At 37.7% G+C, this 60948-nt stretch overlaps 1 protein-coding gene across 1 annotated transcript; it reads left to right on the forward strand.

The window, feature by feature from the left end:
- Positions 1-28728: 28728 nt before the first annotated feature.
- LOC139716018 (arylsulfatase-like) lies at positions 28729-52424 on the forward strand. Its single transcript, XM_071627578.1, has 8 exons — positions 28729-28984; positions 33771-33923; positions 35210-35322; positions 36618-36831; positions 38193-38357; positions 38840-38974; positions 40403-40752; positions 52257-52424. Exons 1-8 carry the CDS (start codon positions 28729-28731, stop codon positions 52422-52424), a joined length of 1554 nt encoding a protein of 517 aa, XP_071483679.1.
- The last annotated feature ends 8524 nt before the right edge of the window (positions 52425-60948 follow it).

The raw sequence follows: 60948 nt of genomic DNA on the forward strand, positions 1-60948 counted from the left end.
GCTTAGGAATTCCTTGTCTCACATTCTTGTTCTTGTTTAACTGTAAGTTCTTGAGTTATTGACATGTCACGTATTAATGATACCTATGCAATAACGTACTAATCTATGCAGTTTTTCGTCACTATTCATTGTACAACATTTTTTTTTTCACAAGCATGTGTTTCCACGACTGTGCTTGAGGTGCACAAAATTATTATTGAACTGGAATGAATAATAAATCTGTAGGCTCGTGGCTGTGATTGTAATTATGGTCGAGAGAGTTGTGTCCAACTTTACGATAAATACGTGGATCTCATGCTCGGCCATGATGGTATTTATTTTCATTTTATTTTTTTTTTTTCAGGCCGAATCGGTGATAACCTGAATGAGATGAACTGGGCTGTGAGTGAGGTTAATAGCGCCCTCAAAAGGCTGAGAATCCACAAGAACACGCTTGTCGTCTTTCATTCTGATCACGGTCCACACTCTGAATTCTGCGCCGAGGGAGGGAACGCTGGCATTCTTAGTGGTAAGTGCAACTCTCAATAATGCATATAATGCAATAATGCGTGAACATCAGTTACACTCCGGTCACATAAAATACAAATGTCACTAAAGGCTCTTTTGTGTACAAACAATTAGCATACCACACACATAATATATCATGCAATGTGATAAGAACGATTAATATATATATATATATATATATATATATATATATATATATATAAAACGACCTGCAGCGATGCGATGAAGTCTATTATACATGTAAATGGCACCTCTGTTTATCTCTCTGTATTTCTTCTCTCTATTATATATAAATATATGCATGATATATGTGTATAATTATATATGTATATATATATATATATATATATGTACGATTAGATTATCATTGTTTATTTTGTCATCATTATTGTTATTATTATTATTTCATTACCGTTACTACTACTAAAATAATTTTGCTGTTTGTATACTATATGAATGTTTGTACATATATATTTATTTATATGTACATATTTGTATATATGTGACCCTGCACCATAAAATAAAACAAAAAGTCGCCAGACATGGATTTTAAATTAAGGATAGATTCTGAAAGAGCGGACTCTAATCTTTGAAATGATGTATAACTCAATTCAAATGGACTCTCCTAACCTATCTAAATATTGGAAAGAAAGCGCACGCCCTGGAAAAGTCGTCGTTGACACCACGAAGTGGCACTTTGGCGCGGGGTTCACGAATACCGCGTTTCGAGAAAAACGCAATTAAAGTTTTACAATTTTTGAAATCGTCAAATCGAGTGGATTTCTGTAACTAAACATGATAAATTGTACATGAACGGAAAGAGGATAACTTCTTCTTTACAGTCACATACCAATTTTAAATAATGAAGGTGAAATATTGCGACAGCGAGACAGGAAACAATTGTGCCGGTTCGTGGAATAAATCATACGCGTAAACCGCGGTTTGATTGTTTCCACGAAGTGGCACATTGGGCCGCGCCCCATTGTGTCCTGTGTATTCTCGAGTACAATACGAGGTTTTCTGAGATGCGATCTTGAAATTGCTCTTACGATCGGTTTTAGGGGATATATGTATGGTTTATTGACCAGAATAGCAAGAAGGGTATTTTTCTCACCGGCTACTATGATTTTTTTTCAAATCGAGGAGAAAATATATTAGCACCATAAAGTTGCAAACATATGTGCCGCTTCGTGAACGAAATCACACGCCCAAATCGAGGTTTCATTAATTCCACGAAGTGGCACATTGCACGCGCGCACGACGTACCGTACGTGCGCCTTGTTCACAACAATGAGGTATTCACGCGTGTTGCAATTTCCGAAATTACTTGCAATCATTCGTGCAGCCTTTACAGTAAAAATGTAGACAGTTTCGCCATTTCATTATAAACCCGGCCCAAATGTCTTCTTGGCTGTATATCACAAGAACAATTCCATGTAATAAAAAACAAGCAGTGTTGCTGTTATGTTCAGGGCTTTCTGTGTTTATATAATGACAAGGGGTTGATTCCTAATCAGAATTTTTCTGTACATTTACTGTAATGTACAGTATACTGATCTTTTTTCTTGCTTAATTCTATGTTTCACGATGCTCACAGTTATGATTAACGTCTCATAACTTCACATGCAGACTTTATTTTACAGGTAAGTCTACTTTCTCTCTCACACATTTCTCTCTCTCTCTCTCTTTCTCTCTCTCTCCTGGAAGCAACCTCATGCCCTCCTCATACCCCATCAACTGCCCGTATTCAGTCTCTTTTTATCATACTTATTATTCTAATAGAATACTCACTACTTTCATTCGTCTATACAAGAAAAAAAAACTAGCAAAACAAAACCAAATCCACATGATAAAGGTTGAATAAAGAATGTACGAAAGAAATGATAAAATCGATCCCCACAATTTTTTTGTTAAGTGCTGAAACACTTCATATTTTATTTCGTTCTTCACTGACAAAGAAAAATGGTCAGTTGACAAAGCAATGAAAATGATCTTTTATACCACTTCAGACTTGAATAAGCGCTTACATTTCAAACATGTAATCGAAATTTAGTATTACAAAACTGACAGTTCATTTGAAAACTACATTGTCCGCTTATTGTTATAACATAATCATATTCTGAAGGTATTTTACAGAATAGATAATTATATTTCTATACACACGTTGTAGGAAAGGCTAGCTGCGGAACGGGTTAAAATAACAATACAGTGTAGTTTCTTTCTTTTTTTCTCTGCCAGATTAAGATTCAGATAAGCGGAAGAAAATTAATAATTCTGTGGAACACATACCTGCATCCCCTTAATTAACACCAACGTCCATTACCCTGCATATCAGCACTTTAAAACGCACCAACGATCACTAATTCTACGTTTAATTAGATCACTGACTTTGAGCGGTGTATAACGGCTCAGGAGGTGAAATAATTAAATGAATAAATCAACCCTTTTTTTTGAATGTCAAATATAAACGACAACCTCAAAACCAGAACAATTCCAAGAAACTGACCATGCCCCTTATTACCTAGCAAATATTCTATTTTTTTTCCAGTATATCAGTTGGACCCTCTTCGAGCACTTGGATATGTAATTATTCACTATACCTGTTTCAGAATGTTTGTCAAAATATGAATCGATAAGCACTATTTCAATAAGAATGGTACGGAACGGTATATCGAATGGCATAAGTAAATTCGAACTTTACGAATTTTCATTTCTTTTTTGTAACAAATGAATTATTTTTCAATGTGAAAATAAAGGCAAAAAGATGAAATGATTCAAGGAATGATTTTTTAACTGACTGAAATACACAAGAGATGATATACAATGTACATCATTTATATAACAAATATTATGGATACTATCATTAAGCTAACTGATTTAAAATATGGAGTTAACAGTAATGTGTTGCGCATTCTATTGTGACCCTGCATCACAAAACTGACAAAAAGTCGCCAGACATTGATTTTCAGCTGAGGGCAGATTCTTTTAGAGCAGACTCTGAGCTTTAAAATGATGTATAACTAAATTCAAATGGTCTCCCCTAACCTATCTAAATACTAGAAAGAAAGCACACACTCCGAAAAAAGATTGAACTGAGAAAAGAGGCTTTGAAGAACAGGGTCTATTCAAGCAATTAATCTTTACCAAGTCGTGCTAGCTATGCAATGAAAGGGACAAACGCAGGATGTAAACCACCGGGACAACAATGAAGGAATTATCAGATTGAACTGAAATTGCGCATGTTCTATTAACACATTCTGCCCTCAATTAATGTCGATTTTCAAAGCAGTACAATTATATTTTCAAAAGATATTAAACTTGAAAGTGAATAGTGAGTAAAGGATTTTAGGAAATGAAAAGAGGACCTTAAGACATACCTGATCATTCTGTTACCCCCCCCAAAAAAAAAAAATGGTTGTAGAAAAACTGCTGAAAACACACTCTCCCATTCATGTTATGATCCAAAACTGAAGAATAATGTACGAGGATTGCTCTTTCAGAAAATATGAAAAACTCAAGACTGACTCGGTTGACCCATTTTACTTTTTTTGAGTCCTCGCGTAAAATCAAGGGGTGCGACTTTTAGTTCGCTTTGTGATGCACGGTCACATTTACAGTGGTGAAACATACATGTAGTACAACCAAATTTTGTTTGATTCATAGTTCTTCGAATATTTTTAATCAAATAAGAAAACCACATTGCTCCAGGCATGTGCTTTTGTTTGCTAAACATGTCACTCATCATCAATCTTACGACAAGAGGATAACTAAAACCTAAAGACCATTTGAAATAATTACATGGACACATGAGTTTAAGTAAGGCCTGACATCACAGTCAAACATTGGTGGTAAAGATGTTAGGGAGGGGTATTTATGCTTGAGTGTCTTGAGAAAAAAAAAGAAAAATATTGCAACGATTGGCATGTATAATTTCTCCACTTGTTGCTGAAGTACACTTTTGTTACACAGTACTGGCGGTGAAACATTGTCCTCTGAATCCGAACTGCTTTCTGTAGACAGTCCAAGCAAGTACCCTGTGAGGGATAAACCTGAAATACCCTCTCAGGGCTATTCAGCGGCTCAACGAAGCGTTGCGATCGTTATCTCTATTCTCATTGCCGGTCGTTCCGATTTATGACTGGAAATTCTGCGGATTTTGCTGGCTCGTGCGAGCGCTGCACGCTTGCAGTGAGCTGGGTGGCCTTGTACACCCACATGCAGGCCGGACAAGTCGCAGCGTCACATACCAGCCGGGGAGATACCACACACAGTCTTCACATCCACCAAGTATTGTAATAACCCGCGCTAAGATGGTTTCAACAATTTGCACAAATCGAAAACCACACTAAGTGCACATAGTCGTTGCATGATGATACCACGAAAAATAAGCAAAATACACAGTCCCCCCCCCCCCCCCCACACTCACGTACGCATACAAGCACAAGCACCCACGGCAAAAACAACAAGGGTGTCAACAACATCAAAAGCAAAAACAAAACGAAAACTGGCATCATTCAGAACGTGTTGATTTCGAGTTTCAAGATACAGTTGTGACTTGTATCTTGAGAATAACGTATAACCATTTTTTTTTTCTTTTCAAATCATGTTCATGATGTATCAATTATTTAATCTGTATTTAATAGTCACATCCAGTATCAAAACGTACCGCTCTGTGACTGAGAAAACAGCCATCTGCAGTGTGGACATATTAATATATACGCATCTATAATATAAGAGTAAGAACATCTTCTATAGACGATCAAACGCAATTTCAAAACCCAGTTTTGGCAACTGAATGGATTTCGTTCTCCTACCTGCCCGTGGCCGGTACACTCGCCGAACTGTAAAGACGCGATGGTATCACACATCTCCTCAACTGGAACTACAGCTGTATTTTCAGTTATGACACTATCACAGTCCCAAGTAGATATAACACAAAACGCCATCTTAGTCTTCAAAAAATGTTATCGATGCAGTCATGACAGCGTATATTCCATACCATCAGGGAGGTGGAAAGAGATTTGAATAATTCTGCCTAGTTAGTGCACAGGGATAAACTGAACCGTGTATGGTCTCAGTGGCAGCTAGCTGACTGGTATCGAGGAAACCCGACTAAGGAATTAAGATAAAAACACAAAAACAACATTACTCCCCCACCCCCACCGGTTGATTAGGGCCTGGATGGTATGTGTATGCAGGGAGGTATGTGTTTCACAGTGATTTTCCACAGCAGACACTGCCGAGCGAGAGTGCAATGTCACAGCACTTTCTCAAGATCGACGCAGGGACGTAATCAATGCACATTTGATTTTTCTGATAAACTGCGTTGATACCATCTTTTAATGTCCCCTGAAGATCATACTATAAAGATGTAAGCATTGATTTCATCCTACATAATGTGTTTCCAAAATTTACAGTTGTGATTACATGTACATTATATCGAATGTGAGATGAGCGAGCTTCCTTCTTACAGCAGCCAACGTTAGTCCACGAAAGTGGCAACCAAGCAAGCAAGGCGAGCCAGAGAGCAATACGATCACCATTCCACTTGGGCTAACTGCACGGAGGCACGCGGTGTGTGCGCGTTTTTCTGTTTCAGTAGCGATAGCCTGAAAAATTCAGGCCGGATTGAATGAGGCTAAGGGGACAAAATTTTCGAACATGTTGTGCTATGACAGAGAGCGTGTGAATTTTGCTCCCCGCGGATTATCCTTAAAAAGGGTCTACGAAAGGAAAGACTAATAATCTTCTCTCTAAGGGAAAACGAGCGCAATCCGCGGGGAGCAAAATACACGGTGTGTGTTTAAACACACGCATGTCGAAGCGGTTTTGTCGGTTCCCATAGACTTTACACGTGAAGGCGATTCTCTTGGCACTGAGCCAAGTTCGGCGAGCTCGCTCGGTCCTCCCGTTTTATCCTCTATAGGGTATTTCGGCGTTATCCTTCACAGGGTAGTTGCTTGGACTGGTAGAGGTGTGATTCTGGAGATGAAGTGCCCTGCACTGTTGGTATCTGGATTAATTAAATTGCAGAAACACAGACATGTAAATTATTACATGAATAATGTGACTTGGTGACCTTGGAAATCTTAACACATCCAGGGCCTTTTCTATCAAAAAAAAAAATAAACACAATTTCAAAATTACTCTGAATTGCTCTGTTACGTTTCAAATTGGTAAATGCATTGCCAGAATTGCACAAAATGTATTCAACGATGAAGTAGCACAAGACTGCGAAGATGTTTCCCTGAAAACCTGAATGCATAATTCTCTGAACACTAGGAATCCATCTTTTTCCGGGAAACAGCCCTGTGATTTTTTTTTTGCTTCATTTTAAATGGGTGTCTAGTTTTCTTTCATCGTGCTTTAGGGTCTATCTACATCTTGATACTAGGTCAAATGAGGGTGTAGGCCTAGATAATCACATTATGTTTTGCTCCCTGGCATATTAGTTTCATGTCTATGTAAATTACAAGATTGTGATCCGTTTCATGAAAGCCTATTAAGGAGAGACTTTTCGCTCATAAGACACATCTATGAGAGATTCAAATATGTAATGACTCCATAAAACGGACCCCTCTGAGCCCTTCTTAATAACAGCGTACAGCCCGTACAGGTATTAATACTTCATCTCGGCCTACAAACTAGACGTTTCTACAGGCACGAACATCATACACATTTACTTCTACGCATCTGACAAGCAAATAAAAAGGGGAAAGTCTAAATGGGCAGACGTTTGTCCAGGAAAAAAAAATGGTAATGCTGGCAAAGCGTGAATTTAATACATGTAGGCCTATACCGCATGTTTTCGGGGGGGGGGGGGGGGTTTGATAACTCATAGCATACAGGGATCACAGTACGTGGGCCCAGGTTAACTTGAAAGTTGCGTTGTACAGTAGGAACATGAGAAACTTGTATTGAACGTCTCTAATCTTACGTTTCTGATAGCGTTGCAATGTCAAGTCAAATATTTCAAGTATGACAAAATAAACACCATTATCATAGATGACTAAAATCTACCCAGAGTTCTTACCTTCTTATGACATGGTACTTGGTATTTCATTGGATATTGACGTATCATTATCGTAGCTTGGCTGGAAGTGGTCCGCGTACGATGCACGTAGCACGTCTTAACACAGGGCGTCTATGTAATGTGCCGCTTCGTGAACTAACCAACACACAGAGCAATTAATTCCACGAAGCGGCACATTCGATAGTGCCACCTTTGTGAAATTACTGATCTGCGTTTTTGTGCCTTGTGCCACTTGTAGAAATACCAGTTTTTGCATAAATAAGCATAATTCTGACCTGAGATTCTGTGAAATGATAGAGAATAACTAATACATAACAAAAATGAAGTAAACAGAAAATTGATTTTCTACGCGATTTTGGCCAAAGTGCCACTTCGTGGTGTCAACGACGAAGTGTGAACCGAGAAAAGAGGCTCTGAAATACAGAATCTATCTGTCTATTCAAGCGCTTAATCTTTACCAAACCGTGCTAGCTGTGAGATGAATGGGACCAAAACAGGATGTAAACCACTGGAGCAACAACAATGAAGCGATTATCAGATTAAATTGAAATTGAGCATGCTCTATTAACACATTCTGTACATAATTGATGCCAACTTTCAAAGCAGTAGCGTAATCCCTTCAAAAGAAAGTGTGTAATGGCGTTGTGATGCAGATGTGTGCTGCTTCATTTGTAGGAAAATTCATTCAAATTTCATCTTTTTGATTAGTGCATTATGCTCAATTGTCATATCCTGGGTTTTGGTGCTCTTCTGTGACTTTTGGTGATACTTTTTGGAGGAACTTGGCACAAGAAAGTGATATTTTAGCTGATCTCCAAGTCAACCTCATCAGAGTGTTCAGCCGTCATTTGATGTCATGGTCCCACATATGGATTTTTGTGACCTGTTCAGTCATACCAAATTCTCGTAATGGCAGTATAAAGCTCTGCCACTGTATCTCTGACATCAGGACATGGCTTCCTTGTGATGACCTCAGACTGCAAGTATAACCTGATGCATTTTGTCACAATTGTCTGACTATTTTGTAACAAATTTTAACAGCTTTGTTTCAAGATTGATAACTGGGGAAATGCCCACTCATCTTTAACATACGATACCGGTGGTATATTATACATGCAATGCATTGTACACATGGCCACTTTTAGCACTCAGGGCCTATTATGGCTATGGACTGTGTGTGTATGTCCCTTGCTATTAGTCATCCTCCATCTACCCAAGGGAAGTAGTTCCAACTGCCTTCCATCAAGAGGCTGATCATCTTTATGTTGCGGATTTTACCAGTTCTTCACAAGATTAAAACTGAAAAATGCTTACTCATCTCCACAATACATGTAATGTATTGTACTGGTACACTGTCACTGGTGGACTGTGAGTGTCTGCCCTTCGCCATTATCCACCCTTCGTCTGCCAAGATCTTGAGGCAGTAGGTTCATTCAGCTTGTTGTGCCCTCCACCTTAGGTCCAATATGTTGCCTCGAATCAGTTTTTTGTTTCTATTAGCCTCAATTGTCAATGTACTCTACATGCATCAAGATGGTTTGCATGCTACCTGGCGTGATACTAAATCATCTACATGTAGATTTCGGGAAGCAAGTGTTACAAATTCACTCCATGTATTCCATCAAATAAGGAAGTCATCCTTGCGGCTTACAAACTCAGAAGCCACTTTGAGTTCTCTTGAAACTCACACGTTACTGCACATCAGTCTCCTCTTGCTTGCTAATGCTGCCGATGTTGAGCTCAATCCGGGTCCAAGAGCTCCCAAGTACCCCTGCCAATTATGTGATCGTGCTGTGACATGGAAACAACGAGGTGTAGCCTGTGATGACTACCAGTGTTGGTATCACGTAGACTGCATGCACATGGCTACGCCTGTCTACCATGCCCTTGCCCACAGTAATGTATCTTGGCACTGTGTAAATTGTGGGATGCCACAGTTCTCAACCAGCCTCTTCGAGTCATTCATCATTGAAACTACCAACCCTTTTTCTGGTTTATCCTCGGGGAGTGACACGTCACTCAGTCCCATCGACAGTCCAGGCTCCCCAGCTGCCACTTCATCTCCTGTGCAGAGGAAACAGCTAGATGGGAACTAGAGCACACACAAGCGGATGAAAATCTTGAATGTCAACTTCCAGAGTGTCAAAAACAAGAAGGAAGAGATCTGCAACTTGACTGATTCATCAACACCAGACATAATAATCGGAAGCGAAACTTGGCTCAATGATAGCATCAACAACTCTGAAATCTTCCCTCCTAACTATGATGTGATACGCAAAGATAGAGAAGACGGCTACGGTGGGGTCCTCAAAGCTATCTCTAGGGAATATTGCTATCCCATAAGCAGTTACCATGTAACACGGATTGTGAGGCTGTTTTCATTAAACTCAAAGTGAATGGGAATCAAGAACTCATCATAGGATCTGCATACCGTCCACCTTCAAGCTCTATCCACTACACAGAGGATATGTGCAACTTTTTTGCCAATTTTGAGAAATCCCACAAGAAAGCTGTTGTCTGGATTGGTGGAGATTTTAACTTGCCTGATATGGATTGGAACTCTCACACCATTAAAGGGAACCAAAACCTGCTTGCTTTGAATAGGCATTTTCTTGACCACTTGGGTGGAAGTGGGATGCAGCAGATGGTGAATTTTTCTTCAAGAAATAATAACACTCTTGACTTGTTCCTGTCTAACAGACCATCGCTGATAAACAGATGCACAAGTCTTCCAGGCATAAGTGATCACGACATCGTGTTTACAGAATCAGACGCCACCCCCAGGAGGAACAAACCTGTAAGACGGAAAATCCACCTGTGGAAACATGCTTCCAGTCTGGAGATGAAGGAAGGTTGTGCAAGATTCCAGAATGAGTTTATCAACCGAAATTCTTCATCCAGTGATGTTGCTGAAATGTGATGTGACATCAAAAACTCCCCCTTAATCTTCTTGAAAAACATGTTCCTTCAAAAATGACTTCCACAAGATTTGATCAGCCATGGATCACAAGACCAGTTAAGAGGCTCACCAGAAGGAAGAAGCGCAGCTACCTGCGTGCCAGGAGGAGTAGAAGGGTGAATGACTTCCACAAATACCAGAGTCTGAAGAAGCAGTGTAGAGCAGCCTGCAAAGAAGCCTACAATGATTAAATCACTTACATCATTAGTCCAGATGCCACCAAACACCCAAAGCGCTTTTGGTCATTTATTAACAGCAAGCGGTGTGACACCTCAGGCATTGCCCCACTTAAGGGGCAAGATGGCATTACCTACTCTGATGGTCAAAAGAAAGCCAACATCTTGAATGACCAATTCGTATCAGTGTTTAACCACGATGAGGATCCAACTTGCATGGTGGACAAAGGCCCCAGTCCGTACCCAGCCATGAAGAATAGTGTGGTGTCAGAAAGTGGTGTGTTTAAACTCCTCTCAAATCTTCAGATCCACAAGGCAACCGGACCCGATGACATCCCAGTGAGATTGTTGAAAGATCTTGCAGCAGAACTTACTCCAGTATTCACACTGTTTTTCCAGACATCCTTGGATAAGGGTGAAGTTCCTGATGACTGGAGGAAAGCCAATGTTGTGCCCATCTATAAGAAAGGCGAAAGAAACCACCCGGGTAACTACAGACCAATCCCCCTAACATCTGTCTCTTGTAAAATACTGGAATACATCGTATGCAGCTCCATCATGGATCACCTAGACAGCCACGATGTCCTACATGACGCACAGCATGGCTTCTGCAAGAAACGGTCACGTGAAACTCAACTCATCCTTGCTGTTCAAGATCTGGCCAAAGGAATTGATGCTCGGGAACAACACGACGTCATCCTACTTGATTTCTTCAAAGCATTTGACAAAGTCCCACACCAAAGGCTGCTATACAAATTACAGTTTTATGGAATCCGGGGCTTGTCGAATGACTGGATAGCCGCCTTCCTGCAGGACCCCACTCAGCAGGTGATCCTTGAGGGGACATCCTCGAAAATCGCTGACGTTACATCTGGCGTGCCACAAGGCAGTGTCCTTGGACCTCTCTGATGTTTCTTCTTTACATCAATGGTTTATTGCCAGAGTACTTGACTTCTGATACGAAAGTACGTCTGTTCGCGGATGACTGCATGCTGTATCGCAAAATCACCTCAGAACAGGATTCTTCTGCACTACAACAAGATCTAAATGCTTTGCAGCAGTGGGAACAGGATTGGATCACGAAATTTAATCCCCCAAAGTGTCAGGTTCTCACTGTAACCAAGAAACAGAAGCCCATCACTCAGCCCTACTGCCTCCATGGGCAGACACTTTTGAGGGCAGACACTGCGAAGTACCTTGGAGTCCACCTAACCAAAATTCTCAGCTGGAATCATCATGTTGATACCCTAAGCAAGAAAACAAACTCAACATCAGCTTTCCTCAGAAGGAACATCAACGCCTGCCCAAGGAAAACAAAAATCCTGTCGTACACAACTCTAGTGCGCCCTATCCTAGAATATGCCTGTACTGTCTGGGACCCCTCTACACATCACCAAATTAGAGAAAGTCCAGCGACGTTTCGCACGTTTTGTCCTTAGCGACTATCGATGGACAAGTAGTGTAACGCCAATGATTCACCAACTGCATTGGCAAACACTTCAAGAACGCAGAGCCCAGCTGAAGGCAGTAATGATGTACAGGGTCATGAACTCCCTAGTGGACCTCCCACGAACTTATACAGTACGTGCACCATCTCCATACTTGAATCGTGCACATACGCGAAAACTTGTTGTCCCTCACACAAGAACGTTATGTTACAAATCATCATTCTTCCCAGATGCCATCCGACTGTGGAACAGCCTTCCTCTGGATGCTGTCAACTGCACCTTTCTAGATCTATTCAAAAAGAGGATACAGGACATACAACTGCGTTAACAACCAGGACTGTTATTAGCAGCTGCTGCACATAGTGACTTTGTAGACATTTTAATGACACTGTATATGCCTGCACCACACCTGCCCACACATTAGTACGCTGATACACATTTTGTGGACTGTACTACACGGAGGAAGAAGAAAAAGAAGAAGAAGAAGAAAAGTTATCAGACCTAAAAGTGGAGAGTGTGTACACGGTTACCAAGAAATGAAGAGGGGGCCTCTCAGAAATACCTGATCTCACTACTCTACGAAAAAGGGTTGTAGAAAGACTACTGAAAATGCACTTTCCCATTCCTTTTATGATCCCAAACTTAAGAATATTGTAGAAGAAGGGTAGCTCTTTAAGAAAATATAAGAAAATAAATACTGACTTGGTTAACCCGTTTCACCTTTTTTGAGTCCTCACGTGAAATCAAGGGGTGCGACTTTTTGTTCGTTTTGTGATGCACGGTCATATATATATATATATATATATATATATATATATAATAAGAAAATTGGTCTGCTCGGCATCTTGATGATAATAAGTAAACGAATCAGTAGAAGAAGAACGCCGTAAAAAATAATAATAAATCCTAGATCTTGAAGATCTTAAAAACGGAGCATAGCTCTCAAATACTGAAAGGCAAGGTCACACTCTTCATCAGTGCCCATGGTGTGACAAAAGATCTTAATCAAACCCGTTTCTGAAACAGACATGAAAACACGTCTGATCATGGGCAGACGGATTTTGAAACTCACCTTTCAAAGAAGTCACCGCGCTAAACAGATGGAGGTAGCGCACAGTGTCCATAGTGACGCATCCAATGACGCGTAGTCATGACTGCAAGATGACATGGCAAATCTCCGGCTCCAAAACAGTGAATCTGAAAAGGGCCTCATCGCCAACAGTCGGAAGAGTAGCAGAAAAAGTACACAGTACAGAAACGTAATAAGAAAATTGGTCTGCTCGGCATCTTGATGATAATAAGTAAACGAATCAGTAGAAGAAGAACGCCGTAAAAAATAATAATAAATCCTAGATCTTGAAGATCTTAAAAACGGAGCATAGCTCTCAAATACTGAAAGGCAAGGTCACACTCTTCATCAGTGCCCATGGTGTGACAAAAGATCTTAATCAAACCCGTTTCTGAAACAGACATGAAAACACGTCTGATCATGGGCAGACGGATTTTGAAACTCACCTTTCAAAGAAGTCACCGCGCTAAACAGATGGAGGTAGCGCACAGTGTCCATAGTGACGCATCCAATGACGCGTAGTCATGACTGCAAGATGACATGGCAAATCTCCGGCTCCAAAACAGTGAATCTGAAAAGGGCCTCATCGCCAACAGTCGGAAGAGTAGCAGAAAAAGTACACAGTACAGAAACGTAATAAGAAAATTGGTCTGCTCGGCATCTTGATGATAATAAGTAAACGAATCAGTAGAAGAAGAACGCCGTAAAAAATAATAATAAATCCTAGATCTTGAAGATCTTAAAAACGGAGCATAGCTCTCAAATACTGAAAGGCAAGGTCACACTCTTCATCAGTGCCCATGGTGTGACAAAAGATCTTAATCAAACCCGTTTCTGAAACAGACATGAAAACACGTCTGATCATGGGCAGACGGATTTTGAAACTCACCTTTCAAAGAAGTCACCGCGCTAAACAGATGGAGGTAGCGCACAGTGTCCATAGTGACGCATCCAATGACGCGTAGTCATGACTGCAAGATGACATGGCAAATCTCCGGCTCCAAAACAGTGAATCTGAAAAGGGCCTCATCGCCAACAGTCGGAAGAGTAGCAGAAAAAGTACACAGTACAGAAACGTAATAAGAAAATTGGTCTGCTCGGCATCTTGATGATAATAAGTAAACGAATCAGTAGAAGAAGAACGCCGTAAAAAATAATAATAAATCCTAGATCTTGAAGATCTTAAAAACGGAGCATAGCTCTCAAATACTGAAAGGCAAGGTCACACTCTTCATCAGTGCCCATGGTGTGACAAAAGATCTTAATCAAACCCGTTTCTGAAACAGACATGAAAACACGTCTGATCATGGGCAGACGGATTTTGAAACTCACCTTTCAAAGAAGTCACCGCGCTAAACAGATGGAGGTAGCGCACAGTGTCCATAGTGACGCATCCAATGACGCGTAGTCATGACTGCAAGATGACATGGCAAATCTCCGGCTCCAAAACAGTGAATCTGAAAAGGGCCTCATCGCCAACAGTCGGAAGAGTAGCAGAAAAAGTACACAGTACAGAAACGTAATAAGAAAATTGGTCTGCTCGGCATCTTGATGATAATAAGTAAACGAATCAGTAGAAGAAGAACGCCGTAAAAAATAATAATAAATCCTAGATCTTGAAGATCTTAAAAACGGAGCATAGCTCTCAAATACTGAAAGGCAAGGTCACACTCTTCATCAGTGCCCATGGTGTGACAAAAGATCTTAATCAAACCCGTTTCTGAAACAGACATGAAAACACGTCTGATCAAGATCTAGGATTTATTATTATTTTTTACGGCGTTCTTCTTCTACTGATTCGTTTACTTATTATCATCAAGATGCCGAGCAGACCAATTTTCTTATTACGTTTCTGTACTGTGTACTTTTTCTGCTACTCTTCCGACTGTTGGCGATGAGGCCCTTTTCAGATTCACTGTTTTGGAGCCGGAGATTTGCCATGTCATCTTGCAGTCATGACTACGCGTCATTGGATGCGTCACTATGGACACTGTGCGCTACCTCCATCTGTTTAGCGCGGTGACTTCTTTGAAAGGTGAGTTTCAAAATCCGTCTGCCCATGATCAGACGTGTTTTCATGTCTGTTTCAGAAACGGGTTTGATTAAGATCTTTTGTCACACCATGGGCACTGATGAAGAGTGTGACCTTGCCTTTCAGTATTTGAGAGCTATGCTCCGTTTTTAAGATCTTCAAGATCTAGGATTTATTATTATTTTTTACGGCGTTCTTCTTCTACTGATTCGTTTACTTATTATCATCAAGATGCCGAGCAGACCAATTTTCTTATTACGTTTCTGTACTGTGTACTTTTTCTGCTACTCTTCCGACTGTTGGCGATGAGGCCCTTTTCAGATTCACTGTTTTGGAGCCGGAGATTTGCCATGTCATCTTGCAGTCATGACTACGCGTCATTGGATGCGTCACTATGGACACTGTGCGCTACCTCCATCTGTTTAGCGCGGTGACTTCTTTGAAAGGTGAGTTTCAAAATCCGTCTGCCCATGATCAGACGTGTTTTCATGTCTGTTTCAGAAACGGGTTTGATTAAGATCTTTTGTCACACCATGGGCACTGATGAAGAGTGTGACCTTGCCTTTCAGTATTTGAGAGCTATGCTCCGTTTTTAAGATCTTCAAGATCTAGGATTTATTATTATTTTTTACGGCGTTCTTCTTCTACTGATTCGTTTACTTATATATATATAATTATATAGAAAGAGAGAGAAAGAGATAAATATATAGATATATACAATTATGTGACCCTGCATCACAAAATCAACGAAAAGCCGCCAGACATGGATTTTAAGTTAGGGGCAGATTCTGAAAGAGCAGACTCTAAGCTTTACAATGATGTATAGTTCACTTGAAATGGACTCTCCTAACCTATCTAAATACTGGAATAAAAAACACACTCTGGAAAAGTGTTTACCGAGAAAAAAAGGTTGTGAAGTACAGGGTCTTTCTGTCTATTCAAGCGCTTGATCTTTACCGAACCGTGCTAGCTGTGCGATGAATGGGACAAAAACAGGATGTAAACCAGTGGAGCAATAACAATGAAGGAATTATCAAAATACGCTGAAATTGAGCATGCTTTATCAATACATTCTTTCCATGATTAATGCCAACTTTCAGAGCATAAGCATTATTATTTCAAAAGTAATCAGACTTGAAAGTCAAGAGTGTGCAAAGGATTATCAAGAAATGAAAAGGGGGCTCTAAGACATACCTTAACTCACTACTCTACAAAAAAATAGGTTGTAGAATAAGTGCTGAAAATGCACCTTCCCATTCATTTTATGATCCCGATTTTAAGAATAATGTAGAAGAAGGGTGGCACTTTCAGAAAATATGAAAAACTTAGTATTGACTTGGTTGACCCGTTTCACCTTTCTTTGGTCCTCACTTAAAATCAAGGGGTGCAACTTTTTGTTCGTTTTCTGCCAGTTGCTGAATGTTGTGTATACTGTGCGTGATAATTCGTCTTCCTAAAGATGATGTATGAACTAGATTCTTACCTGAAACCAACAACATAAATTCACATACCCACTTTGACAGGATACAAGGCTAACTCGTGGGAGGGTGGTGTCCGTGTGCCATTCATTACCTACTGGCCAGGAGTCATAAAGCCCGGAGTCTCAAGAGAAGTGATAACCAGTCTCGATCTCTTTCCTACATTTGTCAACCTCGCTGGTAAGTTATTCGTGCTAATGATAATGCTAATGAGTGATAGTAATCGCATGGAGGTCTCAAAGCGTCTTGCTAATGCATACATACTTTGTTGATACCCCTGATCCCCATACGTGGCTTTTCTGTTGGACTGTGGCAGATTCCTACGCCTGAGTGGACTTGCTAACTGCACGATTACTGTAGATCAAGTTCAGAGCAAGAACTGTATTAATTGAGCACAGGTGAAAACACCATGCAAGTTACGTCAATGCCTAGGGTAGTTAAAAGGATAAACATAACGTATGCTCTAACGCGATGATTATAGTTTTGGTGGCTTATGGATTCAACTTTTAAAGTTTTGAAAGATAATTTGAAAAAACCTAAAAGAAATGTTAAAAAGAAAACAATTTATAAAAAAAATCAAAGTTTATGCGATAAAGGTGTTTTAAAAATGGTTGAGATATCCGGAAAAAAAAAATTGTAAAGGGAAGCAACCCTAATAAAAGAGGATCCTACCTATGATTAGGATCGCTTTGTTTTGGATATCTCAGCTTTTTGTTACTTATTGTCATCAAACAAACTTTGACTTCCTCTTGGAATAGTATGTTCCTTCAGGTACTATGAGATGTTTCTCATTATCTCGCACACACACACACACACACACACCAAAAAAAAAAAAAAATGTTTGACAGATGAAGCCCAATCTCCATGCAAATTATACCATCCCTGTATAAAGAGTTTGGTAATCGAAATCTGACCATTAGCTGCAAACTTGTCAGACAAGAGTGGGGAATGGAGATATTGAGTAGATGAACCTACACATGGATCAAGGGAGGGGAGGAGGTAAGGTACCTTGGGGGAGGCTTCTGCCCCATATTGTACACCGTCGTAACATTCTTTGCATTTTCAATATGGTTGTCAGTCCTTTTAGCTGCGTTTATTTTGACAACAAAAAGTTCATGGCGAAATATGTATCTAAAAAATAAGTTTCCCCCTCGTTAGGAAGCGGAACACTCATCGGCGGTAGAGAGTGTTAAAGTGCCCCCTCATCACTCGTAACAGTAGGGACCAGTAGGTTCGCGACGCTGACGTTTAAATCGACGATGTACCGTTCCTCGCTCTCCATGCGTCCTGTTGCAAATTAGCTTTAGAGTTTTAGGGAAACGCAAAAAGTAAAATGGTAACCCTACGATCTGTCCATTAAGAACCTAGTTGCTGTCGCTGCGTCGCGCACCGATAGGCGGAGGTAAAAATAGCCCACAACCCTACGCGTAATAAAACTCAGAAGACAGAAGCGATTAAAAAAAAAAGACGCAATTATGTTCATGCACAGAACATCTTTTTTTTTCTCTCTTTCTCTAAACGTCCACGTCGCATGAGTCCTAGGCTCTCTAAATGATGAGTCTGAACATTCAAGAATCTTGGAAAAGAAGGAAAATGCATTATTGAAGTTAAAGGGGATATCCAGTCCAAATTTAAATTATTCAAATTTAAAAAAAAATCTCACGAGTTCGACGGCAAAGTCTGAAATCGTATGAAAATTTAGGAAGTTATGACATTGTGAAGTTTTGCTAATCTCTGCAAAACAGGCGTTGTACACTGGGTATGGATATGCAAATAAGTGAGCTAACGATGTCATCGCCTCATAATTTTTGCAATGATCGCGTACAAAAAAGTGTCGAAAATTCAATGTTTCTGTCATTAAAGTCTGAAAAAATGATACCATTCTTGATTGAAGAACGTCAGAATAGTGATCAGTTAGATATAAACCAGGATGTAAGCCTTTTTACTATCTAGCAGAAAAATTCACTACATATAGCATTTGTCTGTCTTTCCTAACTTACCAGGTGGTACCATGCCAACAGATCGCGCCTACGACGGGTTGAACATCCGGAACACACTCCTTAACGGTACCGCAAGTCCGCATGGGGCCATCTTTTTCTATTGTCGTGATCGACTCATGGCTGCGCGCTACGGGAACTATAAACTCCACTACCACACCAAGCGGCTGAGAACGCCTAGCTTCTTCGCAGCTAACGGTGTGTGCGTCAATGGCGGCGAAACTACGGGACAGTTCTTTAGGGAGTGCGGTTCCTGCCGTGGCGACTGCGTTAGCGATCATGACCCGCCCCTCGTTTTCGACGTGGAGAAGGATCCGTCGGAAATTTATGCTTTGAATATCACTGAGACTCCAGGAGTAAGTCTTAGACCACACCATTACGGCTGTTGCTCTCCTTTGCTGATATTATGTGCCTAAGTGAATTGATGAAATTGTAACTACCTCAATAGTGTAAACTAACGTCTTGTGTTTGACGGAGTCATTGAAAACACAATTTTACGATGACGAAAAAAAAATAGTTTACATTTACGATATTTATTGATATCCCAATGCTGATTTCCTTCCCACAATATATAAGAACAGACATTCAGTTTTAGTCAGGATGGTATTTTTTTTTCCTTTATACTCTTCGAATTGTTATTTTTCTATGAGATCAGCAGATTTCTTTGATTGTCTCCTTATGGTAATCTGATATTGTGAATTGATCGTTTATTCTCATTTCTATTCACTAATCATTCACTAATCTCGACAGCTCGCCTCCGTGGTGGAGACCGTCGCCGAGCACGTAAGGGCGCACGAAGCAACCATGACTGTAGCGCCTCCTCTCTTCGACGAAGTAGACCACAGAGTTGTGCCGTGCTGCAACCCACCACACTGCCGCTGCAACTACACCCCGCCCCCACCGGAGTGGGATTACTAGTGATAGTGTACGTTCGACCGCGCTGCGGCACGTCCCGGTACTCTCACTTCCGTGTTTGTGCGCACAGCCCAATCCGTATTGATGATAATAACAATGATAATGATAATAGTGATAACAATCATAGTAATAGTAATAGTAATAGTAGTAGTAGTAGTAATAATAATAATGATAATAATAATAATAATAATAATGATAATTAAATAATGAGCGCTACTGTTTCATAACTATCAACTACGGAGAGCGCAATGTTAGTATTGAGATGGAATAGGGAACCCTCTGCTTTTCATTGGTACCTAACTACCTAAAATGACATGCATGACTGAACATCACTTGAAAGGACAAGTCCATCTTCAGAGACATGTGGATTGAGTGATCGCAGGAATATTAGTAGAACACATCAGTGAGACTTTGAGGAAAATTAGACAACTCGTAACAGTTCTGCTCAGTCACTGCTAGCCTTTTGTCAAGGCAATCTCGCTGTATGGTGAAGACAGCCCAGCTGAGTGGGGTTGCGCGAGGGCATTTTGAGATCTGCCTCGCATCCTTTTGTAAGCCCTTTGAAATACCGACTTTTGCTACCCGATTTGGGGAGCAATAATCGACCAATCAGCGTGTCTGTCTCCTCGAACCCGATATGATTACAGCGAATGTACACCACAGACCCCAGGGCCTGCGTGTGGTTAGTGATGCATGCAGAACAGGCATGAACAACACAAAGGCTGAGGATGTGGGAGCACGCTATTCCATTGGTCGACTGGAACCCGTTAATATGAATATTCAGTAGGCTTCCCGTGTCATGAATAATAATTGGATGAAGCAGATGTCAAAAGGCCTATTACAGCAAGAGGGCGTTGACAAAAGACTAAGTCACTGCTAGATGAGAATACTAGAGCTTGTGATGTCACATGTGTACGACGATATGAAGAAAATAAAAGAAAGTTAAACATATTTTTCACTTTTCTTGCATAATAAAAGAACGCCTGGCTTCCCTCTTTCAGCATGCAGGGAAATAATTATACTACCCTTAACTTACACCAGTGACAAGTATAGGAAATGTGTACTTTTTTCAAAACTAAAAATATGTGAAATTCTCTTTTTCTTTCCTCACAACCAAAATTGTTCTGTCTATAGCTGACTATTATGAAACAGCTGCACTCTGAAATTGGATTACTTTTTTGGTACTCACTATACTGTTACCAAACAGAAAAAGGAAATTAAAGATGATGAGGGAATAAGGGATGTGGGAATTTGTGTGAATCGATTTGACAGATATGCACAGGTTCTGATGAAATATTCTGAAATGTGTCAATCCCTCCAGTGTTGCCAGGTGTATGGAAGGAGGAAGTGAGAGGGAGGTAGTCCTCTCCCACGCATTTCTTTATAGGCTTTTATAGGCTTTTATAGGCTTTTATAGGCTTTTATAGGCTTTTATAGGCTTTTATAGGCTTTTATAGGCTTTTGATACGATTAATCACGGTATACTTCTTTCTAAGTTATCCCATTATGGTATTCGCGGAAAAGCCTTGCAATGGTTTACGAGTTATTTATCTGACAGATTTCAATATGTACATGTGAACAGTTTTGATTCTTCTATGAAGAAAATAGAATGTGGTGTTCCGCAAGGAAGTTTGTTAGGCCCACTGTTATTTATAGTTTACATTAATGATTTTTATAGATCTTCAGATAAACTCTCTTTCATATTATTCGCGGATGATTCCAATCTTTTTTATTCCCATCCTGACCCTGATACTTTGATTAGTACAGTGAATGATGAATTGAAGAATGTCTCACAATGGATATATGCAAATAAATTGTCATTGGATATTGAGAAGACAAAGTATATGTTTTTCAGTAATTCTTTAGATAGATTACCAGGTAATGTTATATTTGACACTACTCCTTTAGAAGAGGTTTCGTCTATTAAATTCTTAGGTGTTTGAGTTGATAATAAGTTATCATGGAAGTGTCACATAAACAATATTTGTAAAGTAATTGCACGTAACATAGGCATAATGAATAGATTGAAATATTATCTTCCTTCTTCGACTTTGATTACGCTTTATTCAAGTTTGGTATTGCCGTACTTGAATTACGGAATTCTTGCTTGGGGGAATACATATTCGACATTGTTAGATAAACTTTTTCTTCTGCAAAAGATGGCGCTCAGAATCGTTTTTAACCTTCATATCCGAGCACATACTGACAAGCTTTTCCTTGAGCACAAAATTCTGAAAATAAAAGAGTTGTATTTGTTTCAACTTGGTCAATTTATGTTTAATTACAACTGCAATCATCTACCCAAAATATTTTATTCTTTATTTCATCGTAACAGCCACGTACATAATTATCCCACCAGACAATATAAAGAATTTCATCTTCCCTTAGTTAGAACTGTACACACTCAAAATACATTTGTTTATACCGGACCCAGATTTTGGAATAGCTTAGATAATGATCTAAAAGAATCTGTGAAGTTAATTACATTTAAGTATAAACTCAAAAAATATTTGTTTTCTAAATATACCAGTTAATTCTGTTCAATGAAAAAACCAGTCATGTTTCACTTTTCCTTGAGATTTTGTAGTGTGTCCACAGACCTTTTCCATCCCTCTCCTTTTCCTTCTCTATTCTTCCCTGCTCCTTTTTCCTCGTTCTTCGTTGTCCAGTATCTGTCTGAGTACATTTCCTCAAATTCTGTTATTTCTGTGTATTGTGTTATTGTTGTTCTTGTCGTCGTTATGTTTTTGTGGCCGATTGCATATCTTCCTTTCCGTTCAATTTTCCTGGCACACCTGGCCCCATAGTGTCTGTGCCACAAATGTGATATGTTATATAGTTTATAACTTTGCATCCTAAAATCCTAGTAAGTATTGTTCATAGTATCAACATCATTATATCAATGAGTAAAATGTACAATAGTATATAGAAGAATTTAAAATGAATATGTCTTATTGGTATAACAAATTGGTGCTGTTGTTGTTTTGTTCCAGTGTTCCACGTTTTACAAGCGTGGCTTTTTTAGTGGAACACTGTTTTCCATCATTGTGATTATTTACTCTTTTTGTTGTCATGACAAAGTGCATTGTTTCTTTTTTACGACATCATTCGTGTATAATATACTTTATATTGTATTGAAAAATCCTTTATCGGACGAGTGTAAGACAAATGAAAAAAAAAATTGTATCACTTTGGATAATGTCAACTTTTTCTTTGCTTTTCTTTGTGATGATGGAAATAAATAAACTATTGAATTTAATTGAAAATACCTATCGGATTTCTAATTTTTTTTAATCAATTTAATTTTTCAATTTTTTTTTCAACTCCTTGGTGCTGTCAGTCCCCCTGGCTGTGGATCTCTCCATGGTAGCTCAGGTCCGGCTCTCGAGACATCCTCCCCTCATATTATCGCTTGCAAGAGTGCCAAAGTGTTATATTAAATGGGTTAGTGAAATACCGGTTAGTGATTGTCTAAACACAGTCACGTGATGGAGGCATATTGGTTATTTTCCCCCATGGGCAAAACAGTTGTGTAATGTTCTGCCGTGGGAAAACATTTTCACGTAACAAATGACAGACGATACCACACGATTGAATGATCATATTTTTCACACAATCGATAGGATAAATTTGCCTGTTCCATAATGTGAAAAAGCAGATTTGACTAACCCATATAATATAACAGATAATGACTTTTGTTGTCGACAACATGTACCAAACGTTCCACACTCAGAGTTGGAAATGCTATTTCGTCTCGAGTTTTATAACCTCCCTCAATAGCATTTCAAACCCTCCGGATGAAACATTCGGTATTATTCCTCCCCGCCAGTCATCATCTATTTAACCAAAGCTATAAATTTTTTACTCTCATAATTATCATGATATTCATTTTCACTTCGGTACTCGAGACAGGCTTTGAAAAAGACTATAGATGGATAGAGTGCACTGTGATACACGCCATTAAAACCAAAACAACAACAACTGATTTTGCCGTAGACATGTATTTTGTCATCTTTCCTCTAAATGTCATAAATGATTAAAAAAAACCACACATTTCTGTACCAACGGGACAAAAACATAATATGCACACTTTTCACAGACAGGAAGAGAGATAGGTTAAGGAAGAAAGAGAGAGAGAGAGAGAGAGAGAGAGAGAGAGGGGGGGGGGGGGGAGAAGAGGGGAAAAACATAGAGAGTAGCTACATGATTAACAATCGTTCACCATACTTTAGTCAGAAGTCATGTTTTCCTTGATAAACTGATGTTGTAGTTTTGGTTGAGATGTTTGGGTCTTCAGGTTTTTACCTGAAGCGTATATCTTTAGATAATGTTGATCGTGCCATACATATACATACACATTTTTTTTTCTTCATTGCCTTTGCACACTGTATGCAACAGAACAATAATCAGCAATACAAAAATGGATGGTATAATACGTTTCCCTTCACCTGTTCACGAAAGTGACCGGTGACTATCAAACGACAGATCGAGGACAGCGGTGGTTATGGGAAGTGCAGGGGTTCATCATCCTTTCGCAGAGACTGGGTAATTTAACGACCTGCCCTGTAACCGGGTAATTGAATGGCCAGACCAGTAACGGGTATAATATTACAGTATTTAAATGTTAATGTGAGCGAATATATTTTTGAACTTCAGTCGCGCCGTAATACCCCTGTGCCTTTGTTTCGCTTTGTCTTGTTTCTGGATGATACAGACAGACCCTCAACTTCGCGCGTGATTTGCGAGAAACGGTAAAAGGAAATTGCCTTTAGATACTAATTACTGACATCAAACCAAATTCAAAGGTCACATCTAATGCTGATGCATGATTTACAAAACGTGACTATGGATTTAATGATCATCAGCGACAATTGATAGGCAGTCTCCTTTCCTAATATACCTAATAAAAAGCAACTACAACTGATTGCTACACAACATTTTTTTTTCTGTTTGCAGAGGATATAAAGTTCAATTCTATATCTTACGAAAGAATAAGAACCTCAGTGCAAATGCACACGGGTCACCTGGATACTTATGAGCTCGTAATAACTTTTCCCCCCATATTAAGAGATCGGTATAGTTTTTGTTGAGACCTAATTTTAGGTTTCTAACATTTTTATTTTTTATTTTTGGTGAGATAATGAGAAACCTCTTGTGAAACATGAAAGAGCATGTATTTCACTGAGGAATTCAATGTTTATTTGGTTAAAATAGGCTTTGAAATGGCTGAGATATCGAAAACAGAGCGATTGTAATAAAGTGTGGGACCCACCTTTCATTACGATCGCATTGTTTTACTTTGCTTTTGGATGTTTCAGTCAATTGAAACCCGATTTTCATCAAATAAACTTTGGATTCCTCTTGAAATGGTGTGCTCCGGACTATTTCATTAGTGTTTTCTTGGTATCTCGCAACAAGTTAAAATCCCAATTCCACTATCCACTAAAACTGTACCATCCCTTTAATATCACATCGTAGTTTTGCGATAACGAGCGAAACATTATATTTTTTTATTAACCTTTGTTATAGTATAGAGTTGTTTTTGACCGTACCTCCCCTTCTCCGCTACCGTGAATTCAGTCTACTTACTACAGTACTTTGCCCCTATTCCGGTTACCGAACTCGTTTCAACTCAGTACTGCAGCTGGCAATGATTACGCATGTTATTCGGAGGAAATTATTTTGCTCTGAACATGGACAGACACATTGTTTCAATTTGAATGAGACAAACCGTACATAGTTCATGTTTATACACCGACATGCATGGCTCAGGTCTGATTCCCACGTATGTATATCACACACACACACATACACACACACACGCACACACACTCACTCACAAACACACACAAACAAACAAACATCGTAATTATACATTTGAAACACACATAGATATTACTAAAAGGAATTAACTAAACGAATTCATCATTCCCAACTTCCGACCCCAACTTCACATTATGATGGCTGATTCAACTGGCCTTGTATACATGTGGATCATTTATAAAACAGATATGTTGTCGATTGCCTGTGAATATACAAGTCGCAACAACATATTTTTAAAGGTTGCTCTTCAAATCATGAATCGGACGTTACATTTAGGGGTATATTTTTGTTATGTTTTGCTGTTGTTGTTTGCTTTTTGCCCCACGGACAATATGCTCAATTTTTGTCGCCAATTTTCACACAAGCTTTATCATCTGAACGTGGGACAATAATTGCACTATGCTATTATTGGCGAATGAGTTTCACATACTTTCACCTCTAGTCATTTTTTTTTATTGGGGAAGGAAGGCGTTCAGTATACAACAACTAGAACACCCCTCAAAGTCACACAAACCAAAAATGAATTGAAGCACACAGAATCGATAACAAATTAGCCATAAAAAACAACACACGGGTAAAACACGAGACATGCAGACACACACAGACACACGCACACACGCAGACACATACACACAAACACAGAATATACAAGCATTATTTACATAGACATAACACTGTATATAAATATAATGAGTAAACATAATTATACATTAACGATAGCCTGGTGGCATGGGGCCACTAAAAATAGATGTCGGGCTACTGAATATTTATAAGACTATTTTCTTAGCTTGATCTGCCAACTTTTCAACCAAACTTCCTTATCAATAATTTCATAGATTCTTTTATTTCAGGCCCCTAAAATTTCAGAAAAAGAAACCGAAGTGCCCCGAACAGGCTACCAGAGGTATACAAAAAACAAACAAAAGTTAGTGTCAAGTCCTGCAATACGTATATATATATATATATATATATATATATATATATATATATATGTATATATATATATATATTTATTTATTTACCGGGTGTCCCAAAAAAAAAGCAGAACGGTGGATTTTCAGTACCTTGCGTTTTAAAAGTGATATATTTCTTGACATTATTATAAAGAACATCTTCCGCAGAAGACAATGATACCAAACTCATTAAAATTGGTTCGGTACTTTTTATTCTACGCCAATTTCTGTAAATGCAGTCATTTTCAAATTTCGCCGGATTTTTGCGACGTATGAGTTAATAATTTGGGTGATGCGACACGCGTTCTATACGGTAAATTGCGTAAGCTCTTTGATCCATGACAACAAAAGATACAGCTTTCACATTGGGCGCGGACACACACACACACACAGACACAAAAATACACACACACACTGTTTTTTTCCTGGCCCCTGCCCACTGTGAAAGCTGTATCTTTTGTTGACATGGATCACCGAGCTCACACAATATTCACCGTATGGATCGCGTGTCACGCCCAAATTATTATCTCATAAGTCGCAAAAATCCGGCGAAATTTGAAAATGACTGCATTTACAGAAATTAGAGTAGAATAAAAAGTACTGAACCACATTTAATGATTTTGAAAGCACTGTTTTCTGCGGAAGATGCTCTTTCTAAGGATGTCAAAAAATATATTACTTTAAGAACGCAAAGAACTGAAAATCCACCGTTCCGCTTTTTGGGGGGACACCCGGTATATTACATATATAATATGACCGTGCATCACAAAAAACAACAAAAAGTCGCACACACTGATTTGTGTTAAGACTGAAAATATGTGGCTCCTAAGCGGGTGACAGGGATGGATCCAGGAATTCTGTAAAGGGGGGGGGGGGGGGGCGTGACTAATTTTTTCTGGTGCCACTTCCGGGTTTCAATAATTTTTTTCTTCTTTATTTCTTTTGTTTTTAACGAAAAATAAAGGGGGGGCGTGCGTCGGTTGCGCCCCCCTCTGGATCCGCCACTGGGTTAGAAGAACCAATCTTAAGGGTTTTTTTGTAATATTTTCTAAAAGAGCAAGTCTTCTTTTACATTATACTGAAGTTTGCGATCACTAAACAAACAGAAATGTGTGTTTTTAGAAGTTTTGTCGAACACTTTTTGGTGGAATAGCCTGATTAGTTGTTTCTCATAAAGTCCTCTTTTCATTTCATAAAACCCTTTCCATACTCTTTCCTTTCAACTCAAATATTTTTAGGAAAAATGACGCTACTGCATTGAAAGTTGGCATTCATTATCTACAGAAAATGTTCATAAAGAGTGCTCTATTTCAGTTTAATCTGATAATCCGTTAATTGTTCTTGCCCTGGGTGGTATGATATACGGGTTTTTGTTCCATTCATCGCAGAGCGAGCACAGCTTTTTATATAGTAAAGATTAATCGCTTGATTTGACCATGTACTTCGGAGCCTCAGTTCACACTTTCGAGAGTGTGTCCTTTCTTTCCAAGGATAGGTTAGGAGGGTCCATTTGAGTTGGATTGTACATCATCTTAAAGCTTAAAGAATGCTCTTTTAGAATCTGTTGTTAACTAAAAATCTTGTTTGACTTTTTGTTGGCTTTGTGATGCAGGTTCACATATCCTTCACCTGTTTATCGACTCTTCCACACAACCCACAACATTATATGCATTGGACAACGTTTACAAACGGAAATCCTGACACCGGTCAATTATCGTGAACTTTCATTTAGGATGCTCTTTTAAGCACTTCTGCATCTGCCGACAGTAACAACGTCAAGTTTACCCCAAGGTCATACCTTCCCAGGCATATACATAAGAGGTAGCCCATTCTTGAATTGTCATTCAAATGTTCCCGTGTTAAAAGGAATATCAAAGCTATAGGAAAAATTCAGATGGTAAGGATCTCACCAACAGTTCGCAAGGTACCTGGTCAAGTGTTTACATGGGAGCAAAATACCGCGGTTCTTCCAATGTTGTCGTCTGTATTTCCCTTTGTTTCCACCTGAAATTCGGAGAAAAATGCTTGTTACATCACTATTATTTTGATATTGGAAAATCGAGACTCATGCAGTCAGGTCGACTTTGTAATAAATTGTAGATTTTTTTTTTTTAATGGTGGCAAATATCCATACTTGTTTTTGTTTTCATGTGGTAGGCTTTGTTTAATCATTAGTTAGTATCAAAACATGACTTCATGTACTTATCCTTATTTAGTGAGTAGCTTTAGCATGCAATCTTTCATCTCAAAAATATCGTCACAGTACATGTTGTAGAATCTGGGACCATTAACATTAACTGACATTTTAAGTTTTTTTATGCTTAAGACATCCACCACTATGAGTGTACTGCGTATTCTCGTCTACGCTTGCTTGGTGACGCTTCAAGCAGCAGCGCACAAACGGGACGTGTTTGACAAGCCAAACATCGTCTGGATCGTGGCCGACGATCTCGGCTACGGGGACCTCGCGTCCTACGGTCACCCGACCCAGGAGTACGGAGGAGTCGACGCCATGGCACAGAAGGGCTTACGGTTCACCCAGGCATACGTACCCGACACTCTCTGCACTCCAAGCAGAGCTGCATTTCTGACAGGCAAGTTTTGAAGCGGGAATTAATCCTAAGCCAATTCACGACGTCGTCGACAAAAAATGACCATTTTGTTAACGACATGGACAATTTGTATGGAGCGCCAAGTATCGCATGGCCTATGTCGTTACGAAATCAGTCATTTCGTGGCCGAAATAACCTTAACGAAATAATCATTTCGTCGACAAAATATTGTTATGTCGTTACGAAATGACTAATTCCGTAATGAAATAGGCCATGCGACATTTGGCGCCCCATAGAAAAATAAAAATGACGGTCTCTGTCCATGGTTTAAACCATCGACAAGATTTCACAATTACCTTCGTGAATTCGGGCCAAAGAGTTTTATTTCAAAATGAGCAAACTCAAGTCTTGTGAATTTAAGATATTTGCGATTAAAGCTCCAAAAGGCTGTGAAAATAATATGACAACATGGGACATTTTGAGTCATTACTTTAAAAATTTATCTATGTCTTTATCTACGCTACTTCCTTATACCACTATACTTTAGCACCTGGCGTGAGGCATTCTGTTTGTTGTTTGCGCTCTGTTACATGTCTTGGGTCATCAAGTTGTCGTTCCTTTGCTGTGTCTGTCATTAAGTTTACATCTTAGCTCATCGAATTTGCACCGATGGAATGTTATGGATAATCACGGCTTTAGCCCTAAATTTTTCTATTTAATTTAATAAAGATAGTGATTGATTTTTTTTGACATAGTCAGGCAGTATCCCACTACAACTGAAACGCATCATGAATTCTCCAGCTTTAAGATTTTATTTCAACAACAGCTAACATCGCATCCGAATTGGATTATAATTGTGGCCAAGATTACTGTATCCAACGTCCATCTTGTTATTATCCAACAGAAAATTAGTTTAAACAACAAAATATTGAATCAGTTGAAACTGTTATGCTTTTACTTCTAGATATAAGAAGTATTAATAAATTAAATTTATATTTAAAATAACATTGATAATTTACAACTTTTCTTCAGAAAAATCAAACGACATATTGTTCGGCCATTACTTTAACCGAGACATGGATTTCACAACACTCCATTAATTCATATACCTTCCTTAATTTGATTTTCCAAATTTATCATTTCATAATCTTATTCAAAAATGAAGTTGAATCGACATATTAATATTCCAATATATAAGATTATAAAATGATTATCAAATTTCGAGTCTTCTTTGGATTATAAATTTGCTGTTAAAAAGATCAATTGATCAAAAAATATCTTTTATAGGTATAAGCATAATTCTACTGAGCAAACTGAATTGAAATATGTTAATTATAAAAACATTCTTAGAAAAGTTCTTCGAATACAAGCAGGAAATATACAAACCAACTTACGAATTTACGAATGACATAAAAATACATGGAAATGTGTTAAAGATGCAATGAATATACCTGAAAATACTTTGAAGATTTCAAAAATAAGATGGGGTAATGTTATCAGTTAAGAAGTCCATTAATATAGCTGAAATATTTAGTGAGTATTTATCTTAAATTGGTACAAATGTAGCGCGGAATGTTCAACCGGTGCAAACAATAGTCGATGACTTATAAGGTGCGTCTAACCCCAATTCAGCATTTTTAGTATCAACTCATAGGGAAGAAGTTTTTAAAATTTTATGTAATCTTTATGGTAAGAAAAGTGATGGTTTCTGGTTTTGATGGTATCGATATCTGTTTACTGAAAAGTATTATTGTTTATGTCGTTAATCCCCTTGTCCATATTTTTGATTTATCTACCTCGACTGGTGTTGTACCCGACAATATGAAAATAGCTAAGGTTGTTCCAGTGTTCAAAAAAAGGGGGGGGGGATTCAAGTGATGTGAACAATTACCGGCCCGTGTAACTACTCGCAAGTATGTCAAAGGTTTTAGAAAGAATCATTTGTATGTTAGAACATCTAGATATTGCCAGGAAAATCATATATTTACTGATTCACAATTTGGTTTTCGTGAAAACCATAGCACATCACATGCTCTACTTTCGTTTGTAGAAGAAGCGACATAAGCATTAGATTGGTTTTTCATATGGCAGGTATCTTCCTGGACTTCTCCACGTCCTTAGAAAAAGATCAATCATGAAATATTTCTCAGTAGATTATATCACTATGGGATTCGTGGGAAGGCCTTAGAGTGGTTCAGAAGCTACCCATCTAACAGAAAACTATGTGTGACTTTTAACAACATTTATTCTCAAATATTAGATATAAATGCGGTGTTCCACAAGAACCACTACTCTTTATAATTTGAATTAATAAATTTCACAAATCATCGTAACTATTATCGCTTATCAGATGATTCTAATCTGGGTTTTTTTTTCGCTCACCCTGATCCTTATATTCTCCTACGTGACCTAAACACATAATTAATAGAAGTTTTACATTGGATCAAGGCAATAAACTTTCCCTTAATATCGCTAAATCTAAATTTATGATTTTCATTAAGTCAATAGAAATACTGCCTGGTGACATATTTATTGATACAGTTTCTCTTAAACAACTCAATAGTACGAAATATCTTGGTATTTGTGTGAATAACAGACTTGCATCGAAAGATCATGTTAATGTTATAACTGAAACAATTTCACAAAATATAGATGTAATTAATGGACTTTGATAATTTCCCAACGATCTTCCACATTATCTATGCTTTACTTCAGTTCTATTTTACCGTATTTGCGACCGTGCATCCAACATTCAACAAAAAGTCGCACGCGTTGATTTTACACGAGGACTCAAAATAGGTGAAACGGGTCAACCAATTCAATCTTGGGTTTTCCATAGTTTCTGAAAGAGTTTTCTTTCTTGTACGTTACTGCTAAGTTTTGGATCATAAAATGAAAAAATCATTTGCACACTCTTCACTTTCAACTCTCACAACTTCTGAATGGCTAATGTTACTGCTTTGAAAGTTGGCATTGAATCCCTGTAATGAATGTGTTAATGGAGCATTGTTAATTCTGCTTAATCTGATAATTCCTTCATTGTTGTTGCTTCGGTGCTTTCCATCTTTTTTCTTGTCCCATTCATCACACAGCTAGCACGGTTTGGTAAAGATTAAGCGCTTGAATAGACTCTATACTTCAGAGCCCATTTTCTCAGTTCACACTTTTCCAGAGTGTGTGCTTTCTTTCCAATATTTCTTGGGTTAGGATAGTCCATTAAAATTGAGTCATACATCATTTTAAATCTTAGAGTCTGGTCTTTCAGAATCTGTTCTTAACTAAAAATCCATTCCTGGCGACTTTTTGTTGGTTTTGTGATGCAGGGTAACATTTGAAATAAGGAATTTTAGTGTGCTTAGTGTGCTTATTGTGTTTAGCATCAATTTCTTTCAGAAAAAAAAAATGTGTTACTGCAAGAAAAACAAATCTTTGAGAGTAATCATCAACTTGAGTCCGCTCATAATGAAAATTTGTTTTGTGATAATACATCATTGAAGATGAATTATTTATATTTATTTCAGCTGATGGGTCAATGAAGGTTTAGAAATAAATGTATATGAATTCACCATAAATATTTGATCAAATCTTTTGTCGCAACGATGCGGCACACAATTATCCTACTCGACGTGCCGTATCATTTACCATTATTACGAACCATTATCACCCGAAATAAATTCGTTTTCACTGGCCTTAGGTTCTTGATGAGCCTCCACAACAATCTGACTGCTCTTTCCTTTAAATCAAAACTGAAAAAAAATTGTCATCCTCACTAAAAACAAACAAGTAAATAAAAGAAATAATTTCTTTTGTCCTCTTCATGAAATAGAATAAATAGATAAATTATTAATGAGAAATATTTTGTAAATGTTAAAAGTTTCTGTTTTATTGCATGTAAAATTTTAATTGAATTTCAAGTTTCTACCCAAACATTGGTGACCTTTCCGGTAAACCGAATCGTAGACCACTCGTCTTTGTTTCTTCTCCTTTCTTTGTTATGCCTATTTTAGTTTGTTTTCATGCCTGTTCCATCCCTGCTTTCGTTCTTGTCCATTCAAAGTCATTTTTTTCTGAAAATGTAGTTCTTATTCCTTACTTGCTTATTTATGTATCCATGCTTTGTTGAAACTACATGTGATTCAAAGTTCCTTGAAACATTATGTACTTATGTAAGCGTTATGTATATTGCTTTTTATTACTTTATGATTATGGAAATAAAGAAAATCATTAAATTTAATCAAACTGAATTGAATTGAATTGAATTGAATTCAAGATAATTCCTCGCCGAAAATGTCATATTTTGTCCCATGTAAAGATATAAAGACTTGCTTTAAAATGTTTAGAATGACGCTTAATCCATTTTGCGATAACAAATCTTTATCTCCAGGTTGAACAAACACAATGGAATGATAAAATATCGCAATGATCTCAGAGATAAGACTGCTACTGAACGGATGTAAGGAAGTATAATTGACTGTAGAGAGAGGGGAAAATATCGCCAAGTCCCAACGCCAGTATTGCAAGACTCTCTAATGTCACATGATTTACAAATATGAAAATACTGAAAAGTTGAAACCTAAGCCTATTGTGCGAGTCAAAACTGATAACTTTTCATAAGTCGGATTAAAATTGATTGTGTAAAGACATTCTCCAAATAGATTTCCCCCCTTTGTCCCCTTTTATGGACACTGATGGACCATTATACATACACAATCGGCAGTTATCAAAGAAGGGCCTTGTAATGATAACATTTCCAAATGTGACCAATATGGTGGTTACCTCTTTTTGATGGTGAAGTCCTCTGCCTGAAATTCTTGCTACCGCACTGAAGGTCGCTATCCTGCTCGCCTAGGGATGTACGGGTCGAAGAAGCGTGTGCTCCTCCCCTTCAACCCCAACGGGCTGAATCGCTCCGAGATTATCGTACCGGAAGCTCTCAAATCAGCCGGTTACACAACAGGCATGGTCGGGAAATGGCACCTTGGTAAGACGCATTGAGGTATTGTTATACTTTACATTTTGAGATGGGGATTAATGTTTTGAACATTCCTAAGTAAGATAATGAGAAACCTCTCTCTCATGAAATATGAAAGAGCATATAATTTTATGAAGGATTCAATGTTTATTTGATGAAAATTGGTTTTCAAAATAATGGCTGAGATATCCAAAAAAAAGTTATAACATTGAAAGGCGACAGGCCACGCCTTTTATTATGATCTCTTTGTTTCACTTCTTTTTTTTTTTTTTGGATATCTCAGCCATTTCGAAACCGATTTTCATCAAATAAACTTTCGATACCCCTTAGAATTGCATGCTCTTTGAAATCTCATAGAGTGGTTTCTGAATATCTCGCAAAACGTTCAAAGCTAAATCATCACTTCGACCAGAACTGCATACACCCTTTGAGATGATCATTGAATTGTTTACGGTCCATATGGCAACTTGAGTTGTTTCCTTTGTCTGTCTTTTTTTCCCTCCTTCATCTGCCCCATCTCCTTCCCTTTCTCAGTGTATCCTTTGTTTTGCCCCCTTCTCTTTTCTCCAGTCTGTTCCGCTCTTCTTCTTTCTTTTTTCTTCTTCTTCGTCTTCTTCCCCTTCTCTCTTTCCTTAATGTTCTGCTTTTCCTCTCTGTTTTCTTTTCGCGGACCCTTCTCCTTCATCTCCCCTTCTAGTAGATTGGTAGGCCTACTCTGATTTGCATCTTAAGTCCTGCTCATGAGTTATTTGCCTCACTGGAATTTGTTTTCAAATTCAATTTCAATTCAAGTTTTCATTTCATTGTTTCGAAAAGAACACAGACATTTCACTATTCTTGGTAACGGAGAATAAAGTTACATAAGCAGAACAAAGTAAACTGAGAAGAGTATGAAATAATTGTGGAGTAATAAAGTCGAAATAACAATACGCAAACTTCGAAAAATTGAATCAGCTATACAATTTCAACTACGGTTCTAACCCACTGATTCTACAAAGAGGAATATGGGTTTAACCAAAAAAAAAAACTCTTCTTTTTATTATTATTATTAGTATTATCATTATTATTATTATTATTATTATATTTTTTTTTTTTTTTGGGGGGGGGGCTTTTTTGTATGAGGATGCGGCGTATTACGCACGAACGTAACTTTCCAAATTGCCGTCACCACTTGTTCGTCCACTAAACGACGGAAGAACACTATGTACCCTTTCGTAAATGCAGTTCTTTGCACTATGATTATCAAAGTGACGAAAGAGATAAAACCTGCTTTCCTCTTTGATCGTCCCTTGCAGGCATCAACCGAACACCCAACATGGACGGGTATTACCTGCCCTCCAATCACGGTTTCGACTTCGTTGGTATCAACCATCCCAACACGAACAATCACAAATGTGAAGAAACAATAGTAAGTACTGACGCTTGCACATGGAGTAAAGACTTTATTCTAATAACGTAAGAAATGCAACATTTTTCGAATGATATAAGTTGTATAAGCTCATCTGCATTATATCAATCTCCTCTACCTTATTGACATCTTATTTTCATTGCAATTTAGGCATTGTTTCTCTTCATTCCTTCACATTATCATGATGTTAATGAAAATAATAATAAGAATAATAATGATAATAACACTAATAACAGGATAATAGCAATGAAAAAATTAATAATAAAGACAATAATGAAAATGATGACAGTCATAATAATGTAATTGTAGAAAACATTCAAATTTGTAACAAATTGGTAACACTAAATTATTCATTAATGTATACTTTGTTATTGTATTGCTTTTCTTTGGAATGGAAATAAAAGCCAAATTTAACTGAATTGAATTGATGATTAAGACTAAAAGGTGTGCGTAAAAATGATGTTAGTCGTTGCACCCAATAGGTGTTTGGTTTGCTGTGTTCCACATCTTAATCTTCAGTTAGATACCTGGCCAATTTGAATTCTTTGGAAAAGATGTTTGATGTTATTGTTTTAGGATGTTCTTTTTGTCTGTTTTTACTCAAATTCTAAATTTTGTAGGAACATTAAGGTGCCCCTGGACAATTAGTGCTAATGGAGAAAAGGCTGTCATTTGTATTGTTTGTAATCATCCCTTTTATAGCAGTTAACTACATAATTATACCTCCATGACGTTATGCACAGACATTTTAAGTGATAACTATCCAAGACTTTTGAGTGACTTTAACATAATTGGTGTGAGTGTGACCTCATTTTATCGAGACTGAAAGTCAACACATTCTGTATTGATAATGCCACCATCTTGCACGAAGGTCAACTCGATGACATATCTAAATATTGGAGGGGGGGTTAAAATAATCCTTTTTAAGGACAGTTAAGTTGATATTAAAAGTCAAAACTATGTAACAGCTATACACATTGCGAATTTAGTCTAATATATATAAGAATTAGTATCAGTATCTTTGATAACATTGGCATTGCTTTCCATAAATTATGTTTTACATGACTGTATCGTCAAAAGCGTGCTGTTTGGTATTGTCATTATGATTACTGGTATTCTAGATATTGTTATCGAAATTCACATTTATCGGTTAATAAAAAAATAATGAGCAAAGTCCTGGAATCGAAATAATCTGAGCACTGTCCCGTCGGTTCCTCTTTTAAGCGCTTAAAATAGTGAATCATGTGTTTGATTTCTCTGGCTGCTTAACGTCTCATGGTTCGTTGTTTCCAAAGCGGGAGCCCGCAGTAGAACGCTGCTTCATCTACCGCGGAGACCACATCGTCTCGCAACCTTTCAGACACGACAACCTGACGGACATGATGGTGCAGGATGCCGTAGGCTTTTTCGAGAGGAACAAGCGGCGTCCCTTCTTCTTCTACATGGCCCTCTTCCAACCCCACGTGCCCCTCAGGGTCAATCCTCGTTTCCACCTGTCCTCCAGGAGAGGTAATGCCAAGGTTTGTTCTGGTAGTGGTGCCGTGGTGCTACAGTAGTTGTGGCAGCGGTGGTGGTGGTGGTGATGGTGGTGGTAGTGATGGTAGTTAATAGTGGCGTGGTAGAGTTAGTTGACGTGTCAGTGGTAGTGTAAGCTATCGAAGTGGTGGTAGTGATAAGGATGGCGTTGTTAGATGTAGTAGCAGTAAAGCGCTAAATGTGGTAATCGGTGGTGGTGGTGGTGGCAGTGGTAGATGTATGGTAGTGGTTCTACTTACATGGCAGTGGTTGCAATCATAATAATGGCGGGCGTAGTCGTGGCCTGTATCATTTTCCCCTTCCTGCTAGCTAAATGTCCTGTTCAAAAAAAAAAAAAAATCTCCAAAATATCCTCATATGAGTTATTCTAGTTTCCTTGACCTACCTTGGCCTATACCTTTTACTCCAACAAAGGGTTGAGTGGTGGCATCCCCATCATGATGTCCTTCCATTCTTGGCGGTTGCTGGCTAGATGGCTGGGTTCTACTAGTGAGCATAATTATGTTTTTGCTCCTACAGTCTGTTTTTACAGTCTGTCCATCTCTTGGGTTGTCTTCCTTGTGGTATCTGACCAGACATTCTTCCCTCCATTGCTAATTTAGGAAGGCCTGTTACCGGCATAAGTGTGAGCTGTCCAAAATATCGTAATCTTCTTTGGCAGATTCTATTACCGTTCTTGTTGCATTTAATTGGTTCCTTTTATAATGGTGTTCCTTATTCTATCCATTCGTGTTACGCCACATATTTCCGTCACATCTATTTTCCATTTATGCATTTATTATCTATTATCTTACAAAAGATTGCAATCATGAATGTATTTGTGTCACTGATTGCTTCAAATCTTAATTTGCGCAGTTCTTAAAGTTCAAATCCATTGATGAAGGCTTCAATGACTGAAAGTATTTAGCCTCTTTTCTTCAAAGCCTCAATCAAGCATACGATTCCCTTATCTCATCTATATTTAAATTTTATTTAGATTCATGTCTAATTCACGTTACTTTCTTCGATTTATGTCTGTCATGCCGACAGGATTATGAATTACAAAATGTGATTTGTCTGAGTAATATTGTTTTTTTTTTCACTCTGCTCTGTGCATCTCTTCATATGCATGTATCAAGATGTTGGTATGCATGTGCATCACGACTATGTTTGAAGCAAATGTTTGAACACTTGTTAATTGAAATGAAATAAGTAATTGAAAAAAAAAGACATATAAAAAAAATGAAGAAGATGCATGCTCTCGGCTGAAAAAGAATGGTAGAGAGCTCCAAGTCCGTATACATTAAATATCTGGGTCTGATGCGTTCCTGTGGTATTAATTATTATGTTTTCAGGCCGAATCGGTGATAACCTAAATGAGATGAACTGGGCTGTGAGTGAAGTCAATAGCGCCCTCAAAAGGCTGAGAATCCACAAGAACACGCTTGTTATCTTTCATTCTGATCACGGTCCACAAGCGGAATTCTGCGCGGAGGGAGGGAACGCTGGCATTCTAAGTGGTAAGTGCAACTCACAATAATTCAGACATGTAAACATTTTCATAACCACTGACAAACGCGCATACATCAGTAACACTTGTAACCACATCATGATAAAACACGAAATTATTGCACTCACATTTGCACGCCCATGTTATACAATGTGTGATAAGAATGATAAAGACAAACAAACTGTAGTGATTCGATTATCTGTCTACATGACATCTCTTACTTCTATCTCTGTCTGTCGTGTATATGTGTGTGCGTGTGTGTGCGTGCGTCTGCGTGCTAGTATATGCGCGAACGTTAGAGCTACATGTATTTTCATCATTATTATTATCGCCAAAAAAATGTTGCTTTAGTTTTTGGCGTTGCTTCCACTTGTAGTGGCGTATTGGGTGCTGTTAATTCTATTCCATGTTATGATGTTTGGGCCCAATTCTTACCAGAAAAAAAAAAACAAAAACAACAAAAAACTGAATTTACTTTGTCCACTTTGACAGGTTACAAGACTAACTCATGGGAGGGTGGTGTCCGTGTTCCATTCATTACGTACTGGCCTGGAGTCATAAAGCCCGGAGTCTCACGAGAAGTGATCACCAGTCTCGACCTCTTTCCTACATTTGTCAACCTTACAGGTGAGTTATTCAAGTCAATGGTGATGGTAATAATACTGCTACAGTAAAATTAAAACGAAACTGACCTTTGCCTACTCTTTGTCTACAACTTTTTCTTTAAGAATCAGTTATCTTTTGAGAACATGATGATCAAAATCTGACTAGTAACAATAATTTTGTTATGAGAGTGGAGAAAGCAGATATTGAGTAAATTGGAAATTATGCCACGGATGAAGCCAAGTAACCAATCTGGAAAGTTCCAGACAGGCATGTGTAAGGGGGGGGGGGGGGGAGACGCATAGAGAATATTTTCTCCTCCGGATAAAAGATTTTCGACATGTCCAAATTTGAATTTCATTTTTTATTAAGCATTGACGTCAAAAAATTGGGCAAAATGTGTAAAAAAAAAGGATACTTTGGGATCAGCCGTAGAAAGACCAATGGTCTATGTTGATCCCCCCACAAACTGAAATGATTGCTTTATGTTGTGTTTGTCTGTTGTGTAATTGTAATAGGTTCAACATTTCCTCTTTTGTTCCAATGTTATACTGTGTATGTATCGTTCCTAGTATCCTTTGTATTAATGCTTTTTATCAGGATGTGGAAATAAATGAAATGAAATGAAATGAAATGAATAGTACGGCCTGTCCTAATGCGGACCTGTTTCCCCGTTGCTGGTGGTCCTCACCAGATAGTGGTGGCTAGCCTTGACATTATACAAGAAGTTTGAATGCAGGAACATGCAGTTATGACCATGAAAATCATCATAGCGTTTTGGGCGCTAAAAACGTGGGTACCTTCCCGCATACATCTTGTAGTTTTGTTCTCATTGAGGGAAAGAAGTAATACCATTTAGGTCTGAGTAAGAAGGATAAACGTAATTTTCTTGTTGACATATCATAGTTCCAAATATTTTCAATAACGTTTTCTGTTCCACCCACTTTGTTTTCTTAAGTCTGAATTAGATTTTGCATCATAATGGTTCATAGAAGTTCCAGTTTGACCATAAAGGACACAACGAGAGAACGACTTCAGTGCCATGATCAAAGAACTAATGTGAAGTTTGGATTTTGTGCGACTGAGTGGAGAACATATCCCAGGTATAGGTTCAGAACGGATGGAAGTTATCGTCCAATAACGATGGGACACTTCTGGGAGGTCGAAACAATGGAATAATGTGCCTTGCTCAGCTACTGAAACAGAATACTATTGATTGTCTGGATATGAAGCGAGGCAGCGTTTGTAATGGATGTTCAATAATTTATTTGGCGGAAATGTAAGCTACCTCGTTGTTGTCTTTTCTTGTATAGGTGGTGAGCGTAATGCCGGGGCTGAGCAGTTACAAACAAACTGTTTAAAAAAAGACCAATCTAGAAGGAAAATGATGTCTTGAGCTTGAAATTTGATGGGGCAAAAAAACAAACTTGTCTCCCTTTCCTAACTTGCCAGGTGGTACCATGCCAACAGACCGCGCCTACGACGGGTTGAACATCCGGGACACTCTCCTTTATGGTGCCGCCAGTCCGCATGGCGCTCTCTTTTTCTATTGTGCTGATCGCCTGATGGCCGTGCGCTACGGGAATTACAAACTTCACTTCCATACGCATCGGCTGAGAACGCCCAGCTTCTTCGCAATTGACGGGGTGTGCGGCAATGGCGGCGAAGCCACGGGACAGTTCTATTTAGACTGTGTAAACTGTCGTGGTGACTGCATTAGCGATCATGACCCGCCCCTCGTATTCGATGTGGAGAAAGATCCGTCTGAAATCTATGCTTTGAATATCACGGAGACTCCAGGAGTAAGTCAAACACAATAACATTTTCACTTTCCCTCTTTATTACCGATTTGTCAGCCTGCGATTTGATGAAACCGATACAATCTCAATACCATGCAGACTAACGTATTACGCTAGATAGAATACTCAAGAGCATGTCCTGAAAGTGTTCCTTGCAGATTATGAGCTTCCAAACAATAACAGTAATACGCTACGTTTTTATCTGATTAAAAGTTAAATTGATGTATTTGCTGTTATAATCGTTATTATTTTTGTTTTTGGTTCCAATATGCAGTTGGTTGAAACCTCTTGTAATGTGTTTTAAGCTGACATTGCAAACCTTGAATTGATGATGCAGATTGATTGAGATGGGGATTCTGGTTTTAAATTTTTTTGTGAGAGTTGCAGGATAATACTAGGCGACAATTATACCACGTATTATGAAGCACTTGAAAGTTGTTCCTTGGATCTGCTCAGAAACAGGCGAAAAAAGCTTTGCCTAGATTTTGCTACCAAAATAGTCAGAAACCCATTGTGTAGTAATTGGATTCCTACTACTCAGAATGTGAACTACAGCCTACGTAAAAGACATAGATATCAACAATTTAACTGCAAAACAAAACGGTTTCAAAGTATTGCCATTCCCTACCTCATACACTTATTAAATGAATAGCGTAGTTTTGTTTTGTTTGTTTGTTTTGTTTTATGTCTCCTCCATAAAGTGCCACAGAGTATTTATTATTTCCCTCATTATGCAAATTATTATGTGCATGGTTTGTGTTTCCAGAGAGTATACCATCAATATAAAAAAAGATTCTGGACCACAGGGTTTAATGACAAGTTGAAAAAAATATATGCCTAATTGTATCCTTTTTATATCATTATTGTCGGACACGGCTCAAAATATTTTATAATGTTATCTTTCAGTGTTTTGGTGGTGTTTTATTACGTGAGATCAAATTCTGGTACAAAAATGTGCAATAATATTCAGAGTGTTAGTTACATACAATAGTGTCTATTTGCTGGTTAGATGTACGAGAGAGTGTGTGTATACGTAGAAGGAGAGTTAGGAGAGAGAGAGAGAGAGAGAGAGAGGGGGAGAGGTGGAGAGAGAGAGAGAGAGAGGGAGATAGATGTGCAAATATCAGACTTTCTTAAAACGGTTTCAAATAAAATGCTTGTAAATAGTGCTATTCCCTACCTCATACATTTATCAATGAATAGTACAGTGTTTTGTTTCTTTGTTTCTTTGTTTTGTTTTATGTCTCCTTCATAAAGTGCCACAGAGCATTCACTATTTCCCTCATCATGTAAAGATGCAATTTTTGAAAGTATATATATGGGTCAGAATTTTGAACGATGTACAATTGAGCCAAAACAAGGCAAAATTCAAAAAGTAGGAAATTCACCAAATTATTCATCTTACCTGAAAGAGTATAACTCAAGCTTTAATATGAACCCAATTATACTAGGATTTTCCCAGAGGAACAAGTTTTTATTCACCGCTGAAGTTTACCATGTCCAGAGCAGCGAACGTCCGTGAGGAATAGAACTGCACATACATTTGAATACCATTTAACATAGTTTCCAAAGATCTGATTCAGTTCAAAATCCTAACGAAATATTTTAAGGGACATGTGTACGTGATTGCAGAATATTAAGCTTGTACTCTTAACCTGTACGTAATGGTAGACAACTGATGATTTAACTAAATTCGTCATTTCTGTGGAAATATTGCTCTTCCGCTAAACACTTTCTTAACTTTACGCGCATTTTACAGAAACTCAATATTTTCACCTCTTATTTCACTATCCCATACTTCAATCCTCACTCCCAAATAATAATATACCTTTTTAAGATGTATCTCATCTGGGCAGTCTCTATAACCCAACAAACATAGCATAGTTTTCATCACGGAGGTTCGGATGTAGCTCACGGACGTTCGGAACAAACAAGACATTGAACAATGCAGCTCTCTTGAGTTGGAAACGCATTCTACTCACAACAAACAGCAATTTCATGTCGAGAACAAACTCCTCTGCAAAATCCTGGATAGATATTACCAATTCTCAATTATAAAAGCTTGTTTATCTTCTCATACTGAGGAATCAAAGAAAACAATTTTTCCATCTCTCGTAAATGAACGTACAAACGTACGTGTAATCTCAGTGACGTATAGTTCCATCCTTGAGAACGAATATATTTATCAAAATTTCGTTATCATGAAGTAAAGATTCAGGTCCTAAACTTGCTATATAAAGTCTACAACGCAAAATTTGCTTTTTATATAACGAACATGATCACAGCTAAAATCATGACAAAGAATTAATATAGAAAAACAACAGAAATGTGCTCCGTTATAGAAATATGAAGTTTAGTCCAGGCTAGAAGGCACCTAACCTTGTTTTTTGATATATACAATGTTTTTTGATGGTTTCTTGTCAATTCGAGGGTGCTGATTCCAAATCCGATTGATGCCACTCGCGTAACCTTGAGCATTTTCGGCAAAATGCAAAAATCCAAAATGGCCGCCAAATATGCTAATTTGGCCGTGATAATCAGAATAAGGCGCATTCTATTACGAATTATTCCGCCAAACTTTGTACATTTCCTTTCCTAGAGTTACTCCATCTGTATTTGCAAGAGAATTTTCATTTCATATAGGTTTTTTTGGTATTTAAAGCTCATTTTCAATTCAAAATGGCCGCCATTCCTATGATCATGTACAATACAAATGGTAAAAAAAATGCATGGAAATATATAGAACAAATTTACAGTATTTCCAGTCCCGTACCTACGCTGTTATAAAGTGTTGCGTGTGCAACGCAAATATATTGGGTGCCACTTACAATATATAGGGCCTTATATGTATTTTTATACTTCAAAATGGTCGTCACTCTTATTCTGTACAATATGAATGGCAAAAATATATGTGGAAATAGAAAGCCAATTTGCTGGGTGTTTCTTTTTTTCTGACATCCAGCTACATTATTTATTAAGATCTAATGCTGATCATATATCTGAAGGATGTTCTTAACAAAAAGTTATTCTTTAGTGATGCAAAAGTCCTTATTTACCACATAAATTAGGATTATTACTAGGAATTATGAATGGTAACCCTTACAATGTTTAACACAATTTCTTATCTTTTATTTTGTTTCATCAAAGAATATAAGTGCACTACACATCACGCAAAAAAAAAATCAATATACCATCCTGTTCTGCATGCAGGTTGCATATAAAAATGTAATACTCACACAATATTAACACCCTAGATACATGGTATTTATCAAATAATGTTGAAAGTGGAGGGGAAGCTAGAAAGCAAGGCTTCTAACATGTATTTCACTGAAACCATTATTAATAGGGTACAGAAAAGGTGCAAGGAATGGGGGGGGGGGGGGGGTCCTGTGGTAAGTTTGAAATGGATCATAACTTCCATCACTTTTATATGATATAATTTAAGAGTACCGCCTTGATGTTATCGAGCAAACTTGATTTTCTTCTTGAATTCAAACAACAACAAACACTGGTGAAGGTATAAACAAAACTGTCCAAACGCAATACCTTTCAAACTATTCAAAACCAAGGACCAATGTGAAGTACCTCTTTCAGTTCTGTCACACTTCCCACGTGTTTATTATATTATACTTTGACATCATGAGGTCATTCATTCTCGTCTTATAACCAAAACTGTTCTTTTTTTATTGTCTTCAAAGATCTCTTTAATTTGATGTTTGGCAGCAGGCAACATCAGCCCCAAATCTGCAGGATTCTAGGGCTAAAGATGCATATCAGTCCTGCGATTGCCTTAGTTGCAACCACATCTGATGATGTTCAGCACTTCCATGACTTCCTCAAGGGTTAGAGGGTGATTATTTGCCATAGGACCAGTATGAAAGCCCGTTGAAGCCGTCTGGCTTTGTTGCCATGCCAGAGACAGTATTGTAGGTCACTTGGATGGTCCATGGCCTCAGACCAGCATCTGCACCACCCGGTTTGGGGGTCAAAGCTGTCAGTGATGGGGAGAGGGGGAGGGAGATCTAGATTGGCTTGTGGGATTTCAGACACATTGATGGCAGGTTCCTCGGGGGGGGGGGGGGGAGGGGGGAGGGGGAGGCATTTCCTGAAGCGCTTTGTCAGATATAATTATATGACAAACTGTTATAAGCCTAAAAACCATTGCATCTGATTGGCTGAGAACAAATCTGTCAGACAAAACGCTTCATGAAATGCCCCCAGGTCAGGTTATCAGGTTATCATGATTGGTAGCCAAGATCAGGGTATGCGTAGACGGCACTGGGGACACTTGCCATCCTTTCCTTCCAGCGTAAGGAGGGAGAGTGATTGAGCACCAGTTAAGGAGGGTAGACTTCCTTAGCCTATGCCTGCCACAGAAGGCTACCTTGAACATATATTGTTGGCAAGATGGTTGCTAAGATGGAAGGCATGGGCCTAATGGTAATCTTGTAAAGGTTGAGGCAAAGTCTCCAGAAGGAGAATTACTCCTCTATTGTCTTGAGATGGGTCAGTACTCGGCTAATGTCATCTAAGGACCTTCTGTGAGACGTAAGGGTAAGATCATCTGTACGAGCAAACTTCCTTCATGAAGTGATTATCATGTCACCCTGTTAAAAGGAGTGGAGTTAGTTTATAGCCACCCTGGAGGAGGCCATCATTCAGAGTCCTAAGTCAGTTGGTCTGCGACATCCTGAAGTTGCAAGTGCTGAAATTTAAGGACAAGCAGTGTGAAGTTGTTATAGCACTGCTTTCAGAATGAGGCAGCACTTTAGAAATCTTAGAGCCTCCCTAGACATCATACGCAAAGACATTCACTCCGAGAAAACTGGTGGTAAAATCTATCTATCGCGAGAACAGCGAGGCCTTTCACCTATCATGGCTACATTTAGGCAACAATGTCAGCATGTCTATTGTCATATAGCTCTGTGGATGGTTGCTGGTAAGGTTGGGCTTTGGATCTTCTGTAAAGGAGTGCTCAAGCAAGTCCCCACGTCTTTACCTTCTTTCCATGGCAAGATCACCCAGTGACCCCTAAGTACTTTGTAAGGCAATTGCAGGATTGCAGGGGTCGCGGTCGGGCAGGGCTGGGCAGCAGCAGAGGTGGGGGCAAACAGGTGTAAAACAAGCCCCTTGACTAATATGGACTCATCCCATTATATTCATCATTAATCACCTGCATTGTACTAACATTGGTAAATATTCAATAATTCCACAATTCATCACTGAAGGAAAGGTAAGAGCAGTGTACTCATCTCCAGACACAAAAATGTGTCAATTTTACGGCTGCTGTTCGTTATTCCGAAGGTTCGCTATTTCAAGGACACACAAATTCCCTATACCTAGAGGTTCGTTAATCCGAAAATTAAAAAGGGTTCGTTAATCCGAAGGGTCGTCAATCCGAAACACACAAATTCCCTTATACCTAGAGGTTCGTTACTTCGAAAATGAAAAAGGGTTCGTTAATCCGAACATTTGTGGCGTTATTCCGAAGGTTCGTCATTCCGCAGATTCATTAATCCGAAAATGAAATTCGGAAAAATGAACCTTCGGACGAACGAATCTTCGGATTAAAGAGCTTTCGGAATAACGAACCTTCGGAATAACGAGCTGTAACCAATTTTACAGTGGCAAGTACGCAAGTTCATGCTGTTACATTTTAACCAACCTTGAGCAAATAGGTGAAAATTCACGCCATCACAGAACCAGTGGTAAATCTGATCTACTTTATACAGGTCAGACAGAAGGTCATTTGTCATTTGTATTTTCAAGCAAATCATATACTCTGGGTGAACATGAAAAAAATTTTTTTTTTTTTTAATAGAGATTTGAGGGAAGGAAGTGGGGTGGTCCCTCTTTTCAACTTTGCCCTGCCTCATGTTCTTTCTCGGAAGAGGGGATTGAACAGTTTGTATGATATCACTTTTAGATTTAGAGTTATTTTAGGTAGTTCGATATTTTAGACAGTTATTTGGAAATTTCATTTGTGTTATCATCTGAGATTTAGCTTCAGTAAATCAGAGTAAATTTTATGATGTTGAACATCTCAATGCAAGTAAGAATCAAATGTTCATGTGTAATAATTCCTGATAAACGATCGTGATGTTGGCATCAATTCAAGTTTTGTTAGGCTTTTTCCCAAATTCCTTGTGAAAAATCCAGATTGAGGAACCAGATTTGGATGATTGCATCACAAATAAAACAGCCCTAAACAACCTTCTGATTTCTTCTGATTTCTAATCAGCACCCAAATTGATAAACAGTGTTGCTGCATGACAGAAAAAAAAGAGAAAATTTGTTTATTTCCGTGCACAATTGTCGTTCATATTGTACAGGGGTATATGAGTGGCATTCATTTTGATTTTTTGTATTAAGAAGAACATATAAGATTACAAAGAATATATTTTCTGTTTGTTTGCTTGTGTTGCAAGTGGCACTCATCAGATTTGCATTACACATGCAAAACTTAATAACAGCGTAGGTATATGTGACTGGAAAAACAGCAAATTCGTCTTCTATTTCTATGCATATTTTTTTTTGCCATTCATAAAGTACATGAGTATAGGCATGGCGGCCATTTTGAATTGAAAATAAGCTTAAAATACTAAATGTACCTACATTAAATGAAAATTTTTTTGCATGTGCAAATAGAATTACTCAAGGAACAAAAATTTTAAAACGTTTGATGAAAAAATCGGTCATAAAATTGACATAAATGGGATTATTATGGCCAAATTAGCATATCTGGCGGCCATTTTGGATTTTTGCATTTTGCCGAAAATGCTCAAGGTTACGCGAGTGGCATCAATCGGATTTGGAATCAGCACCCTCGAATTGACAAGAAACCATCAAAAAACATTGTATATATCGAAAAACAAGGTTAGGTGCACTTTCTATGGAGCCTAGCCTGGACTAGTTTAGCTGGGGAGGGCAAGCGAATACGTTAGGAAGAAATCCCTCTGTGTTTGCTCCTTGTGTTACACACTGTTACCGAGGAGAATTTGTGTTATTATATTAGTCAGAAATGATAATAGGTTCGATACTGCGAAGTTTCGTCATAACAAGACACAATAAGTCCATATAACTTGGATGGATGTTTGTGACTTCGATATTATACAATACGGTTTGTTATAACAAACCTTTTGTAGCGCGTCATTTCGGAGGCTCGTTATTCATACAGTTTGTCAATACGAAACTTGATAAAGTTCGTATAATTATGAAGCTTTTTTATTCGGTAAATGATAGGAATCTCCGAAGGTTAACCGAAAGGCTTATTTATTGGAACATGAAAAATTATGTTCGCTTATCCAAATGTGGAGAAACAAGTTAACAACTAAAATCCTCCAATTTCAAAACCTCATAATAACTGTTTTCACCTAAACGAATATCAGGCCCATTCCACTTTTAGAAGAACGGACCTAAATATAATGATCCTTAATATCTATTTTTCGAAGAACATTTCTAATAACAAACCTCCTAAATTAACTACATTTTTTTTTCCATTTTGGAATAACAAACCTTTGGACATCGGAGTAACGAATCTTTGGAAGAGCGAACGTATCAAACTGCAACCTTAAACCTATTCTTAATCATTACTTTTTTTTAACATGTGTTTTCAAAGTAAGCACAAAAGCACAAACAAATTGACGATCTCTCTGTCTCTTAAATGTAAAATGAAAAAAAAAATCTTGGAAAAAATTACAAATGAATATTGCTTTTCATTGATGAGTATAAAACAACACCATGTGATGATAAGCGGAGGATTTGTGTGTTTTCATCGGACAATAATTGTATACTGCATGATTTTTGTTCGCTTGTGACGGCATTTCGATGAATAAAAACATAAACAAACAAACAAAAACTTCTCCAGAGGAATTTGGTATAAGGGGAGTGCACTGGCAATCCTTTTCTCTGTGTGTTGGAGCTCGATCCCTTCTCTGTTTCTCAGTCATTTTCATTCAACTGCTTCCACGTCCTTTTGAAACTTTTCCGTTTCTTATTCAACACATGCTCATTACAGACTTCTTCCGTCATTATCCTGAATGTGATTGCGTAGCACTTTTCGAATTTGTTTTGGTTTGTTTTATTTTGTTTTTGTTTTCTGTTTGGTCGCAGCATGTTCAGGCTACTGAGGGAATGAGAGAAAATCGTCATGAAGAGAAAAATAAGAATGAATTAAGGCATTTAATATCATGACAATTACAGCGAACGTCCGTTATGGAGACCAAAACTGGATGTGTTCTGTTTGAGACGGCAGCTACCATACTCAAAAGATAAACACTTAGAGCACCTGTCACTAAAAAGTGGCACTGATCCTCTTTCTCCTACTATGTAATCCACTGACTTATTCAACCAACGAACATCCGTGAAAAAAAACGTTTTCCGTTTGTTATTACAGGTAAATTGAGTGCTGAACGCTATTCACTTTCGGGTATGAGCGGCTCGGTGATTTGGTAATATTTTCAACTAACATTAATCTTATGTGCAGTGATATATTTGTAATTGTCAGAAATTTCCTTTCTCGGACAGAACGTCCGTGAGCGAAACTTTCAGAACCTCTAACAGCACAAATTGTCTCCAGAACCTCATTAGAAAGAAATTTAAACGCACAGAAATTACAGATTACGCAAAATTCCATTTTCCTATAACTTTGTTTTAAGTGTTTAGCTGTTTTTTTGTATAATTAGAGGGAAAACAAGCGTAAAATTGTGAGTACATTTTCAATTGTTTGTTCATCATGATCACATAACGCCTTAAAAATTCTGAAACTACTGCTCTAAACTCATTTTATACTTTGTAAAACTTTATTTGTCGCTATTCGAGCCAAAAGTTTTAAAGAATACAGGACACTTTCGGGACAAGTTATCCCTATCGGAGGGATTGCATACGCCACGGACGTTCTCTGGGATTATCACGGACGTTCGTTCTACTACTAGGGTCATGTTCCCGAACGGATATCTAATCGGCAGAGAGTACCTAGCCTTCCTAACTCTTTCAAAAATTTGAAAATGTATTGTCAATGCAAATTATAAGAAATTTGACATCCTTACAACATATGTATTGCTCAGAGGGGGATCAGGAGGTGAATTTTCAGAGAAAATATTAATTATTTGCTTGGTTTTTGATGAATTGCATGGTCCAAAAACTGCGGACGAACCTCAGTCCGCTCCAAAAATGGCATGCAGCTCCTCGGCTAGAGAGCCAAAGGTAAAATGCACCTTCGCCATCAAAGCAAGATGGTGTCCCACTCGAAAACGTTTTAATCATCACGGACGTTCTTTTTTTCTTGGAGGTTCGTCTAAAAATATAATTTCGGTTCCTATTTGACAAAGGATGGACAGAAACTCAAAATAAACATATTATCGTGTTGCTAGATACTAGTTGCTTACGACTCAGAACAATATCATCAATAACGTTTCATGGGCTACAATCTTTATTAGAAAATAGCGGAGGCACGTCCGTGACGAAAACTGAGTATAATTTTGCATAAAAGAATATTACGTCCCATGTACAGCCAGCAGACGTACAATTTTTGCAGGATATGTTCATTAGGTGGAACACCAAATTTTCGTATACGTTACAGTTGGGACAACAAAGTAGAATTTGCAGCAGCGATAGAAATAAAAGCATCACGGACGTTCGTCTGTTTAGGACTTTGATATTTTAATTGTTCTCTGTAGTTTTATTCGTGCTCATAAAGTTCTTATAATTTTGTGGTACATACCCATGATATGTCAGATCCAGAACATGGTCAGATATTAGATGCCACGTACCATTAAAAATGCACATCATTAGTTTGAAAAACAAAAATTATTGTGAAAATAGCGTTTTTACCGTATTTTTACGCTTTAAGTCCTTGTGAAATGAAAAATATCAGGCAAAAGTCAACCAAACCATATATTTCCTGAAAGGAAATTTACCAATCTTTGAGATGACATGAAAACATCTGGTTTCTTAGATCATCCTGGCGTGTTCTAAGGAAAAGAATGTCATAAGGTACGAAAATTGGCAATTGTACATCGTTCAAAATTCTCACCCATATACATATTGTTTTAATTATGATGTGCATGCGTATGTGTTGTCAGAGAGTTTATCTTAATATAAAAAAGGTTGAGGATCACAGGATCAAGGGCTTAGCGACAAGTTGAAAAAGTATAATTGTATCCTTTTATATAATTATCCTAAGAAACGGTTTGATTTTTATTCTATATAATGTTACGTTTTAGCGTTTTGGTGTTGGCTATTTGTGAGATCGAATTTTGGTGTGAAATGTGCAATAGTATAACACAGAGTGTTGGTTATAGAAACAATAGTATATATCTGTTTGTTAGATATACGTATTATTGTACGTGAGAGTGTGTGTAATAGTGAAATGAGAGTTAGAAGAGAGAGAGAGAGAGAAAGAAAGAAAGAGAGAGAGGGGAGAAAGAGGGGGAGAGATGTGCAAATATCAGGTGCTATTTTCGTATATATAATGCACATGCAATGCGAATATTGTTTTATTGATTGACTGATTTGATGTATTGCGCTGTGTATAGATTGAATGTATTCTGATATCATTATGTGAGTTTATATTGTATGTATATTACGAAGAGAAGATTGTGAGGATTTTTTTTTTAATCAAACTGATTATCTTTGTTCTGTTAAATTTGTTGATTTGAGTTGTATGATTATCTGATTATCTTTGTTAATCTGACTATCTTTGATTATTTTTGATAAACTGATTACTTTTGTTGCGTAAAATGTTTTGACTTGAGCCGTATGACAACACAACATCTGTATTAATCAATAAGTACGACTGACTGGCATAAATAATTGATATACATTTATTTTTTTAATAATCATTGAGAACAGTAATATATTGTTTTTGTAATATCTGTCTTTGTTTTGTATTATAGGTTAATCTAATTGTGCAATGGTTAAGATGAATAAGATTGACCCTTTGTTGTTTTATGTATTTTCATTTTCATTGCTACATTGTATTTTGTGGGTATTTTTAATGTATACATGACCTTTGTTAACAATGTCTGTAATTCAGCTTGCGGGGTGCGAAAGATATTGAATAATAAAACACCATTTCATTATCTAAGGTGGGTTGTTTTTTCGGGGGGGGGGGATTTCTAAAGAGATATAAAAGAGCACACTACCATATGAGATACTCATTTTTTTATGCAAATTGGTGTTGAGATGGTTACGATATCCTAACCAATGCCATCATAATAAAAGATGGAACCCATCTTTGTTTAATTTCGTTTTTGGATATCTCAGCCATTTCAAAACTTTTCATTCCTCTCAGAATGGGTGTGCTCTTGAATTTTCATAAGTGGTTACTGATTATCTCACAAAAAAATTAAATCTTACCCCCCCCCCCCCAAGCTAGTATACCATAACTTTAACTCACGATAATGGATTTTGTTCTGAATAGCTACACTTTTTTGAATGGAGTTGTACATCCTCATCGTCGCAATGTGATCCATTCACTTCGTCTTTACTTTCTCTATTCTCCACAGCTCGCCTTTGTGGTAGAGACTGTCGCCGAACACGTGAGGGCGCACGAGGAGACCATGACTGTAGCGCCCCCTCTCTTCGACGAAGTAGACCGCAGCGTTGTGCCGTGCTGCAACCCACCGCACTGCCGCTGCAACTACACCCCGCCCCCACCGGAGTGGGATTACTAGTGATTAGTCTGTTAGTGTATACCACGGTAAACGGCGCTGAGGCTTGTTTCGATACTCTTACTTCCGTGTATGTGCGCATAATAGCTATAAATGAAAGCGACAACAGAATCGAAGTTTTGGATTTCAGACTACAATCGCGATGGACTGATAACCAATTATTGAGGTTTTGCCCAGATTTACAACCGCCGATTATCAATTCTTCATGCGGTGCCATAGTTTGCAGGAACATACGGGGTTTTTTTTCTCTCTTTCTCTGTTTTATGGTTACATCATTGAATTGTTGCCTTTTTTCTTGTACACAATCAATAGGAAATTGTAAGGTTATGACATGATCAACTCACTCATTTGCATATTCATATCAGCTGTACAAGAACTGTTTTGCGGGAATAAGCCAAACTTCACAATTTCATAACTTTCTTATTTTTCATTGGATTTTAGACAAATTTCTACTGTGGAATTCGTAAGATTTCACTCTTTTTTTTTGGACTAACTTATTTTTGAACTGGATTATTCCTTTAAATGTCTGAGGTTTGTTATGAAAATATCGTCTAGATTCCATGGAAAGTGGAAATCACTTCAGAAAACAGGGTCTCACCAATTTGAACGTCAAGTTCTGCTTATGATGACGGTTCCCTAGCTATACTGATTTCTCATTTTATAATCCTCCCAGATGTTCAAGGTCCCCGATTGTAGATTGCAGGTTGTTCCAAAAACGAAGAGATCCTGGGGGATCGGTCATTTGCACATGCTGTACCTTACCTGTGGAATCAGTTGCCTCAAGCTATCCGTTACGAATGTTGACTCCTTTAAGACTCATTTATTCATAACCGTTTACGAGTAGAATTGTAAATTATGATTTTTTCCATCATCATTATTGTGTCATTCATTTTCATGTGCAAGTTTGTGTAATGATTTTGTACTTCATAACTCACTTTTTCTACTGCGCCTTGAGCACGTTAGTTATGTGGAATTGGCGCATTATAATTATCCCGCATTATTATCGTTATTATTATTAGTATTATTATTATTATCATTATATTATTATTAGTTATCATTGTTATCATCATTATCATTATTATCATTCTCCCTTGTTCACATAGGAATACAATATTCCTCATGTTGGTTTAATCCATATGTTATTACAGGTGATGTAGTTGGAAAATTGAAAATTACTGTATTGATTTGTATGCCTTTCTTCTCTCTCTCTCTCTCTCTCCCTCTCTCTCATTTTGCATACTCTGTATCATTTTGTCTTGATTTGATATTGCACTTTGAGAGAGAAAATGCAGCAATAAAACCAAATAAAACCAAAAGAACAAGTGGAAATGATTCAGCTCTGGTTAAAGTTGATTACTGGAAGAAATTGAACGTGATAAACTGTAGACCCGATTGAGTCAGAGAGCAGTTTCTTAACTTGTGTTAGGCTAACTCAAGCAATTTTGACAAAGTAATCAAAACATTTAAGGACTAGGTTCGAACATGTTGCGCATTCAAGCGTTATTAGAACAGTACTGCTGGGGAAAATACACTGAACAAGTCTACATATCTTGATTAGCGAAGGGGTGAGCTATATGCATGAATGATATTGGGCTTTGTAAAGAAAAAAAAAACTGTATTGCATGACGGCGGTTTGCGGTATAGCACATATGCAACCTCTATCACCATGTAGAAGACCAATACAAGTCACAGTAGTAAACTTTGCAGTGAATACCGTCCACTATGCGTTAGTCGATCAAAATCAGTCCATCCTCAACGGGCTAAAAAACATATCGATTTATGCAATATTCGACTTCTGCGTAAAGTCGAAGAAAAATCGTTTCTTATCATAACATACGTAGGTGGGTAGCGGCTTCCTCTAATTTAGGTCGGCATGATTACAGATTGGCCCCCCGGGAGCACTGGCAGTCCGAATACCGGTTGAAGACGCAGCTCCGTTATTATGACCTTTTCATTTCATTAGATTCCATTTTATTGATTTGCTTTACTTTGTTTAAAACTTTCAGACATTCACAGAAAAAGGTATACTGATAAAGATTTTACTCTCGTGCTACAACTGAAGCAATCTGGGGCCTTGGATGAATTGTGTTAGAGGCTATGATTTACAGCCAAATAAGTTTATGTGTGTATGCATTGTATATTCCAGTGTTATGAATAATGGCTTCCGTGTATACAACGTTTTGGTTTCGGTTACACGAGCTTCCCTATCGGCTCCGGCCATTGTATTATCGCTCACTATACAAATGAGTACATTCCCGTAGGCACGTAGGTTTTGTACATGTCATGTCATGTGGTTTATGTACCCATTGCTGCCGTGGCTTGCACATCGTCATTACAAATGTGACCGTGCATCACAAAACCAACAAAAAGTTGCATGCACTGATTTTGGGTGAGGACTGGAAATAAGGCGAAATCGGCTCAACATAGCCAGCCTTCAGTTTTTCATATTTTCTGAAAGAGCAAGTCTTCAAGTCTACATTACTTGAAGGCGTGGGATAATTATATGAACTGCAACTTGTGTTTCTTCCCGTTTTTTTTTTTCTTTGTAGAATAGTGTGGTTAGGTGTGTCTTGTAGAGTACCCTTTTCATTTTTAAAAACCCTGTATACATATTTCAACTCTAATAACTTGAGAAAGGATGATGCTTCTGCTTTCAAAATTGGCATAAATCATATGCAGAATTTGTTAATAAATCATGCTAAATGTCAGCTAAATCCAAAAATCACTTCATTGTTCGTGCTCTGTAAGTTTACATCCTGTCTTTTTTTTGTGTGTGTGTCTGTCCCATTCATCGCACAGCTGACACGGCTTGGTACAGATTAACCAAAAAGCGCTTGAATAGACCCTATACTTCAGAGTCTCTTTGTTCACACTTTCCTGGAGTGTGTGCTTTCTTTCCAATATTAGAATAGGTTAGGAGCGCCTATTTGAATTGAGTTATTGAAAGCTCAAAGTCTGCTCTTTCAGAATCTGCTTTTAGCTAAATATCCATGTCTGTCGATTGTTTTTTTTTTTTGTGTGTGTGTGTGTTGGTTTTGTGATGCAGACTCACAAATAATTCAAGATCACCGCATTGGCACACGATGCAAAGATCCAGTCATAAACTCATAAAATCAATAGTGCTAGTGGATACGTAGCTACATGCTATGAAAAATTGGACTGCACCACCTCATTACAGTACAGCTTGTGATATTAAATCTATAATTCACTGAGTATATTTATGCTCCGTGTAGACTTCAATAAAAGGAAGCATAACTATCAAATAATATTATATAATTCAATCAGTTGTGACGAGGGAATAATTAAACCTTGCGAGCGTCGCAGAAGTTGTTTTAATGCGCTTAATGATATACCGTGCCTTTTAACGGTAATGAAGTGAACTAAAATGTAAACTACGTTTCCTTTAACACGACTACCTGTGTACCCAAAGCGGCACCCACCACGTATACATATATATATATATATATATATATATATATATATATATATATATATATACATACATATATACATACATACATATATGCGTAAAAGCTGTTGCAATATAATTGTTATTGCTCTCTAAGTATCAAGACATGAGAAGGAGAGAATCGCTCGAAAATTTGTGTGCCGAAACAAACTATTGGTGAGTATAGTCTGAACTTGGTATTAGTTTTATTTTGGATCATAAATTATACAAAAACACTGGACAGCAAAATAAAGCAGGCACTTCTGTCAAAGGTCGCACACAAAAATTCATCCCCTGGAAATCAACAATTTTTGTACACAGGTGTGCTACAATGTCCCTTACTAATCACATGCACATAAGCAAGTGAATGTCTTCATATCAAAGAAGAAATGGGCATGCACAGCATCTTGGTCACTGAATCAAAAGTCCCACACAAAAGCACTTTTCACCACGCATAAATGGCCACTGAATGGACAACATTTCTAAACAACCAACATTGATCCAAGCTCTGCAGGAGGAATGGACAGAACTTCCCCAGGAGAGCTTGTCCAGAGCATGCGTCAGAGATGCCTTGAATGTGTCCAGGCACGAGGAGGGCATACACATTATTGAAAATTGATGTTTGTGACTATTTTTTTTTCCTCCTGTGATTTTTTTGTAAAACTTGTAAGGCACATTCTGTTACATTATTTTTTGTGACTTTTCATTCAGTGACCTCGATGCTGTGCATGCCATTTTTTTCCTTTGTAATAAGGATAATCACTTGCTATTGGGTATGTGATTACTAATGGATATTGCAGCATACCTGTGTACGAAATTGTTTATTTCAAGGGGATGAATTTTTGTGTGCGGCCTGCGACAGGAGTGGGTACTTTCTTTTGCTGTCCAGTGTATACAATTATATATACATATCTGCGTGTGTTTATGTGTGTGTGTGTGTGTTTGCTGAAAAAAAAAGAATGTTATTGAACCTAAACCTTGACCCGAATAGTAATTTCATGAAGTAGAAATTGAAAAACATCAAGTCACAGAAAGAGTGTTTTCTTTTTTTTATTTAATTTTCTACATCAATCTTACCTTCCCCGCATTTTTGAAGCCTTTTACTGTAGTTCTCTCTATGTATGATAATCATTTCATCATTCTTATATTCCTGCTCTTTCTCATTATGTTTTTATTTGAGTTAAGCTCATTCTCATCATTTTGTGCTTTACATATGCGTTACATTATTCTTTTTTTTTACCTCTGAAATCGTGGAATAAACAAATTTTATGAGTCTCTCTCTCCGGGTATTAAGACAGAAACAGTAATAGTATCATAGAACAGAGGGTATTCGCTGTAATAAAAAAAAAAAACAAACAAAACAAAACAATAAGAAAACTGAGACTAAGACGGAATGTTCTGCGTTTCTAAGGGAATCTGATAATTATATTCATTTGATCATGACAGGCAGGGCCTACTGAAGTGAGGTAAAACAAATGAAGGTATATATAGTAACCACGTATAAATATAGTACGTAGAATATGACGAAAACAATAGAAAAGATGGAATCAGCTGAATTGGTACTGCCGTTGTAATCATAGAGGGGTGCTGTTTGGAATTTAGGACATTCAGACTGAAAAATAAAATCGAGTTGATATACGCTTCCTAAATTAACTGACCACAATCAGTAATTAAATGGAGCTTGTGATTTGTCCAGGGTATATGAGAACAATGCACAATTAAGTATGTTACACTGGACTTGTGAAAATTACTCTTTACTTGGACCAGTCATGAAACTGCACTTAACGGAAAATAGGTCATGCAGGTCGTATTTCCCAGGAAAGTTTTTTTTTTTTGTTTTTTTTTTTGAGGATGAGACTGAACATGTTCATGGTGATCAAACCCACCAGAAGATGACTCTTCCTTTTCAGTATTGAAGGAATAACTATCCTGATGGTTGAAGGGGCGACCACACATCGCCTGTTTAGATGCCGGTTCATGGGTGTTCTCCAACCGCCGTGAACCGTGTCCTAACAATAATGGAAAGCACTTATATGCTATGTGTCTAGTACGTTACAGCAATTGGGAGTGTATACTTTCCTAGGCAAGCACAATTCAAAAGATATTGCGAAACCTATCTTTTTGTATTCCAACTTGCAAAAGGTTTAATTGTCAGGTAAAATTCTTCTGTATATTTTTCTTGGGAGAAGGGGTAGAGGGTATTATTGGTAACAACATAACCTAGTGGTAGTATATTGGTATTGTTTATTCAGAGTTATTGCACCATAGGCGATTTTTTTTTTTTAACTTGAGAAGAGGATTATTCGTTCTCCTATGTATTTTCTGATGGTCCCATTTACTCTAAGCTTTGCTTTTTACTGGGACACTCTATACAGTTCCATTCCCATCCTTATTTAATTTGTACCATTGTACCATTGATTGATAGATTGATTGATATTATTTCCGCAAAATGAAATGTACACATAACTTCCCATCGAATAATATAAAGAAATTATCACAAAGGTACATGAAACTGCGGCTTGATGGCCCTACTCGGCTTCGCCCTCATGGTGGAGCTTTTCTGCCGAGGTGTCCAAAAGAATACACACTCGGTATATCCGAAATGAACATACAAACTTGTATTAACCGTTAACAAAAACTACACTACACAAAATTAAAATAACATCCACAACTACGCTCCAGTTATATAAACAATATTACCACGATGGAAATAAGCCAAATCGATGAATTCAACAAATATATACATCTACGCTTCAAAGAAAACAAAAGAAAAAAATACATGAAAATATACAAATGCACTTAAGTTGCAAATTTGATACTATTATATGAACACGATCCTCTAAAAGACTTGCGGCAGTGTTGAGTTTGGCTTTGAGGAGAACAAGAGTACCAACAGAATGAAGATAGGGCGTATCGGAAAATCTAAACAGCTGTTTTATATAAGGTGGGGAAAAATTATTTAAGGCCTTTAATGTCATGGAGTACAAATGATTTTTGCGCCTGGATTCCAGTGTTTGGGGTTTCATGAAAGTAAGAATGTCTTGATTTGAAACATTTTTATGAGGGTAAAATCGAAGAATAATTCTCAGTGCACTATTTTGTTAATCTGTGCGTTTTGCCGTCGATGCGTCATAAATGATATCGGCATAATTAAATGATGGGAGAGTAAAAAATTGTATACATCAAATTCAAAGTTTAAGTATTAACATAATTGCAACAGCCTTCTATTCTATTTCCAGAAATAGATAATCTTAATTTAATGCATTTATTTCAATTATAACGAGAACTAAATAACACACATACTGTTTTTTCACAATTTACACTAATCTCATTTAAAAACATCCATTCATATAATATATTCTGCAGCTCAGAATTCAATTCTATTTCATTTATTCTTTTTGTTTTCCTCGAGCTATACAGCACTGTATCATCTGCATACAAATTCACTTAACATCGTTCAATAATAAACCAAATCCTTGACATAAATGATAAATCACAGGGCCATAAAATAGAGCACTGCGGCACGCCGTGATCAACTTGTTGTAATCGACCCGTGATCTCCTGAATGCAAATATGTTGTCTCTTAAAATAATTTTCAAACCATTTGAAACATTCCTTCGACACCCCTATTTTACAAAGCTTCTGAATAAGCAAATCTGTATCCACCGTGGCGAACGCTTTAAGTAGGTCAATAACGACTGCACCGACATAGCAACCGCCATCTATGGCCAAATACCAGTCACCCATGACCTTTAACAATGATGTGACCGTTGGGTGTCTTGACCTAAAACCAAACTGTTCCTGGTTCAATATGCTATTATGTTTTAAGTAGAGACAGCTGTGACTGCACGATCTTTTCCAGAACCTTTAAGAAAGGTAAAAGAATTGAAATCGGCCTATAGTCGCTAGGCAGGGATTTGTCTCCAGATTTAAAAACTGGTATCATTGCTGCACATTTCCAACGATGAGAAACGATGCCCTCTGACAGTGACCGATTAATAAGGTAAGTAAGGGAATACACTATACCAGATTCAGATAATTGTACAATTTTAACTGATAGGCCATCTAGACCATTTGACTTTTGGCTTGCAGTCCTGTGATAACTTTAATACCTCTTCCTCATTTACCACATGCAGAGTCAAAGTTGATTGTATTGGAACTTCATTTACAATGCATTGTTGTACATGAGTAATTTCTCATGCCAGTTTTGAACCAATATTTACAAAATAATCACTAAAATCATTCAATATCATTATCAACTGAATAAAGCGACTTAGGTCTGATGCCTGATGTGGATAATTCCTTCAACACATCACATGGTTGACTTGGCTTAGATTTATCTGATAGCCTCTTTTTAAAGTAATTCTTTTTAGATTTCCTAATCAGAGAAGTAACTTTGTTTCGTATCGTCTTATATCATATAATGCAAATGTATGAATACAATTATGTTGTCGTGTCTTTGTTACTCATTATCACATGTGTTTTGTTAGTTTAAGTTTTTGCAGTTATTACAGATACATTATTGTTCTTCATTGTTTTTAATTTTATCTGTATAATATTATTTAATGGATATGAATATAAATTTGAACATTTACCTTTCAACTTACTGTAAATCTGTGAACTGTGTATTAGGGATCTTGTACAGAAACAAAGAAAACTTTTTGAAAGAATATTGTCAAATCTTTATTTATTTTTCGCAGGCATCTTGATTTGTTGCCCACTCGAACCGAGATGTAATATATCGGGATACCTGCACAAGCAACAGCCGATGCTATGGCAGCGTCCATAGGTGCTTCCAAGAGGCATAGCACGGTCAGACATAAGCATGAAATACCGAAGATAATGGGAATGATGATATTAAGTTTGAAAGCTCTTTCTTGATGCGGTTTCTTAACCCTTAAATAAAGTAAACACGACACTGAAATACAATGAATGATCCAAAACACAAAGCTGAAAATGTTCAACAAACTGAATATGTCATCCACTAGGCAGTATATCGTTGTGGTCAAGGATGTAGCCATAACCGATAAAATCGGGAGCAAACTGCGGACATGAATCGTCGCCAGGAGTTGCGGAGAC

This window comes from Diadema antillarum, unplaced genomic scaffold, assembly GCF_040938485.1.
Source record: "Diadema antillarum isolate AM-2024a unplaced genomic scaffold, OU_Dant_1.0 scf00000006, whole genome shotgun sequence".
Classification (NCBI taxonomy): Eukaryota; Metazoa; Echinodermata; class Echinoidea; order Diadematoida; family Diadematidae; genus Diadema; species Diadema antillarum.

What these genes read in the sequence shown, in the direction of transcription:
- LOC139716018 (XM_071627578.1), top strand. Translation starts at nt 28,729, where the DNA reads ATGAGTGTACTGCGTATTCTCGTCTACGCTTGCTTGGTGACGCTTCAA. An exon ending in CCACCTGTCCTCCAGGAGAG is followed by an intron (nt 36,832 to 38,192) that starts GTAATGCCAAGG and finishes TTATGTTTTCAG; the next exon opens with GCCGAATCGGTGATAACCTA. An exon ending in TACATTTGTCAACCTTACAG is followed by an intron (nt 38,975 to 40,402) that starts GTGAGTTATTCA and finishes CTAACTTGCCAG; the next exon opens with GTGGTACCATGCCAACAGAC.